The 72089-nt window shown below is 42.7% G+C and overlaps 2 protein-coding genes and 1 long non-coding RNA gene across 3 annotated transcripts in view; all 3 read right to left on the bottom strand.

The window, feature by feature from the left end:
• Positions 1 to 17305: 17305 nt before the first annotated feature.
• Positions 17306 to 50896, bottom strand: LOC139583195 (T-cell activation Rho GTPase-activating protein-like). The gene is made up of 14 exons (XM_071414026.1): positions 50774 to 50896; positions 35877 to 35965; positions 29610 to 29780; positions 26968 to 27120; positions 25031 to 25072; positions 24319 to 24403; positions 23533 to 23580; positions 22984 to 23032; positions 22545 to 22708; positions 20502 to 20663; positions 20180 to 20289; positions 19482 to 19662; positions 19135 to 19231; positions 17306 to 18946 (listed from the first exon to the last, which is right to left on the bottom strand). Exons 1-14 carry the CDS (start codon positions 50879 to 50881, stop codon positions 17697 to 17699), a joined length of 2709 nt encoding a protein of 902 aa, XP_071270127.1. The 5' UTR covers positions 50882 to 50896; the 3' UTR covers positions 17306 to 17696.
• On the bottom strand, positions 31058 to 32130 carry LOC139583196 (uncharacterized). The gene is made up of 2 exons (XR_011676506.1): positions 32017 to 32130; positions 31058 to 31702 (listed from the first exon to the last, which is right to left on the bottom strand). It is a non-coding gene; the product is annotated as an uncharacterized lncRNA (long non-coding RNA).
• A 5577-nt stretch (positions 50897 to 56473) lies between the features above and the next one.
• LOC139583194 (serine/threonine-protein phosphatase 2A 56 kDa regulatory subunit alpha isoform-like) overlaps positions 56474 to 72089 on the bottom strand; it is a 172661-nt gene continuing 157045 nt past the window's right edge. The window contains exons 7-13 of the mRNA XM_071414025.1: positions 71630 to 71738; positions 70717 to 70770; positions 64399 to 64449; positions 64142 to 64261; positions 58562 to 58689; positions 58135 to 58236; positions 56474 to 57869 (exon numbers count right to left, since the gene is read on the bottom strand). Of these exons, the coding sequence (XP_071270126.1) occupies positions 57623 to 57869; positions 58135 to 58236; positions 58562 to 58689; positions 64142 to 64261; positions 64399 to 64449; positions 70717 to 70770; positions 71630 to 71738 (811 nt within the window). The 3' untranslated portion in view covers positions 56474 to 57622. The remainder of the gene's footprint in view (positions 57870 to 58134; positions 58237 to 58561; positions 58690 to 64141; positions 64262 to 64398; positions 64450 to 70716; positions 70771 to 71629; positions 71739 to 72089) is intronic.

The following is a 72089-nucleotide window of genomic DNA, read 5'->3' as shown; positions in this document are numbered from 1 at the left end:
ACTTTGAACTCTTATTCACTACAGAAGTGATACCTTCTAGCCGTTGAGTTGCAGCAGCTGCAAACGTGGGCTAGGAAAGAACAGACAGAGTATCCCGTCTACCACACAACGACGTTACTACAACATATCCAATTTACCACCAGATACATTCTTCAAAGGACAAAGACTGTGTTGGGCAACACGGCCTTCCATCTACCATCAACCTACCGAAGCGCAGCTCAGAGTAAATATTTATTGCATTTTCCTTTTCCAAATGGGCGGTAATTTAGAATGCATAAGATTCTGTATTTATGATAAAGTAGTTGCCTACGGCCCGATAGAGACATCACTTCTCCCTTTGTTCTTCAGTCTTCCCGCTCTTTCACTCAAACCCAGCCCCCTTTCCCTTGGGTAACCAGCTGTCATATCTGTTCCGTCCGCTAGGGACGTTTTCCTTTATGACGTTTTCCATTTGTAATCAAGGTATGATTCATTCTGTGTATATGTAATTCTGCATGATTAGTAAGATAACTGCTCTATAAATATTATTTTGTGGTGCCCCGACTTTCTAGTTAATTACATTTACATGATTAGCTCAATCAGGTAATATTAATGACAGAGAAAGGATTTTATAGAATAGCATGTCATATCACTTAATCCGGCATAGTCAAAGACACGACAGCAGGAGTCAACATGATGCAAAGGCTATTACTGTTGACCAAATAATGGTTTTAGAACAATCTACAGGATGGTGTAGAAAATCACAGAATTTGTCCTTGCTCTACTCCCTTGCGCATTAACCCTCTCATGTACCATGACCTCTTATGTAACTTGATTCTGTAAGTAAGGGAAGGTGTTGGGGGAAAGGGTCAAGGGACAATCCACAAGGCCCTGGGTGTAGACTGACCTCTCTCCACAGGGTCGTAGAAGTAGCCATGATCCCTCAGCGTGGTGTAGACCGAGGGGAGCAGGTCGGCCAGGAAGTGCTGGGCAAACGCCCGTGCCGCAATCTTCTCCACCATTTCCCTCTCCAGCACCTCCGGCTGCTGGGCGATCCGATAATCCGCTTCAGAAAGCAGAGATAAAGAAAGTCATAGTTCACTTCTGTTACCCACCAAACAGTCTGTCTTGAACCTCATGCTATGGTGACCGAACACATAAGAGAGCCTCTGTTATCCCTCTGAACTTAAGCCTTGGCATTCACACGGGGAGCTAATATACTGTACGTTTTCAGGTCTCAGGCAAGGTTACTCATCACACGAGCAAACCACCACTCAGCACCCAAAAAAAACACCTCTGTTACACATGGTAATGGATATTTACTTTTTCAACTGATCTATTTAATCTATTGTGCTGAGAATTGGTGACATGTATCCCTGTGACATCAGCCATGTCTGATGGTCCCGTTCCCGTACCTTATCCTCACGGTGGCATCTCTCCATTGCCGATTTCTCAAAAATATAGACTTTCTTTTGACACCCAATTTGACACGATCCTATGAACTTCACATGTTGGTGCTCATGGGTCCTATTACATGGAAATGACCAGAGACCCTTACCAAGGTAGCTTGTTATTAGGATGACTAAAAGGCTCTGCATGGTCAAGCCAACCTCTGAAGTGGCCGGACAGCATTTACTGCAATGCGGCCTCCGCAGACTTCAGGGCTTTTGTACTTCTTGCGGCAGAGCAGAGCTATTGTGAAGGAAGTTGTCAGGGAAGTGAGTTTGTGTTTATACAGAACGTCAACCAATCATGTCAATTGCGTCACACTGTCCCTACCTACTACCTAGCGAAACCACGGGCTTGGCAGAATCAGCGGGGAAAGAAGACCCTGTTGAGCTTGACTCTAGTCTGGCATATATGAAGCCTCCAACCATATTTTGGGTCAAGCATAAATAGGCTTTTAAGCTGATTTATGGATGACTTAAGCCGCTACAGTGCCTTTAAGTTTTTTTTCTTACCCATCTACACACAATACCCCGTAATGACAAAGTGTAAACATGTTTTTAGAAATCTTTGCAAATGTATTGAAAATTAAATCTAATTTACATAAGTATGCTCTCTCAGGTGTTCTAGAAAGATCACCCTTGAAAGAACGGGAGAACGCAAGTGTGCATTTTGGAAAACAGTCAATCGCACGTAGTCAAGTGGTTAGGGGAATGGACTGTGGAGAAATGGCAGTGTTGGGGAGTAGTGAACTGCAAGTAGTTCAATTAGTAATTTAACTACATTAGCTTGTTTGTAGTTGAACTAAATTCAAAACTAGGTAGTGTTTTCAGTAGTTAGAGAAATAGTTGAGTATTTTACAACTTGATGTTAGATGGTTCCTCACCCTGAAAGTAGTGTGGACCAGGAGAAACTGTAATCCATTGTTCCGGCTGAGCCACTCAAGGACATTCAGAGACTTGTTGGGAAGCCACTCCTGCGTTGTCATGGCTGTGTGCTTAGGGTCGTTGTCCTGTTGGAAGGTGAACCTTCGCCCCAGTCTGAGGTCTTGAGCACTCTGGAGCAGCTTTTCATTAAATATCTCTCTGTACTTTTCTCCGTTCACCTTCCCTCAATCCTGACTAGTCACCCAGTCCCTGCCGCTGAAAAACATCCCTACAGCATGATGCTGCCACCACAATGCTTCACCGTAGGGATGGTGCCAGGTTTACTCCAGATGTGACGCTTGGCATTCAGACCAAAGAGTTCAATCTTGGTTTCATCAGACCAGAGAATCTTCCTTTAGGCACCTTTTGGCAAACTCCAAGCGGGCTGTCATGTGCCTTTTACTGAGGAGTGTCTTCCGTCTGACCACTACCATAAAGGCCTGATTGGTAGAGTGCTGCAGAGCTGGTTGTCCTTCTGGAAGGTTCTCCCATCTCCACAGAGGAACTCTGGAGCTCTGTCAGAGTGACCATCGGGTTCTTGGTCACCCTCCTGACCAAGGCCCTTCTCCCCCCGATTGCTCCAGGTGGCCAGCTCTAGGAAGAGCCTTGGTGGTTCCAAACTTCTTCCATTTAAGAATGATGGAGGTCACTGTGTCCTTGGGGACCTTCCATGCTGCAGAAATGTTTTGGTACCCTTCCCTAGTTCTGTGCCTCGACAATCCTGTTTTGGAGCTCTATGGACAATTCCTTTCTTAACAAATTTCTCGATATCTTCTAAACTACCCTCAATGCACTATTTTGCAACGTCATATGGAGAATCTACTCTGCATTAGCTAGCTCTATCTGGTTAATGTCAGAGATGAAGAGGCAAAGCGAGAGGTTATACTCTGCCAAAAATCTGTCCTCAAAAATAAGCCAACGAAGTGAGGAATTTTAGTTTGGAGGTCATTTAATTTTTGGTCAACAAAAAATGGAATTGCTAAGTTGCTACGTGAGACTTATTTCTTCGAATAGACGTTTTTTGTAATGGTTGTGTTACGAATGCACTGATATACAGTGCCCTCAGAAAGTACTCATACCCCTTGACTTCCACATTTTGTTGTGTTACAAACTGAATTCAAAATGGATTAAATAGATTTTTACCCCATCTACTCAAAATACCCCATAATGACAAAGTGAAAACATATTTATAGAAAATTGTTGCTAATTTATTGAAAATGAAATACAGAAATATCTAATTTACATATAGTACCAGTCAAAAGTTTGGACGCACCTACTCATTCTGTCATGGTTCCACCTGTCACCAGAGGGCAGCAGAGACCGTCCTAGAGACATTAACCACACTCGGGTGTGTCCTATTACTCATTATGATTTCCCTGTTAAAAGAGGTGTGTTCTGGTTTCCTTTGCAGAAGCTTGAATTGTTTACTGTGGGTGTTTGTTTCCTGAGTGAGTTTTTGAGACATAGTGTTTGTTGTTGGCCCCCCCCTCTTAACCACTGATTCCTCGTCTGTTATCCTTAACCACTGATTCCTCGTCTGGTCTATTCTCTGCACCTGGGTAGAACCTCACCACGTCACACATTCAAGGGTTTTTCTTTAAGTTTACTATTTTATACATTGTAGAATAGTAGTGAAGACATCAAAACTTTTAAATAACACATGGAATCATGGAATCACCAAAAAAGTATTAAACAAATCAAAATATATTTTAGATTTTAGACCCTTCAAAGTAGCCACCCTTTGCCTTGATGGCACCTTTGTACACTCTTGGCATTCTCTCAACCAGCTTCATGAGGTAGTTACCTGGAATGCATTTCAATTAACAAGTATGCCTTGTTAAATGTGAATTTGTGTAATGCATTTAAACCAATCAGTTGTGTTTTGACATGGTAGGGGTGGTATACAGAAGAGAGCCCTATTTGGTAAAAGACCAAGTGCATATCATGGCAAGAACACCTCAAATAAGCAAAGAGAAACGATTTCAATAACTTTTACATGTTCTTCAAGTGCAGTCGCAAAAACCGAGCGCTATGATGAAACTGGCTCTCATGAGGACTACCACAGGAAAGGAAGACCCAGAGTTAACTCTGCTGCAGAGGATAACTTCATTAGAGTTAAGTGCACCTCAGATTGCAGCCCAAATAAATTCTTCGCAGAGTTGAAGTAACAGACACATCTCAACATCAACTGTTCAGAGGAGACTGCGTGATTCAGGCCTTCATGTTCGAATTGCTGCAAAGAAACCACTACTAAAAGACACCAATAAGAAGAAGAGAGTTGATTGTGCCAAGAAACACAAGATTTTTGGTTCCAACTGTGTCTTTGTGAGACGCAGAGTAGGTGAACGGATGATCTCTGCATGTGTCATTCCCACTGTGAAGCATGGTGGAGGAGGTGTGATGGTTTTTTGGGTGCTTTGCTGGTGACACTCAGTGATTTATTTAGAATTCAAGGCACACCTAACCCGCATGGCTACCAGAGCATTCTGCAGTGATACGCCATCCAATCTGGTTTGCGCTTAGTGGGACTATCATTTGTTTTTCAACAGGACAATGACGCAACACACCTCCAGGCTGTGTAAGGGCTATTTGACCAAGAAGAAGAGTGATGGAGTGCAGCATCAGATGACCTGGCCTCCACAATCACCTGACCTCAACCCAATTGAGATGGTTTGGGATGAAATGGACCGCAGAGTGAAGGAAAAGCCGCCAACAAGTGCTCAGTATATGTGGGAACTCCTTCAAGACTCTTGGAAAAGTATTCCAGGTGAACCTGGATGAGAGAATGCCAAGAGCGTGCTTTGAAGAATCTCAAATTTAAAATGCATTTTGATTTCTTTAACACTTTTTTGGTTACTACATGATTCCATATATCTTATTTAATAGTTTTGATGTCTTCACTATTATTCTACAATGTAGAAAATAGTAAAAATAAATAAAAACCCTTGAATGAGTAGGGTTTGACTGGTACTGTAAGTATTCACACCCCTTTTCCTATGACGCCTCAAATTGAGCTCAGGTGTATTCAATTTATTTTGATCATCCTTGAGATGTCGTTACAAGTTGATTGGAGTCCTCCTGTGGCCAATTACATTGTTTGGATATGATTTAGAAGTATTCCTTTTCAGGAAGGAGAGAGAAAAGAAGAGAGTTGAAGTGACCTTCAGAGCTAGAAGAACAACAGCAAGCAACAGAATACATTTTTTGGGGAAACGAGTTTGATAGCTGCAAGCGAGGGAGTGCGTCAAACGAGGTCCAGTGTTCAGAGAGACGAAAGAAGCGGGGAGCTGAAGGTTTTCCGCCACGACGAGAGTAGAACAGAGTTGAGTTTGGGGGTTGTTTTTCTGTGTGTGGCCACTGCGCATGCTCTCAAATTGTTTGCACCCGGAGAAGACACGTTTCTGAGGTGAGCAGGACAATTAAGAGATGGAGTTTACATCGGGATGCCACCGGGTCGCAAGAAAAGTCAGGAGAAGAGGAATTTTGGGACAGGGACACAGAAAGGTGGATTTCTGAGGAGGAATAGACGGGAGAAAAAGAAGAAGTTGAAGAGAATGAGGAAAGCAGAGGATGGATTAGATTTTGAGGAAGATTGCGGAATGGTGTCAAGTGCAATCAGAGTGAGCAGTGCACGAGACCGAGTTCTTTAGGTGAAATGGAAGTGAATGAGGGCGAGTTAAGTGAGGTGGAAGGTGTGGTGAAAAGCTTGGAGCATGAGCATGGCATCAATGGACATGATAAAGAAGAATCTGGTCCAGTAGAAGTTACATTTTTGGAGAATGTGGATCCTTGCCTTTCGTCGGATCCATTTGTGGTTTCAGGGTGGGTGGGAAAATATTTAGGTGCAGTTGAATCAGTGAAGGTAACCTGTAGTGGACTTTGAACGGAGTCATTTCTAGGGCTCCGGCGTGGCGCAGCGGTTTAAGGCACTCCATCTCAGTGCAAGAGGTGTCACTACAGATCCTGGTTTGATCCCCGGCTGTATCACAACCGGCCGTGATCAGGAGTCCCATAGGGCGGCACACAATTGGCCCAGCGTCGTCTAGGTTAGGAAGCAATGGTTATTAACTGTACCTCAGAAATGGAACGTAATCACAAAAAACTGATGTTGTGGTGGCTGCAGTGAAATTTTTGGGCATACGAGATTTGAGAAAATGTCCAGGTTGTGTTGAGTGGTGGTGTTTTATCCTCCCAGGCCGTTGGCACGGTGCAGGAGCAGATATGGTCAAAGTAGTGGAATGGGGTAGTGGGTTTTTTAATGAGTGTATGGTTAGTTGGAAGGGTGTTTTTCTATATATCAAAAATGATCATGGATTTATATTATAGTCCAGTTGGGGGCAGTAATGCAACATATTGAATGCCTACCACCGTTAAACTCCAAAGAATAACATACTGACCAGACTGCTCACACTCGTGCGTCCGCTATGGCGCGCATGTTGATTTTGTCCACCCACACCAGACACGATCAGGATCTGCAGGTTGAAATATCAAAACGAACTCTGAACCAACTATATTAATTTGTGGACAGGTCAAAAAGCATTAAACGTTTATGGCAATTTAGCTAGTTAGCTTGCTGTTGCTAGCTAATTTGTCCTGGGATATTAACATTGGGTTGTTATTTTACCTGAAATGCACAAAGTCCTCTACTCTGACAATTAATCCACAGATAAAAGTGTAAACCTTGATAGATTCTATAAATCTCTCCTCCTTCACGCTTCTTCTTCTTTGGACTTTATATGTCGGTTGGCAACCAACTTTAAGATACATTACCACTACCAACTGGACTGGAGTGTGGACCTCAGTTAATCTTTCAATCACCCATGTGGGTATATGTATGTGTACATTTATTTTGCAACGCACGCGACGTGAGTGGTGTGGTCAGCATGTCGGAAGAAGATTTAGAAAGAAACACATCTGTCTATATAAGGCCTCACAGTTGACAGTGCATGTCAGAGCAGAAGAAGGAACTGTCCGTAGATCTCTTATATAGAATTGTGATGAGGCATATATCTGGGGAACAGTCTAAAACAATTTCTGGAGTGTTTAAAGTTTCACAGAGCACAGAGGTCTCCATCATTGGGGAATAGAACAAATATTGAACTACCCAGACTCTGCCTAGCGCTGACCATGAACCCACTGACTACTCTGAGATGAGATGGCAGAAACTGCCAGAAGGACGACAGTATCTACAACACTTCACCAATCTGGGCTTTATGGAAGAGTGGCCAGTCGGAAGCAACTCCTTAGAAAAAGTCACATAACAGCACGCCTGGAGTTTGCAAAAAGGCATGTAAAAGACTCTGAAAGCATAAGGCAAAATATTGTGATCTGATGAGACAAAAATTTTACTCTTTGGCCTGAATGCAAAGCACTATGTCTGGAGAAAACCAGGCACCATCACCCTTCTAACACCATCAATTCCGTGAAGCATGGTGGTGGTAGCATCATGCTATGGGGATGCTTTTCAGCAGCAGGGACTGGGAGACTGATAAGGATAAAATGAACAATGAATGGGGCTAAATACAAGCAAATTCTTGATGAGAACCTGCTTCAGTATGGAAACGACCTAAGACTCGGGCAAAGATTTACGTTTCAACAGGACAGTGACCCCAAGCATACAGCCAAAGCAAAACGTCATGCCAGGGTAACATTAGCTGGCTGGTAGGGCTACCGTTAGCAGGCTAGTTGGCTAGCAAACTTGCAAGCTGATTTATAACAATAAATTGATAAAGTATTTACTTGTAGGTTGGCTGAGAATAAACCTGCGTCATGAGTGCAAACGTCACACCCCACAAAAAAGGAGTAAAAATTTGCTTCACAAGTCACGGAATAAGTTGGACTCACTGGACTCACTGTGTGCAATAATAGTTTTCAAAGTGATTTTCTTATGACTACCTCATCTCTATACCCCACACATACAATTATCTGTAAGATCTCGCAAAGAAAGGCACCTATTGGTAGACGGGTATAAAATGTAAAAGCCCCACTACAAAGATACAGGCGTCCTTCATAACTCAGTTGCCGGAGAAGAAGGAAACAGCTCCGGTATTTCACCATGAGTCCAATTGTGACTCTTAAACAGTTACAGAGTTTAATGGCTGTGATGGGAGAAAACTGAGGATGGATCAACAACATTGTAGTTACTCCACAATACTAACCTAATTGATGGATTGAAAAGAAGGAAGCCTGTACAGAATACAAATATTCTAAAACATTTATCCTGTTTGCAACAACGCACTAAAGTAATACTGCAAAAAATGTGTCAAGCATTTAACTATTTGTCCTAAATACAAAGTGTTATGTTTGGGGTAAATCCAATACAATCACATTACTGAGCACCACTCTCCATATTTTCAAGCATAGTGGTGGCTGCATAATGTTATGGGTATGCTTGTAATTATTAAGGACTAGAGAGTTTCAGGATTTAAAAAAAGTACAGGCAAAATCCTAGAAGAAACCTGGTTGAGTCTGCTTTCCACCAGACATTGGGAGATGAATTTGCCTTTCAGCAGGACAATAACCTAAATCACAAGGCCAAATCTACACTGGAGTTGCTTACCAAGTAGACAGTGAAGTAAACAATACATTTGCAATTATTTTCACTTTGTCATTATGGGGAATTGTGTGTAGATGGGTAATTATTTATTCATTTTTAATCCATTTTGAATTCAAGCTGTAACATGACAAAATGTGGAATAAGTCAAGTGGTATGAATACTTTCTGAAGGCATTGTATATTTTGTTTGGGGGCGGATACACTGTAGATGTGAGTTTCATATTGTTTTCACCATGTCAATTCCAGACGGAAATATCAAAGTCTCTGCAATAGTGTGGGGTTTCATAGCATAGAGGGCCTAGCAATTCACCGTGGGAATGATTCAAGTGCAACAGTCAAGTGCAACCTTTCCCATGATCTAATGGCACTCTATGGTTGAATTGTATCTTTTATATTTGAAATATTTTTCATTCAAATTTTTAAGGTTAACCACATTACTATGATTTTGAGATACAAATACGATATTATAATATTATAAATCAAATCAAATTTTATTGGTCACACACACATGGTTAGCAGATGTTATTGCGAGTGTAGAGAAATGATTGTGCTTCTAGTTCCGACAGTGCAGCAATATCTAACATGTAATCTAACAATTCCACAACAACTACCTAATACACACAAATCTAAGTAAAGGAATGGAATAAGAATATATTCATATAAATATATGGATGAGCAACGACAGAGCGGCATAGGCAAGATTCAATATATGGTATAAAACACGGTATATACATATGAGATGAGTAATGCAAGATATGTACATATTATTAAAGTGACTAGCGATCCATTTATTAAAGTGCCCAATGATTTCAAGTCTGTATGTAGGCAGTAGTCTCACTGTGTTAGTGACGGCTGTTTAACAGTCTGATGGCCTTGAGAAAAAAGTTGTTTTTCAGTCTATGGGTCCCAGCTTTGATGCACCTGTACTGACCTCGCCTTCTGGATGGTAGCGTGGTGAACAGGCAGTGGCTGAATAAATATATTTATTTATTCATATTTGTTTTGATGTTTTTCAGGATTTGTGAAATTGCTCCCGAGAACCCATTTTCATATCAGGCGATATGGGTCGCGGCCCCTAGTTTGGGAACTGCTGCACTAGAACCTGTTGCTGCTGTTTCCACAAAAGAAGGGCTACAATTAGCAGCAATTAGATCGTCTGCAAAAGTTGTCAGACCTGGGCCCTGACAGTCAATCTCAAAAAGACAAATTAGGACATCCCAGAAGAGATCCAGATGTAAGGGAAACCGATATAAATTTTTACTGGGCTCCACTCATATAGAACACAGACACACACACAGTATTTGGGACCAAAAAATCCAAAATACATCTGCTCCACAGGGTACTTCAACCTGGCTGTGAATAAACTGAAAGACTAAGCAAGGAGGGCTTTCTATGCCATTAAAATATATATTAAATTAGACATACCAATTAGGATATTCAAATCAATAATATAACTAATTGCACTATATGGCAACAATGTCTGGGGTTCGCTTACAAAACAAGAATTTGACAAATGGGAAAAACACCCAATTGAAACTCTGCATGTGGAATTGTGTAAGAACATCCTCAGAGTACAGAGAAAACAATGCATGCGGAGCAGAATTAGGCCAATTCCCTCTTCTGATCAATATCCCAAAAAATTGCCTCCAAATTGTAGAATCATTTAAAAACGAGTGACCCCCACTGCTACCATTACAAAACCAACAACTGTCAAGAGGGAAAGGGGAGATACCTAGTCAGTTGTACAACTGAATGCATTCAACTGAAATGTGTCTTCCTCATTTAACCCAACCCCTCTGAGGTGACCACAGAGAAGAGTCCCCTCAACCAGCTGGTCCCGGAGCTCAATTCACTAACAACTACCAACCCAAGAAAGCCTCCGGACAGCACTCAGAAAATCTGGCCCAACCAAATTAGCACAAAGCAAAAAGAAAACAATATATCACCTATTGGAAAGAAACCACAAGAAATGTAAGTCATCTTCAACTCTATTTGGCTTTAAACACACAGAACATGGTGGCGGACTATGGCCACTGCAACTGACAGAAAACTGAGGAAAACAGTATGTACAGACTCAATGAGCACAGCCTGGCCATAGACTGGCTGCCCAGAGAGGACAGAGCACTCATTCTGCCCCCCGGAAGAGAGAGACAGAGCTGCATTGTCTGTTCAACTGTGACAGATGTTCTGATATAAGAAATACTTTCTTCCACAAAAGTAATAAAACAACGAAGAATTTGAAAACCTAAATGATGAAAACTAAATGAAATACATACTCTGGGAAAAAACTAAATGCTGTCGTTTTAGCAGCCAAATATGTGGCTGCCAAACCTGAGGGCCGGCCAGTGGGAAGTGTACTGTGATTATTAATATTTGCCTATTCTTTATTATTTGTTGTAATTGCTCTTAATATGAATATCATTATTATTATTTTTGTTTAATTACAAACAGTCTAGTATATTCCTGTCTTTGATCATCGTCGCTATACCAGTGCATTCGGAAAGTATTCAGACCACAGAAATTGATTCAATAAATGTTTTCCTTCATCAATCTACACACAATACCCCATAATGACAAAGCGAAAACAGGTTTTTAGGAATTTTTGCAAATGTATTACTAATAAAAAACAGAAATACCTTATTTAAATAAGTATTCAGACCCTTTGCTATGAGACTCGAAATTGAGAGGTGCATTCCATTGATAATCCTTTCTACAACTTGATTTGAGTCCACTTGTGGTAAATTCAATTGACTGGACATGATTTGGAAAAGCACACACCTGTCTGCAAAAACCAAGCCATGAGGTTGAAGGAATTGTACATAGAGCTCCGAGACAGAATTGTGTTGAGGCACAGATCTGGGGAAGGGTAACAAAAAATGTCTGCAGCATTGAAGGTTCCCAAGAACACAGTGGCCTCCATCATTCTTAAATGGAAGAAGTTTGGAACCACCAAGACTCTTCTTAGAGCTGGCCGCCCTGCTAAGCAATCGGGGGAGAAGAGCATTGGTCAGGGAGGTGACTCTGACAGAGCTCCAGAGTTCCTCTGTGGAGATGGGAAAACCTTCCAGAAGGACAACCATCTCTGCAGCACTCCACCAATCAGGCCTTTATGGTAGAGTGGCCAGACGGAAGCCACTCCTCAGTAAAAGGCACATGACAGCCCGCTTGGAGTTTGCCAAAAGGCACCTAAAGGACTCTCAGACCATGAGAAACAAGATTCTCTGAAACCAAAATTGAACTCTTTGGTCTGAATGCCAAGTGTCACGTCTGGAGGAAACCTGGCACCATCCCTATGGTGAATCATGGTGGTGGCAGCATCATGCTGTGGGGATGTTTTTCAGCACCAGGGACTGGAGACTTGTCAGGATCGAGGGAAAGATGAATGGAGCAAAGTACAGAGAGATCTTTGATGAAAACCTGCTCCAGAGCGCTCAGGTCCTCAGACTGGGGCGAAGGTTCACCTTCCAACAGGACAACGACCGTAAGCACACAGCCAAGACAACGCAGGAGTGGCTTCCCAACAAGTCTCTGAATGTCCTTGAGTGGCCCAACCAGAGCCCGGACTTGTACCCGATCTAACATCTCTGGAGAGACCTGAAAATAGCTGTCCAGCGATGCTCCCCATCAATCCTATAGCTTGAGAGGATCTGCAGAGAAGAAAGGGAGAAACTCCCCAAATACAGGTGTGCCAAGCTTGTAGCGTCATACCTAAGAAGACTCAAGGCTGTAATCGCTGCCAAAGGTGCTTCAATGAAGTACTGAGTAAAGGGTCTGAATAATTATGTAAATGTGATATATATTATTTTTTTATACATTTGCTAACATTTCTAAAAACCCATTTTTTGCTTTGTCATTGTGGGGTTTTGTGTTTAGGTTTAGAATAAGACGGTAACATAACAAAGTGTGGAGAAAGTCAGTGGTCTGAATACTTTCCAAATGGCCTGTATATGGATGTGTGGTAACTTGTGTCTCTACAGGATGAACTCTGAATTACTATATGTATATAATGTATTCTAGTCAATGCCAATACGATGTTGCCCATCATAATATGTATATATTTCATGATTCTATTCTTTTACTTTGAGATTTGCGTGTATTGCGTGTATTGTTTTTTTTGTGAGTGTAGGTGACGTCGGGTCTGGGTGCCGCTACCGGAACAACCAGGGATGCCTCAGCTGGCTCGTCAGGTTTACAAGACCCGGTTGCCCCGTCAAGGGTCCGTTGCCGAGTCTACCGAGGATGCCTCAGCTAGCTTGTTCGTTAGGTTCACAAGACTCGGTTGGCTCGGCAGGCTCCCGCTCCTCTTCCGGCTCGTCAGGCTCCCGTGCCTCAGCAGAAGTGACTGGCCCGTTCCTGGTCCTCGGGACCGTCCCTCTGGTGTGCGACTCTCTTTATGTATTTTTATGTAATTGAGTTTTAGGCCTGTTGATGCAACCTAACAAATATCTTAATGAGATCCCTGTGGGTTTGATATTCTTTCATTCTGACCAGCCAAGGGTACTAAAACCTCCAGTTCTCCTGTTCTGTCAATGAGACAATATGTTTTTGTCTGTTACTTCTCACATTTAGAAAAGTCACCTTGGAGACACCGTGCACATTTTCTGATGATCAATGTTCGTCCACTAACCGATAGTCTTCCCAGATGTGTAATCTTGGAGATTGCAGTTGTTTGATTCCAACATATGTTGTTATTTATTCATTTATTTCTGCTCCAGACTCTAGCGAAGTCATTTAAAAGCATACCCAAACCGTGTGCAAAAATGTATGTGTAGGCAAGTCTACTTCTCCTTTTGGGGTTGCTAGGCCTACTTTTAAGGTTTTGTTTGTGGTAGGCATATACTGTATGCTGAATTGACACACTCTGTTTGTGGTACTTGTTGACATTTTACAGCGTTCTAAACATTTTTACTCTGACAAAGAAGCAGCTGTGGTTTCAGAGTGAAGAGAGAACACTAGTCGATGCATCAGTGGCATGAAACCACAGCAACTTGTTTCAAACTTTCTCACTTGGAAAAAACCCTGAATTCAAACAAAAACAAGCATTTTAAATGTTTTTGTTTTTCTCTGCTTTATATGGAGCACAACACCTTTCTTAGCCACAAGACTATATGAAACTGCAACACAAAATGTGCATGTCAACCACAAACAGCATTATCAGTTCTCTAAATGTCCCCAAAAGTGGCAGAAAGGAATCTAAGCCGCATGAAGTAGAGAGGCCAGTTTTATGTAGTAACAAAAATGAAACCACCATGGTAAAAGTTAACATTGCATAAGATGCTTTGCATTTCAATGCCTTTATTTCATGCCAGTGATTGGTCGCAAAGATGCAAGTTTGTACTAACAGTAATTATCCAATACTTATGGTACACTCTCAATTATCTTTTCAATTAGGTTATCCCTTCGACGTTGTATTTATAAGCTCGCAGGTACGGCACAGTGAAGATATTACGGCATAATTGCTTGTTTGTGCTGTGTGTATTATTAGCTAAAGTTTTATGTAACCGAAAGTGTTACAACACTGAGCAAATTAGTTAAATCTTCCCTTGGGGAAATATTGTCAGTCAGTGCATTGAGCTACTCCTGCCCTTTTCGGTTGTCAGGGTCATGGGGTCAATATCATAGACAATGTCTCTATGGTCAACATTTACATAAAACAAACTGGTGGAAATAACATGTCAATAATAGACTATGGGAAGCTGTATTGATGTTTGTTGACCTCCTCCGCGACCCTCCCTCACCCTGTCTTCCGTCTGCATGTACATTGTTAACTGCTGTCTGCCATCATTAAGGGTTGTAAAAGGGTACAGCCTGGTACTATAGTGTCTCTCTGCTCATTAGTCATTTCTGTGGACCGCCATGTTCTCACAGTTATGTAAAAACCAGGACATCTATCCATCCATTAATTCTGTCAATCAGTCAATCTTGCCCACGTTATGTAAAGCTCTATGGCTGCATTTACACAGGCTGCCCAATTCGGATATTTTTTTCACTAATTGGTCTTTTGACCAATCAGTTCAGCTCTGAAAACGATCTGATGTGATTGGCTAAAAGACCAATTAGTGGAAAAAATATTAGAAATAGGCTGCCTGTCTACACACAGCCATAGTGACTGAGGATGAAAATAACCATGAGTCGTTTGTCTCTTTTCTAGTTAAACGATGTTCTGAAACTAAGGCCTTGATTCAATCAGATCAAGCGTGAACCGGCGATAGCCGAAACCCGCATTTGCTGATGTTTCGACGGTGTCGGAGGTGTAACTGCATTGGAGCTGTCAAATCCACCTCTGACACCGCCAAAACAACCGTTATGCAAGGGTTAGTTCAAGCGGATCTGATTGAATAGAGCCCTAAATGCATCCAGGTACAGTAACTTGGCTGCCCCTCTTCTCTGTAGCTTCAATTTCAGCCTCAGCCTGCATCAAGCTAAGTGCTTGATTCCATTGTCTTCTATGGTCAGTATGGCTTATATACTGTATAATGGTTGGGTTCATCATAACCAAACATTGATTTGTCATGTGCTGTATGAATCTACTGTAATGTTATTTTATCATATACTATAACAGGACATTGTCTTGTGTCGGGCGGCGTCACTCCTATGCGATGCTAGTCCCTCAACCATCAGTGCAGACAAATGTTGCGCTATCTGATGCAAGACAATGAACATTAGAAGTGCTTAAGTCTCTGAGGGTTCTAGAAGGCATGGTCAATGTCATGAAACACGATATACGTACTGCCCACTGTACATGGATTCATATTCTATTCACACTGTCCGTAGAAACTTCCAGAAACAAATGGCATGCTTTATGTCTTCTTCCAACTCTCTTTACCACTCTTTTTTTTATTATTGCGTTTTAACGAATGTGACGTTTCGGGTGGGCAGTGTGAGGTTCCGAGGCATGATACAAATTTGGCAGCTTTGGGTCCAGAGCCTTAGGTTGGTACACTATTTTTTCATCACAGCTAGCTACTGGTCTAAGAGTCAATATCTGATTTTAGGAAATTAATCATGCTCGTAGTAAATGAATCCTCCTTGGTGAGAGTAGTCATGAATAAGTAAGGCTTTAATAATCACAGTTAAATTAATACTTTAGTACTTTATGTGTGTCTGTACTGCAGGCAAATGAAAGCCTACTAGAGCTGAACAACATTAATGAATTAGAGACCAACGCTAAGAGAGGAAATCTCTCTCACTAAAAAGTTGAGAGAGGAAGCAGTGGCATCGGATCAGCTTAAGGCATCCGCAACAACGAGCGATTCAGAGAAAAACCAAATCCGTCCACGTGATCAGCTTCTGGCTTCCTCTTTCTCGAGCAGCCAGCCAAAACATACTGTTCTCTCAATGAAGGATGTTCGATGGTGTTGCATAACTGGCCTAGAAAGGAAGGAGCAAGATGGACCTAACTGGTCTAACGCTCACCGCCCCGATCCTTTGAGGCCAACCCAGTTAGTTCCTCATTAATGAGTTCACTAATGGCAGAACTAAGAAAGCAGAATGGCTTATGTAATTATGGGAGCTCATCTCTTACTTACTTACTGACTTTATTGTCCCCATGGGGACATTTTGTTGCAGTGTCATGTACACGTTTAAATACAAAACAAAATTGACAATACAACTTTCATAACAGTTACATTATAAAAAAAATATAATAATTATAAGAAATAAAGAAATAAAAAATTAAAATTAAAGCCTGCTGGCCTTACGGAGTCGATAGGAACATTAGCCCGAGCTATTTAGGAGGGATATCACAGCTGGCACAAATTATTGTCTAGTTGTGTTTTTCCTGCTGAGGGGTGCCCTATACTTGCGCCCAGAGGGGAGTAGTTCAAAGTCCAGGTACAGGGGATGGCTTGGGTCTAAAATGATTTTGTGAGCCTTGCGGAGGGCCCTGCCCTTAAAGATCTCATACAGGCCTGTCTGTTTGACTCCAAGTACCTTGCTTGCTGTGGTAATAATCCTTCTCAACATATTTCTCTGGCTGACAGTGCCATTGCCAAACCAACAAACAATACAAAAAGTTCAAATACTCTCAATAAAAGATTTGTAAAACAGAGTCAATATAGTACAGTCTACATTAAAAGATCCCAGCTTTTTGAGAAAGTACAGTCTCTGTTGGCTCTTTTTGTAGATCAGGTCTGTACATTTACTCAACTGAAGCTTATTGTTCAAGAGGACACCCAGATATTTGCATTCCTCTACAATCTCTATGTTCTGACCTCTGATAGATGTTGCAGAGGTAGGTGTTGTACGCTTCCTGAAGTCTATGCATTTGCATTACCACATGGTTGTTTGAGTGGCACTGCATGCTTGAGGATGCAACAACCAGTTGATTCTACTCAGAGCTGCAAGGTCACGGGACTTTAGTGCTCCGACCGTAAGAACTGGAGAACAAAGTCACAATGTTACATAAAGGTGCTTTATTGTAGTGGAAGTACAGATGTTGTAGAGTCAAGAAATACAAAAAGACACAGGGAAGAAAACATTTTGACAAATGTATACATTTATGCACAGTACACACAGCAGTATATTAACAACAGTAAAACAATGGAAATAATACCAACAATAGCATATTGTTACCCTCTATAACTGCAGATTCCGTTTGTGATTATTTACATAGCTTTGCTTCTAGATGAACTAGAGAAGGCGTCGATTTACAAATAGCTTTTCAGGTAAAATATCGTCATTTTGTACTCTGAACAGTACTACTCAGCAAGTCCAACCTAACAGTTGCACGTTTTAATTTGTGTACATTTTAAAGTGAAAAAAGTGAAACACAATGTCTGAAAAAGGCCTTCAAACGTAGGACTCCTTGGTGTAAGAATGCTCCTCGAACACGGGCTGGCTGCACCTCCGTGACACAGTCTCGTGGTGTGACGCTGTCTCGTGGCGTGACAGGGTCTCGTGGCGTGCTCTTGACACGGACTCAGACATCGCTCGCTGGCGGAACCCGACCGGATGCTGCTGGGCTGCAGTGACATCATCACTGTCTATCCCCCGAGAGAAGCAGTCTGTGTATTGCTTGACGGGACAGGAGTACAGGAAGTTTGCGTTCATAGAGGCTGGGCGGGACTTCCTGCTGAGAGTGGCAGCGACGGCACTGACAGTCATGGAGCCATAATGCGGTGGGGAGGGCTGAGTCGCACTCTGGACTGCCTGCTCGTACGAAGGGGGCTGGGAGGGCAGTCTGCTGTCCACCTGTAGGAAGACCTCCACCGCAGACAGGGGGCGCTTCTGTCTGAGAGAGGCCTCGGCCACTGGGGCCTCCACCTCACTCTGGGAGTCCTCCTCGAGGGTCCCGCAAGAGAAAGGCTTCTCCTTCTGGTGGTCGCCTTTCTTGAGACTGCCCCTGGCGAAGCCAAAGGCCCCCAGGCTCTTGGTCCTCATCAGGGCTTTACTGTCCACCTTCATGGACACCACTTCCGTCGTGTCTGCCCTCGGGGGCTCTGCCCTGGGTTTGGCGGAGAGGGGAGCATGGTGTGTGGACTGGCCCCTGTGTTGGCAGGCCGGGGATGTCAGCGGCGAGCTGGTGAACAGGGAGACCTCTGATGTGTTGGAGGAGGCGCTCTCCAGGGAGCAGGATGACAGGCATGACGGGTCAAGCTGCCGCCAAGTCATCGTCTGGCTGCCACCGAGTTTGGGGAGAGACAGCGTGGTGGCATGCCTGGTGTTGGTAACACCACATTCTGGGAGCAGGAAGGAGTCATCAGAGATCTGCTTCTTGAGTGGATGCTCCTCAAAGTCCCGCCCCTCCACGGAGAAATCGCCGTTACTACGGGCCAGGCCAATCAGGCTCCTCTTCTCGGCAGAGGTGAAGATGATTGGCTCTGAGCAGCGGCGGTCGAAGTGCTTCTTGTTGGTGAAGGTGTGGAAGATGGTGTTGGAAGGGATAGAGCCGCATTGCATCCCGCACGCAAAGAGGAGAGATGGGGACGAGCCGCACCTTTCCCCCTCACCCTCTACTTTCGTGGACCCCATACTGTCCCCCTCAGCGTCTGGGTCGTTGCTGTCATACGCAGAATCGTGTTGCTGTGACGACACGGAATCTGAGGAGAAAGAGAACATTGATGAGCTGCCGTGTACAATGTATGATTCCTATTCCCATTGTTCTATTTTATTTCAAGCTTTTTGAAACATGTTCCCAGAAATCTGTGTTCACAGAATGTTCTTATTTTCTGTGAAAGAATGTGTAGCATTGCAGAGAGTCGCACCTAAAGCAGCCCAGTTAACTTACCTGAGTTTTCCTCTTCGGGATCTCCCAAAAGGCTCAGGACGTCCTCTCCAAAGATCTCACAGCAATGCTCGATCAGAAACTGCGTCAGCTCTATCACCTAAAGGAAACATCACAAAGAACACAAAAGGTTATTATTACTTAGAACAATGGTTGAGTGATTGAAAGTAACATTGTTTTAAAGTGTGAAGATTTGGCTTTTTGCTAAACAACTCAGTCCTGTTTCAGGATAGAGTTCATAGCAAAACTATAGGCCCACACACAGACACAAACACACACACACGGTTGTTTTCAGTACATGAAAACCACGCTGGCAGCTTCAAAGAGTCCAGTCAGAACCGGATTCTCACCTTCTCCACGGTCTGCACGTCTAAGGACATGGTGTCCTTCTGCAGCAGAGTGGGTGCGATGCACAATGCCAAGTTATTGGCGTCCATCTTGTTGGCGTCTGCCCTCTCCGTGATGTGATGGAGCACACACAGAATGTTCCGCAGCAGGAGGATGTTAGGTCCTGGTAGCTTGTCTACCACCCTGAGAGGGGAAAGGGAAGGAAGGAGAGAAAGAACAGGGAAAAAATGTAGATCAGTTTGCCGCTCGCAATTTGTTTTTGTAGCTTCTCTTTTTGAGAGGGGGAGGAAACTAAAAAATAAGTGTACACATTGAGGCTAGAGGCACTACTTCCTCATTGTCTGACTCTAAAAAACTCAATTGAAAAGCCTCCTGAATCTATTCTTTGCAACACCTAAACGGTAATGGTAAAGTAGAGTTTTTTTTTTTTTTTTTCAACCAAAATGCCTCCATTAGTCTTACATTAGCATAACGTTTACGGCTATGGCCTCTCATGTAGGTTTTATATAAGATTATGCCCCACAAGTACGACAGTAATATAGTTCACCAATGGGGATGGCTCAACAGGTGGTACAGTTGCTAACGCTACATTTAGCCTAGGATCAGCTCATTAGTAGTTGGTAGTAACTTGGTAATGCTGCATTAAAAATAAAAACGATCTGATTCTAGGTTATTTATTTTTTAATGGCTGGTAGCTTACCTTTTGAGCTCTAAGCTTCTGTGGTGGTCGTCCTTAATCTCCAGGGCCTTCATCCAGGTCTCATACATATCCGACACTAGCAGGCTGCCCGGGAGCTCCTTCAGAAAACTCTGCAATTAGGAGGGAAGGTGTCGGGGGTTAGAACATATTACAGTAGAAGACTGCTGATAAGTAGTAATAGGTGCTAACACACTAACAGGTCTAATTGGAGGTCATAGAGCTGCTTCTCCCTTTGTCTCCCTGCTCCAGGTGGACGGACAGACAGACGGACGGACATGGAAAAGGAAAGGACAAATCAGTGAACAGATGGATGATTCTTTACCTTGAGTAGTCCCACCAGGAGAACCACGGGCAAGGACTCCATCTCCACCTCCGTCCCACTGTCGAGCTGCTCCCTGATGGCCTTCAGGTTCTTACTGTTGCCGTTCTTCCTGAACACCCCCTCTGTGGAGGGGCCTTTCTTGCACAGCAGCACCAATATATCCTGGTGGGGGGAGAGAGGAACGGGGGGAGGAAAATAGGTCAAACCAGGCTGAGAAATGGCATGAACAAGTCAAACAACCTGCTGTGGATGAGTGTGTGTACATTTTATATATATAGACACTATCGTTCAAAAGTTTGGGGTCACTTAGAAATGTCCTTGTTTTTGAAAGAAAATTTGATCAGAAATACAGTGTAGACATTATTAATGTTGTAAATGACTATTGTAGCTGGAAACTGAAGTTGGAGACGTTTATTTCCCTCACCAACTTTAAACATCAACTATCTGAGCAGCTAACCGATCGCTGCAGCTGTACATAGTCCATCTGTAAATAGCCCACCCAATCTACCTACCTCATCCCCATACTGTTTTTATTTTATTTACTTTTCTGCTCTTTTGCACACCAGTATCTCTACTTGCACATCATCATCTGCTCATTTATCACTCCAGTGTTAATCTGCTAAATTGCAATTATTCGCTCCTATGGCCTATTTATTGCCTACCTCCTCATGCCTTTTGCACACACTGTATATAGACTTTCTTTTTTCTACTGTGTCATTGACTTGTTTATTGTGTTATTGGCTTGTTTATTGTTTACTCCATGTGCAACTCTGTTGTTGTCTGTGTCACACTGCTTTGCTTTATCTTGGCCAGGTCGTAGTTGCAAATGAGAACTTGTTCAAGTTTATCATTTTAAAAGACTAATTGATCATTAGAAAACGCTTTTGCAATTATGTTAGCACAGCTGAAAACTGTTGTTCTGATTAGTAATACAACTGGCCTTCTTTAGACTAGTTGAGTATCTGGAGCATCAGCATTTGTGGGTTCGATTACAGGCTCAAAATGGCCAGAAACAAAGACCTTTCTTCTGAAACTCGTCAGTCTATTCTTGTTCTGAAAAATGAAGGCTATTACATGCGAGAAATTGCCAAGAAACTGAAGATCTGATACAACGCTGTGTACTACTCCCTTCATAGAGCAGCACAAACTGGCTCTAACCAGAATAGAAAGATGAGTGGGAGGCCCCGGTGCACAACTGAGCAAGAGGACAAGTACATTAGTGTCTAGTTTGAGAAACAGACGCCTCACAAGTCCTCAACTGGCAGCTTCATTAAATAGTACCTGCAAAACACCAGTCTCAACTTCAACAGTGAAGAGGCAACTCCGGAATGCTGGCCTTCTAGGCAGAGTTCCTCTGTCCAGTGCCTGTGTTCTTTTTCCCATCTTAATTTTTATTTTTATTGGCCAGTCTGAGATATGGCTTTTTCTTTGCAACTCTGCCTACCCAGGCCAAACCCGGACGACGCTGGGCCAATTGTGTGCCGCCCTATGGGGCTCCCAATCACGGCCGGTTGTGATTCAGCCTGGAATCTACCCAGGGTATGTAGTAGTGTAGTGATGCCTCTAGCACTGAGATGCAGTTCCTTAGACCGCTGCACCACTCGGGAGCCCTATATGCTTAAATGATTCTGTGAGGGGTAGGCCAGGGGCAGACTGAGACAGACGGTGCGTTGTGCATGTCAGCTGGAAGTGGAACATTACATAGATTCAATCTGCGGTTGGGTTGCAGACAAGCAGGTCCTTAGCAACCATTACCAAGTGCTTTGGTAACTAACTGCACTTATTAGTAACAATTGAATGGCCTGATTGATCAAGTGCCCTAGTCAATAAACCCTTTGAACTAAACACCTTGGTAGAATGAGGTGCAGATGAAATCAATAGCTGTCACTACGATTCATTACAGCTGTCTATTCTTTCTCCCACAGTCCCACACCTTGTACAAATTATGAAAATCTGACAAAGATAATACAGAACAAAGATATTACAGAACAAAGATATTACAGAATAAAGATAGTTGTGGTACAGTTTGGTAGATTGACATACTGTGATAGGCTTCGGAAGAGTCCCGTCCTCTGGACAGGTCTTGGAGAGAGACTGTCCAAACAGATGGCTCTTGGAGTCTGTGTCTGGACGGGAGGACATGCTGGTGAGGGTGGAGCTTCTCCTCAACTTCCTCAAGATGCCCCACTTACTGTTGCTACCATTTTCTGTTACGAAAGAAGCCAAACATACACTATTATAAAGGGTTACGGTGTACTAATAGCATTCATGAGAAAGACCGTGAGTGTGAGAGAGAGAGATGAACACATGATATAAGTTGACGTTCTTGTTTTAGCATTCACACGGATCATTGGTGTGTCCTGTTTCTCTCTCTCTCCTACGGTTTGAATTATTTTCTCTGTCTAAGTTGGCACACACATATATACACACTGTGGGCCCTTAACCAACCTTGTGGTTCAGAGATGTTGTTTTTCAAACTCACCAATGGGCTGTGTTACACAGCTGGGCACGGCGGGGATCTTTGTGTCACTCTGGAAACGCAAAACAGGAGATGTAGTCATGAGCATGTATGAGGAACATGTGGCAGGGGAGCCACACCCTCTGTTTGCATGCCTGTTTCCATGTGAAGGTGCGGGGTGGTAAATTATCTAACCCGCACCCTCTCCCTCCTCCTCTCCCTCCCCAATCACCCAAACAATTTACCCTTCAATACACCCATCAAAAAAGCCCACCACTTTCAAACTAATGTCCCCTCAAGAACACCACAAGGTCCTCCACTTGAAGGAAACAACACAAACCCTCCTTAAAAAAGCACAATCACTGTACAGTATCAATAAACTGTTACAATGTATACACTTGTGTTATAAGCGCTTCTGTTTGATAAACAGATTGCAGCGGTCTGAATTCCCCCATAAACCCTCAAAATAAGCCTCATATAACCTCATACAAGGTGTTTCTCCCCGACACATGTTGAGCCAGAACAATTGACACATGGATGAAAGAAGCAGAAAGTGTACTGTACGGAACTCACATCAAGCAAAAACTTGATAGAAGGCTCCATGCCCACTCCTGTTTTAGCCTGAAACGAAGAGAGAGAGATTATTATTTATAGTGCAGATGAAAGGTGTGACTCCTTCCAGAAGCAATTATACTATATATTAGGCAAAGGTCAATGTATGCTCATTCCAATTCTATAAGTACAATTTGAATGGTGTCAAACAAAAGCCTATTATGCTTGAACGGCGCTGCAAAGTGTGTCTGCATTGAGCGCCTTTCTAAGAATGTCCGATACTCCGTCTTTACTGATGGTGGCGCTTTATAGAGGTAATATGCCTCTTCAGAGCCTTAAGAGCCATCAACATGAGAGCAAGAGATAGAATGCAAGTCAATGCTCTAAATTGGCTGTATACGGTGCAATACAATGATATCTTGATATCAATGACCGAGCTAAACACTGGTATCTCGATATCAAGGACTGGCTGGACACAGGTAACCATTGCTATAACCATTGCTTCTACAGCCATCACCGCCTTTGGTAACAAGAATCTGGGTGATGTATCAGGGACTATGACTACAGTCTACAAAGTATGCGCTATGGTAATAAAGTTCACCGTTTTCTTCTCTGTTTCAGGTGTACCGATAGCTGTTTCTGTAAATTTAGCACACTGGAGAGTAGGATAAAGCTGCATCCAAAATGGCATCCTGTTCCCTATAGCGCACTACTTTCGACCAGTGCCCTATGGGCCCAGGTCAAAAGTAGTGCACTGTATAGGGAAATAGGTTGCCATTTGGGACATGGCCTAAGCGATAGACTTACTGTGATACTGCCGCTCAGCACCTTCATCAGGACACTTGGGGCTGGTGTGGTAGAACCTGCCCTTTCTTTTGCTGCTTTAATTTTCCTGGAATGAGGAAAATACATACATCAAATATATATGTCTATATACAAATACTTCACTGATCTCCAGTCAGTCCCTAGTTATTCTCGCGAGCCATAATAGAGAGTGACTACTCCCTAGTTAGATGGATGTTGTCGTACATGTGGTCTCTACACAACCGCTCTCTGTATGTGTCAAAAGGGTGTGTTTGCCGTTGTGTGCGCGCGAGTGAGTGTGTTGCGGGGTGTGTTCTAAAAGAGGATCAAATGGATATTCTGAATATGATCAAATCTTAACTTGAATATGAGTGAAAAGAATGATAACCATTAACAATTGTGTGACAGAACAGAATAATGGAACTATATTCTACATTGAACTATAAGTTCTGACATAATGAAGAATATTGTAACATTCACTAAAATACACTTCCCATCTCCAACACAGGTATGCTTATAATACTAATTCTATTCACAGTCCTTCAATAATTATTGTATCTAATTGAATGACATTAACAGTACAGTCCCATTGATACTGCAAGTTATTACACATAATGCCTATCTTCATATAGTATAATATGGTACAACCCAGTAACCCATTATGGCTCAATCAAGTGGCATTTGTATTATATATGGAGATAATAGTAGTGTTTACCTGTGAAGAGTATCCAACCAGCGTTCTTTTACCTCAGGTGAGCTGCAGGCAAAATAACAGCATGGGAGTTACTAATCCACAGTGAAAGAGGAACGAAGCAAACACACGGATGGACAGACAGACTGACTAAAGAGACACAGCACGCCTTCTGGCTCTTTTAACTAGAGCGATGGAAACTCTAGCTCAGTCATGGGGACAGGAAGCAGCGTCATGGCGGCCCCGACCAAAACACCTTCCACTTCCTCTATGTGTTGGGGCTGTTGCTGTTGTCGCCATGTGGAAAGAGACATGAGGTAGACTCTAACTTAAACTAACCCTCACTCACCTGTATAGATGATAGTATTAACTGTGTTAGGCCCTTAAAAGTGCATATTTTGTATTTATTTTTCCCGGGTCTATTCTTTCATCTTTGGTTGTGCCTACATTTTGATTACAGACACTATACGGATAGACCAGCTCATATACTGTTGGTGCTTACTGGTAATCTGTAATGCAATAAACTGTTGAACCACAGACTCTAAGAATGACTCTAGCCAACAACGTTCTAACAGTCTTATTTGACTGTTTGCTTGAGAAGAAACTGTGGGAGTCCATGACTCAGACCCCAGTAACATGACTAAATGACCCATATCTACACCAACGAGGGATAGCTATTATTACTGATCAAAACAAACACTCATTGTTACTCAATCACTGTTCCATTCCCTTTCAATTGTTTTATTCAATGTCGTGTCTGTTTGTCTATTTGTGACCATTTCAACACTCCCTCTATATTTCAAAGACAGTCTTCCTGATAAAGTCCAGTGCTGTAAAGCCCCTGACATGTGATCCTAGGTCTGGTGGTCAGCTTCAACACTTCCTCTTTCACCAGCCATTATCTTGTGATGGTGTAGACTGTTCTCATTTCCCTATTTCATTCATAATCTTATGGAAACCATCCAAACCAGGTCCAATGCAGCTGTTTTTATCTCAATATGAAGTAATTTCTGGGTAACAGTAAAGTACCTTACTATGATTAAAAGGGTCAAAAAGAAACAACAATAGCTTCTTGGCAAAGGGCAATTTCTCAAGCCAGAATGTTGAATGGGGAGGGGAAAACGGAAAGTTTGCTGTTATTGACAGAGAGGCTCGGAACTCTGTTTCTTATTGGTCTATTAACTAATTTACCGAATAGTGATGTCACCATTGAAGGCCAAAACTCCATCCCACCAAAACAGGCTGAAATTTCAGGGGGACTTTTCAAACAGCTCTTACACTAGAAGGGCATTAATCATGATTTTCACAAATTCACAATAATATTCCAACCTCATAGTGTGTAAATATATATAAAACATAGGAAATCACGTTTTTGACTGCACTGGGCCTTTAAGAAACTCAATATGTTTTTAGGTCAATCCAAGGATACATATGGCTTTAGCTTGTGCACAGTATATCTCACAGGACAACCAAATGGGTCAAACCTTACTTGAAGGAACAGTTCATATGAATCATGAATTTGAATTATGCATGTTAGAGTTAGGTTGACTCCATTATCCTCACACTGTAATAGCCTTTCTCTGAAATGCCAGTAAACTGAATTTACTGCTCAGTAGTGGCTAACCGTTAACCAAGTCATTGTTCAGTAATGTCAGTAGTGAGAAAACAAAGAGAAACTTGACTTGTTATTTGTTGTCTACGTCGAGAACGAAGAGTGAGAGATGTTTCTCATTGAGTTAACATTTGTGCGTGTGTGTGTGTGTGTGTGTGTGTGTGTGTGTGTGTGTGTGTGTGTGTGTGTGTGTGTGTGTGTGTGTGTGTGTGTGTGTGTGTGTGTGTGTGTGTGTGTGTGTGTGTGTGTGTGTGTGTGTGTGTGTGTGCACCTGCCTGCCTGAGTGTCTGTGTGTGTGTGTGTATGAGTGTGCACTCATGTATGCACACAGAGGATGGCTGTTGCTCACTGGAAGGACACCACACAGAAGGCAAGGGGCCAGGCCAGGACCAGGGACGTCCTGAGGTCAATCTCTCCACCTCCTCCCTCTTCCTCCTCAAAGCCATAAAGCCACAGATCTTCCAGACTCACCCTGTGCTTCAGACGGTAGCTAGCACTGGACCTAAATATGAGAGAAAGAGAGAGAGAGAGAGAAAGAGAGAAAGAGAGAAAGAGAGAGAGAGAGAGAGAGAGAGAGAGAGAGAGAGAGAGAGAGAGAGAGAGAGAGAGAGAGAGAGAGAGAGAGAGAGGATTATGTGATCATGGAGGGCTAGCAGGTTGAGAATTTAGAGAGTCAGTTAATGTTTTCATCAGGCCTGGCTAGGACTGTATCTCAGCTCATCAAGCCGAGAAACCTGCACAATCCACTTCTCTATCCCAATGGTTGCTATAGGTACTAATTTATTCCTCATTAGTGTCATCTATTTCTAAATCAGTGATTGTTTGCTTATAACTCAGAAACAGGAAATTATCTGATTTCTATCTCTTTATGAATGCATTGTGTTCCATGATCAGCTTCCTGTGTCTGTCTGTCTGCTTGTCAGCTCGTGAGTAGGAAGGCACTCGCTCAAGGCCTAGTTCACCACTTTTGATTAGCTACAATGTTGAAACTGTCACCTTGTCGCGTGTGGATCCATAGCCACACACACTTACTGTAGGCCTTGTTGAGGGAACGTGATCTTGTGTAAAGCCTAGCATCAACTGTATTGAGGATCTGTCTTCAGTCACAAGTGTGCTGTCAGAACAGCCTCAATTTGTCGGGGCATGGACTCTACAAGGTGTCGAACGCGTTCCACAGGCATGCTGGCCCATGTTGTCTCCAATGCTTCCACAGTTGAGTCAAGTTGGCTGGATGTCCTTTGGGTGGTGGACCATTCTTGAACTGACACAGTTCTTGACACAAACCGGTACGCCTGGCACCCTATTCCCTCCATATGAGCTGGGCTATACAGATTACCACTTATGATGCAGAATTAATGGAGGGTGGGAAGGAGAAGAGAGAGTGAAGGACTTTGGGAGAGGAAATGGAGGTTAATCAGTTCTGCTCTCTGAAGGCAAAACTGTGGTGCCTGTGTGTGTTCCTATACAGACAGTATATATAAACTCAGCAAAAAAAGAAACATCCTCTGCATTTATTTTCAGCAAACTTAACATGTGTAAATATTTGTATGAACATAACAAGATTCAACAACTGAAACATAAACTGAACAAGTTCCAGAGACATGTGACTAACAGCAATGGAATAATGTGTCCCTGAACAAAGGGGGGGTCAAAAGTAACAGTCAGTATATGGTGTAGCCACCAGCTGCATTAAGTACTGCAGTGCATCTCCTCCTCATGGACTGCACCAGATTTGCCCGTTCTTGCTGTGAGATGTTACCTCACTCTTCCACCAAGGCACCTGCAAGTTCCCGGACATTTCTGGGGGGAAATGCCCTAGCCCTCACCCTCCGACCCAACAGGTCCCAGATGTGCTAAATGGGATTGAGATCCGGGCTCTTCGCTGGCCATGGCAGAACACTGACATTCCTGTCTTGCAGGAAATCACACACAGAACGAGCAGTATGACTGGTGGCATTGTCATGCTGGAGGGTCATGTCAGGATGAGCCTGCAGGAAGGGTACCACATGAGGGAGGAGGATGTCTTCCCTGTAACGCACAACGTTGAAATTGCCTGCAATGACAACAAGCTCAGTCCGATGATGCTTTGACACACCGCCCCAGACCATGACGGACCCTCCACATCCAAATCGATCCCGCTCCAGGCCTCGGTGTAACACTCATTCCTTCGACGATAAACGCAAATCCGACCATCACCCCTTGTGAGACGAAACTGCAACTCGTCAGTAAAGTGCACTTTTTGCCAGTCCTGTCTGGTCCAGCGACGGTGGGTTTGTGCCCATAGGCGACGTTCTGGTAGGTGATGTCTGGTGAGGACCTGCCTTACAACAGGCCTACAAGCCCTCAGTCCAGCCTCTCTCAGCCTATTGCGGACAGTCTGAGCACTGATGGAGGGATTGTGCGTTCCTGGTGTAACTCGGGCAGTTGTTGTTGCCAGCCTGTACCTGTCCCGCAGGTGTGATGTTCGGATGTACCGATCCGGTGCAGGTGTTGTTACACGTGGTCTGCCACTGCAAGGACGATTAGCTGTCCATCCCGTCTCCCTGTAGTGCTGTCGCAGGTGTCTCACAGTACGGACATTGCAATTTATTGCCCTGGCCACATCTGCAGTCCTCATGCCTCCTTGCAGCATGTCTAAGGCACATTCACGCAGATGAGCAGGGACCCTGGGCATCTTTCTTTTAGTGTTTTTCAGAGTCAGTAGACAGGCCTCTTTAGTGTCTTAAGTTTTCACAACTGTGACCTTAATTGCCTACCGTCTGTTAGCTGTTAGTGTCTTAACGACCGTTCCACATGTGCATGTTCATAAATTGTTTATGGTTCATTGAACAAGCATGGGAAACAGTGTTTAAACCCTTTACAATGAAGATCTGTGAAGTTATTTGGATTTTTATGAATTATCTTTGAAAGACAGTGTCCTGAAAAAGGGACGTTTCTTTTTTTGCTGAGTTTATGTGTTGGTTTGTGTTCTTATCATGTTCCATATCTTACTTGAGCATGGTGATTGCGATCACGTCGCTGAAGAGGAAGAGTTGTCTCCTTCTGGTCTTCATGCCTTCTGTGATCTGAACACAGGCGTCCAGGACCAGCTCCGCATTCTCACTGCTAAGACCCAGGACGAAAGGGCATTGCTCCACCGACACCCAGCACGGAGCCTCCTCCCTAAGGTAGAGAGAGTGGGGGTCAGAACTATGGAGGAACTATGTTTGTGTGCCTGCATGGTGCGTGTATTTAAGGGTCAGTTTTCGCCATATGACCACTATTCAGATCGACAGTATTTTTATGCTTTATTTAGACAGCACAGAAGTAAATGGGAATGAGGAAAGGAAGACACAGGGATTGAACCCCGATCTCCGGTGGGGAGGCACGAATGTAACAGCACTGGGTGTGTTAACACTACTGAACATGGGCTTTATACAGGTTTTCATTACTGAGAGGTTGTTGTGATGTATACTGGAAATTGTATCACATATTTCCCAATGGACAAAAATGGTTATGACGATTTCAACCAAATTTGCCCCGTTTTGTCCACTTGGTTGTTTTAGGGCCAGCAACAGATGAAACTATCGTGTATGGTAATGTATAAAAAGAACACATTTAAAAATATGCACAGCCACATCCAACAGGACAGAAGAACGTATCAAAGCAGCAAATCTGGTATGCTCCTATGGAGACTTAATTAGACACAAAGACAATGTTTCGGATAACCTGACGAAGATCCAACTTGGATCAAAAAGTTGGCTTTTGTGTGTGTCTGATTAAATCACCATGGGAGCATACCAGAGTGCAGACATTTATTTTTTCTTGAACTTAGACAGAATGAGAGGACCACTTATGCAAAACGTAGAGCAAATACATATTGAGCCAATGCAATTATCTTCATATTGGTGTAACGATGTGCGCTGAGTCGGGAAGCAAGTTCAGGGAGTGAGTGCTTTAATAAATAAATACAACACAACACAAGAAACACAAGAAACACAAGAAACACAAACAGCACACAGACAAGAAACATAAACAATAAAGCCTGGGGAAGGAACCAAAGGGAGTGACATATATAGGGAAGGTAATCAGGGAGGTGATGGAGTCCAGGTGAGTCTGATGCACGTAACGATGGTGACAGGTGTGCGCCATAACGAGCAGTCTGGTGACCTAGAGGCCAAGTACACATGACAATTGGCTTCCAGCCTGTTGCTATGACTCTCACAAGGGCATGTTGTATGAAATCTATAAAAAGGATATCAAATGCATTTAAGGACTCTGAAATGGTGTGTGGCTTTGAACGACAGTTTTCGTATTAAAGTTTGTTATTTTATATTACACATCAGATGAGGTTAGAACTCTCACCTCCCTCACACTCAAACACCCGACCTCTTCTCAGTTTCCCTCTGACCTTTAAACCTTTTTCTTGCCTCCCACAATCATTATTTAACAATAAAGACGTTGCTTGTTCTATCTCACGGAAAACAAGTAGCAATTAACATTTTACAATGTTGCTAATCTTCTTGAGAACAGAAATATATTCACTCATTACATAATGTTTTACAGTATACACTAAAACATTCAGTATCATTCCCATGCTTTGTGCATTTATGGAAAACGTATACGTTATGGCTAACTACTATTTATCTTTTATGAACATGAAGTAAATAGCATTAGAGAAATGGTTTTGAGAATTCACATTGTATTCTATGTGGAACTTATGTCTGCATGTCCCTCTTTCAATGTGTTTTTTGTACAGATATTCAAATCGATATCACAGAGGGACTCTCCGACCTACTTGGCCTTACCACAACAGTGCCTACACAACATCACTACTTAGCATACTTCAACATGATCAGTATAGGCTTAAAGATCATATTTCCATGTCTGAGATGTTCTACGTCAAAGACGCTTGTCCCACCCACTGTAGTGAAACTAGCATCCTCCGCCCCCTCACTGTAGCTTAGGGTTCACTTGCGTGTTGAACGGGTGGGAGTGTGACGTCTCTGATGAAGTTAAGTTGTCTGGTTGGAGTGGACTCCCCCACCTGTCCGTTTGTAGCCGTGGTGGTCTTGGTGTGAACTACTGTTGGGGCTAATCAAAGACTGATTTTTATTATAGACATCATTCAGTCATATGGAAAATTACATAAATGAATCCACGTGATGAAACCATATATATTGTCATAACACTATACTTTATGAAAGGGTTTATAAGTATTTTTATAAACTGTTCATTTTTTGTATAGTTTATAAATTGTTTTAAAAAACATTTGTAAAACATTGGTTGAATTTGAGATGGTATGGATGGGTAGTGTCAATGGTGTAAAGTACTTAAGTAAAAATACTTGAAATTACTACCTAAGTAGTTTTTTGGGGTATATATTTTTTGTACTTTTACTATTAATATATATTTTTACCACTTTTCTCCCCAATTGGTAGTTGTTACAGTCTTGTCCCATCGCTGCAACTCCCCTACGGACTCAGAAGAGGAGAAGGTCAGAGCCATGCATCCACTAAAACACAACCCTGCTAAGCTGCAGTGCTTCTTGACACTGCTCGCTTAACCCGGATGCCCGACGCACCAATGTGTCGGAGGAAACACCGTCCAGCTGGTGACCAAAGTCATCTTGTAGCCACCCGGCCCGCCACAAGGAGTCGCTAGAATGCGATGGGACAACGAAATCGCGGCTGGCCAAACCATTCCCTAACCCGGATGACGCTGGGCCAATTGTGCGCCGGCTCGTGGGTCTCTCGGCCACGGCCGGCTGTGACACAACCTGGGATCGAACCTGGGTCTGTAGTGATGCCTCAAGCACTGCCTTAGACCGCTGCACCACTCAGAAGGCCCTACTATTTATATTTGACAACTTTTTACATTACTTCACTACATTCCTAAAGAAAATAAATGTACTTTTTACCCCATACCCAGAAGTATTCATTACATTTTGAATGCTTAGCAGGACAGGAAAATTGACAAAATAATGCACTTTTACAAGAGAACATCCCTGGTCATCCATACTGCCGCTGTTCAGGTTGAATCACATGCGTCGTTTGTAAATTATGTCTGGTTGTTGGAGTGTGCCCCTGGCTATCTGGAAATAAAAAATAAAATAGTGGCATCTGGTTTACTTAATATAAGGAATTTTACTTTTGATACTTACATACATTTTAAACCAAATAATTTCTCAATTAGTAGTTTACTGGGTGACTTTCACTTGTCATTTTTCCACTACTGGGTAGTGTTCGATATGAGAAAAAAATAAATGGGTATAGTTGTCAAAGTACTGTATTAATGTGAGCCACATTAGATCAACCTTATATGGATTGCTTTTACTACGAATCCCTTGAACCACAGTCTGGGAAGATCACGTTATGTTCGAAGACTGACCTTGAATATGTCATGTGATGGGACAGTCAGTTATTGCTGGGGTTAGATTATTCCCCCATGTCCTGATATTTAATATGGTTCATTAACACAAAGTAAATATCACGTTTTTTTTTGGTATCTTTGCCAGTCCTCACAACCCCACACTTGTTTGTTTTCTGATTTCATTTTCCATCCCCCCTAATCTGTCTGAAGAAACAGAGTTCCCCTAGTCTTGAACATTGGGAGTGATGAGGGAGCCCAGAGTGGGTTTAGACAACAGCTGCCAGATCTGTGTCCCCAGTTACCATAGAGAGTGGGCATTGCAGCCCCCTTTACACCGACTGACGTGTCATTGGGAGGCATAGTGACACCATTCAACTAGTGGTCACAGCAGGGGAAATTTGATCTTATGTTTGTTCGTAAAGTACCAGTCAAAAGTTGACACCTACTCATTCAAGGGTTTCTTAATTTTTACTATTTTCTACATTGTAGAATGGTGAAGACATCAAAACGATTAACACATGGAATCATGTAGTAACCACAAAAAGTGTTAAACATATCAAAATGTTTTGAGATTCTTCAAAGAAGCAACCCTTTGCCTTGTTGACAGCTTTGCACACGCTTGCATTCTCTCAACCAGCTTCACCTGGAATTATTTTCCAACAGTCTTGAAGGAGTTCCCACGTATGCTGAGCACTTGTCTGCTTTTCCTTCATTCTGCGGTACAACTCATCCCAAACCATCTCAATTGGGTTGAGTGATTGTGGAGGCCAAGTCATCTGATGCAGCATTCCAACACTCCTTGGTCAAATAGCCCTTACACAGCCTGGAGGTGTGTTTTGGGTCAATGTCCTGCTGAAAACAAATGATAGTGGGACTAAGGGCAAACCAAATGGGATGGTGTATTGCTGCAAAATGCTGTGGTAGCCATGCTGGTTAAGTGTGCCTTGAATTCTAAAATCAGCAACAGCGTCACCAGCAAAGCTTCCCCAAACAATCACACCTTCTCCTCCATGCTTCACGGTGGGAACCAGACATGCTGAGATCATCCATTCACCTACTCTGCGCCTCACAAAGACACGGCGGTTGGAACCAAAAATCTCAAATTTGGACTCAGACCAAAGGACAGATTTCCACCCGTCTAATGGCCATTGCTCGTGTTTCTTGGCCCTTAGCAAGTCTCTTATTGGTGACCTTTAGTAGTGGTTTCTTTGCAGCAATTCAACCATGAAGGCCTGATTCACACAGTCTCCTCTGAACAGTTGAGGTTGAGATGTGTCGGTTACTTGAACTCAGTGAAGCATCTATTTGGGCTGCAATTTCTGAGGCTGGTAACTAATGAACTTATCCTCTGCAGCAGAGGTAACTCTGGGTCTTCCGGTCCTGTGGCGGTTCTCATGAGAACCAGTTTCATCATAGCGCTTGATGGTTTTTGCGGCTGCACTTAGGGTAATTTTCAAAGTTCTTGACATTTTCCTGATTGACTGACCTTCATGTCTTAAAGTAATGATGGACTGTCATTTCTATTTGCTTATTTGAGCTGTTCTTGCCATATGGACTTGGTCTTACACCAAATAGGGCTCTCTTCTGTATACCACCCCTACCTAGTCACAACTGACTGGCTCAAACACATTAAGAAATTCCATAAACTAACTTAAGTCGCACCTGTGATAAGAGTTTATAAGATTTAATATAAATGATTAAATAATTCTACCCGGAAACTTAACCATTTGGGATTAGAGGTTATGTAGCATGGATAAGGAGTAATTAAAAGTATTAAACATAAATCCAACTAGGTTAGACTGGGGGAGTGATGTGTGTATGCTTAAGAAAACACCTAGAAACAATTAAACTATGATTGAACCGACCCAGCTATAACTCTGGGAAGATAAGATAGAGGAAACCTGGAGTGGTGTTCCCTGTCCTATCTGGGAGGGACTGGAAGTGTCAGCTGGGTAGTGAGAAACTGTGGTGAGAATTGTAGAGAAGATAGCTCTCCTAATGTTAGTGTGTATGTGTAGGTTAGAAGTATCTTATAAAAGAAACATCTTTGTATATGAACGGCAGAGCTCTCGTGAATAAAACTGGGTTTGACTAATTGTGAGCTGGGAATTCTGTCTGTTTCATTTAAACCAGAACTTTACACACTCTGGGTTGCAGACCGATAAGGATAATTGAAATTTATGTAAATTGATCAAAATTCTATATCAACATGCTAATTGAAATGCATTCCAGGTGACTACCTCATGAAGCTGGTTGAGAGAGTGCCAGGAGTGCACAAAGCTGTCATCAAGGCAAAGGGTGGCTATTTGAAGAACCTCAAATATAAAATATATTTTGTTTTGTTTCACACTTTTTTGGTTACTACATGATTCCATGTGTTATTTCATAGTTTTAATAGCAAATAGTAAAAATAAAGAAAAACCCTTGAATCAGTAAGTGTCCAAACTTTTGACTGGTACTGTATGTCATGTACTGTATGTATGAAAGGCTGTGAAATAATGTTTAGAGTTGGAGTAAAATAATGTGTTCTTGTGTAAATGACATGTCTCTTGTAATTACGCTTTGTGCTTTGCTTTTGAAGAAATAGATCAACGGTAATGAATAAGCCAAGTCTTTTCACATGTAAATGAGGGTGGTTTAGAAGCGAAGTTCATAAATGTGTATCAAAGTGATAAAATTCAAACAAAAAGATTGCAACCAATAAGAGGTATGTCTATCCATTGAAGTTCGAAACATCTTTCTATCCTATTTCTTTTCATTGAAATCTTTTTATCCAATTTGTATCTATTGAATCTGACAAAGTGACAGCTGGCTGTGAGTGGAGGGGCTTTCTACTGCCCCCTGGGACGGGTGGTGGCAGCAGATACTACTGTGATAACAGAGTAGAGAGGAGCAGAGCAAACTCACCTGATGGAGGACCATGGCATGCTGCCCAGAGCCTTCTCAAAAGCCAGGGACGGGGCGGAACGACGCCTCTGGGCCAAACTGCGAAGGTGCTGTGAGAGAACAGAAATGCACACACTCACACATACATACATATCCCTGCCATTTCACACTTTCTCTGAGTAAGTGGATCACATAAATCACTTCAGGGTAAACGGCATAGGAATAGAATAATGGGAAAAGGTTTGATTTCATAGATACAGTAACTGCAAACTGAGTTGCTGTGACATTTTCAATCGGATTTCAGAAATCCATTATAGCCATATCTTTGTCTGTACAGGTTCATTATGACAAACTGGACCTATAATGGTCCTCCAAATGGACCTAATTTGTACAGCCATCATTCAGACCAGTGTTTCTGAAACTCGGTCCTGGGTCCCCTCTGGGTTTATGTTTTGGTTTGGCAAAGCCTGATAGACCGTTCTCTTCCAGATTGTTCTACATGAGTGCCTGAGGGAAATGGACTGACATTCTGCATGTGTACCAAATGATACCCTATTCCCTATACAGCGCACTACCTAAGGCCAGGGCCCATATATAGGCAATAGGATGCCATTTGGGACACAAGCTCTGTCCAGCCCATTTCCCCATCACGGTGGAACCAGGGCTACAGTCCCATTGTCAGGCCCACAACATTCTAGAGCAAACTGGCTCAGGCTAACAATGACAGCTTGTTCAGGCATGGGAAAACTAAAACACAGCCTCCCTAATTCACCACCCTCATCTGCTGCTCTATATTCTTTGTTAGAAACAAACGAGGGTTCGTGTTGTCAAAGTGTGACGACAATCTCGCAACATGAATGACCCCGTGCACCATTACATTTTTGCGGCAAACTTGTAAAGTCACCACACACAGAGCTTTGGAGGAGTCACATAGGGTGAAAGCTGTGTCCAAATTTACAGTAGGTAAAATGTATCTGAACTTACAAATGCTATAAGTATAGTAGGCACGATGGGTTTGTATTCTTTGGCCTACCATACTCTACAAACAGAATGGTCAAGAAAAGTCAAATTGGTTTGGATAGTCATTCTCCTGTTGTCCTACTCACCTCCCCAGTCAAACAACCACATATGGATTTCCTCATTCCATCTTGAAAAAGGCTCTTTTCCTGGAACACAACCCACCTCTCTCTAGGAGAAATTTGACTCTTCAGGCACTAGAAAAACAGCCTTATCTGCATACCAAAGCCATCACTGACATATGTTCCAATCAGAACGGTCAAAGGTGAAATAGGTATAGCCAGTTCAAATTATAAAGGCTTAGCAGATAAGAAAAGACAAACAATATTTACCGGCTTAAAGAGCCGGTAAATATTAACAATGTGCGCTGAGAGTCGGGAAGCAAGTTCAGGGAGTGTTTCAATAAAATAAACATAATACAAACCAAGAACCTCGAACAACGCACAGACATGAAACAATAACATCTGGGGAAGGAACCAAAGGGAGTGACATATATAGGGAAGGTAATCAGGGAAGTGATGGAGTCCAGGTGAGTCTGATGACGCGCAGGTGCGTGTAACGATGGTGGCAGATGTGCGCCATAAAGATCATCAAGGACAACAACCACCCGAGCCACTGCCTGTTCACCCCGCTATCATCCAGAAGGCGAGGTCAGTACAGGTGCATCAAAGCAGGGACCGAGAGACTGAAAAACAGCTTCTATCTCAAGGCCATCAGACTGTTAAACAGCCACCACTAACATCGAGTGGCTGCTGCCAACATACTGACTCAACTCCAGCTCACTTTAATAATGGAAATTGATGGAAATTAATAAAAAATGTATCACCAGCCACTTTAAACAATGCCACTTAATATAATGTATATGTATATAGTGTACTCTATATCATCTACTGCATCTTGCCATCTTTATGTAATACATGTATCACTAGCCACTTTAAACTATGCACTTTTATGTTTACATACCCTTCATTACTCATCTCAAATGTATATACTGTACTCGATACCATCTACTGCATCTTGCCTATGCCGTTCTGTACCATCACTCATTCATATATCTTTATGTACATATTCTTTATCCCTTTACACTTGTGTGTATAAGGTAGTAGTTGTGGAATTGTTAGGTTAAATTACTCGTTGGTTATTACTGCATTGTCGGAACTAGAAGCACAAGCATTTCGCTACACTCGCATTAACATCCGCTAACCATGTGTATGTGACAAATACAATTTGATTTGATCAACCCTACAAGCAATGTGGAGGGAGATTATAATACTGTTTTAAATACCTCAATGGACCATAAAGGAAATCAATCACCCTCATGCTCTTAAGGAAATCATGAATGTCATGGATATATTGGAACTACTGAATATATGAAGGGGGGGGGGGGGGGGGGCAATACTCCCGTAGAGGGTAATGCATTTGAGCCAATCGGTTGTGCTCTGATAAGGTAGGCGTGGTATTCAGAAGAGATCCCTATCTGGTAAAATACCAAGTCCATATTATGGCAAGAACAGCTCAAATAAGCAAATAGAAATGACAGTCCATCATTACTTTAAGACATGAAGGTCAGTCAATCAGGAAAATGTCAAGAACTTTGAAAGTTTCTTCAAGTGCAGTCGCAAAAATCATCAAGCGCTATGATGAAACTGGCTCTCATGATGACCGCCACAGGACAGGAAGACTCGGAGTTACATCTGCTGCAGGGGATGAGTTCATTAGAGTTACCTGCCTCAGAAATTGCAGCCCAAATAAATGCTTCACAAAGTTCAAGTAACAGACACATCTCAACATCAACTGTTCAGAGGAGACTGCGTGAATCAGGCCTTCATGGTTGAACTGCTGCAAAGAAACCACTACTAAAGGACACCAATAAGACGAAGACACTTGCTTGGGCCAAGAAACACGAGCAATGGCCATTAGACCGGTGGAAATCTGTCCTTTGATCTGAATTTTTTGTTCCAACTGCCGTGTCTTTGTGAGACGCAGAGTAGGTGAATGGATGATCTCCGCATGTGTAGTTCCCACATGAAGCATGGAGGAGGAGGTGTGATGTTGCTTTGCCTCAGCTGGCTCGTCGGGCTCCCACACCTCAGCAGGCTCATTATGCTCCCATCCCATGTCGTGCCTTTGCCGGCCCATCAGGCTCCCACGCCTCAGCCGGCTCATCAGGCTCACACACCTCAATGGGATCGTCAGGCTCCCACGCCTCAGCCGGCTCGTCGGGCTTCTACGCCTCAGCCGGCTAGTCCAGCGCCCATGCCTCGGCCGGCCCGTCAGGCTCGCCCAGGTGGGACGACGGGTGGCGCCCCTAGAGGGGGGATTACGGTCACGCCTGATCCCGCTTCCCCTCTCATCTGCACTCATTGGACTCACCTGGACTCCTTCACATTTTGACTGCCTTCCCTATATCTGTCTGTTTCATCCCTGTGTCAGCATTATTGTCGTTTTGTTTTCCCCTGTTCCTGTTCATGTTCACTCCCTGTACTTGCTTCTCATCTCCAGGATCTGTCCTCACAGATTAGATTGAGATTGTGTCACTCGCCTACACACAATACCCCATAATGTTAAAGGGGAATTATGTCTTTAGTCATGTTTACAGATTCATTGAAAATAAAAAGTTGAAATGTCTTGATTCAGTAAGTATTCAACCCCTTTGTTATGGCAAGCCTAAATAAGTTCAGGAGTAAAAATTTGCTTAACAAGTCACAAAATAAATTGCGTGGGCTCTGTTGCCAATAATAGTGTTTAACATGATTTTTGAATGACCACCTAATCATTGTACCCCACACATGCAATTATCTGTAAGGTCCCTCAGTCGAACAGTGAATTTCAATCATAGATTTAACCACAAAGACCAGGGAGGTTTTTCAATGACTCGCAAAGAAAAGCAATTATTGGTCGATGGGTAAAAAAGCAGTTACAGAGTTTAATGGCTGTGATAGGAGAAAACTGAGGATGACTCGGGCAACATTGTAGTTACTCCACAATACTAAACTAAACTACAGAGTGAAAAGAAGGAAGCCTGTGCAGAATAAAAATATTCCAAAACATGCATCTTGTTTTCAATAAGGCATTCAAGTAAAACTGCAAAATATGTGGCAAAGAAATTAACTTTATGCCCTAAGTACAAAGTGTTATGGTTAGGGCAAATCCAACACATCACTGAGTACCACTCTTCATATTTTCAAGCATGGTGATGGCTGCATCATGTTATGGGTATGTTTGTCAAAGAGTTAAGCACAGGCAAAATCCGAGAGGAAAACCTGGATCAGTCTGCTTTCCAACAGACACTGGTAGACAAATTCCCCTTTCAGCAGGACAATAACCTAAAACACAAGGCCAAATATACGCTGGAGTTGCTTACCAAGATTACATCGAATGTTTCTGAGAGGCCTAGTTACAGTTTTGACTTAAATCGGCTTGAAAATCTAAGGCAAGACTTGAAAATGGCTGTCTAGCAATGATCACAAATAACTTGACAGAGTTTTAAAAAATTAAAATAATGTGCAGATATTGTACAATCCAGAGACTTACAGAGAAAGACTGCTGTAATCGCTGCCAAGCGTGATTCTAACATGAATTGACTCATGGGTGTGAATACTTATGTAAATGAGATATTTCTGTATTTCATTTTCAATACATTTGCAAAAATGTCTAAAAACATGTTGTTTTCTCTTTGTTATTATGGGCTATTGTGTGTGGATGTGTGAGAAAACATGCATTTAATCCATTTTGAATTCGGGCTGTAACAAAACAAAATGTGGAATAAGTCAAGGGGTATGAATACTTTCTGAATGCACTGTATGTATTATATAAAGGTGAGCACAAGAGCCCAGAACGCATTACCGAATGTAGTATTGTAAATTGTGATTACTACGTTTGTTGGAAAAATAAGGCCCAATGTTCCTTTATAAAATGTAAATGTGAAGGACAGTCATTCTAGGCCTATCAAAAATTCAATATCGATGCCTGTAAAAGAAGAGGCTTTTCTAATGGCATCTTGTGAAGGACAAACCAGAAAAATAATAATAAGGACAAAGCAATGAACAAATTAAAGAAAAAGCAATGAAAAAAATGAGGACATCTACCCCTTCCAGGCTGTATCACATCTGGCCGTGATTGGTAGTCCCATAGGGCGGCACACAATTGGCCCAGCATTGTCCGGGTTTGGCCGGGGTAGACCGTAATTGTAAATAAGAATGTGTTCTTAACTGACTTGCCTAGTTAAATAAAAGTAAAATAAATTTTAAAAAATGAAAAGAATACTCTCCAAAAACGTGTCAACAAATATTTGTTGATATTTTTTAAGACATTGAACATACCTGTTCAGGCATTATTATAATCTACCCCTCCATAGAAAACAACAACAACAATGACAAAAAGGTTGTAGTATAGTTGAATAAACTATATCACGAGATTGCCTACCTGATATAAGAATGAAGACATCACTACAGTGTTCATCGTTCGAGCAAGAATGGCTTTGAACCGTGAAACCTGTATGATTATTAGTTATTATTAAAGCGAGTTAAACGAGAACCAGGACTCTTTATTTAAATCAACAACACATTTATGGCGATGACAGATGAAAGACTGTAAACATGTACGTGAAGCCTTTGTGAGAGAAGAGGAAGTGTTAGGCTTTGGGGGAAAGCCTCCTTTACCAACTAGCTACGTAGCTAGTTCTGGTCTTCAAAAAGCAAGGAAAACAGTGTCCACTCTGACAATCGTGTCCTCGCTAAAGTCTGTGGTGGACAGAGGAACAAATCCGTGAGGCAACAGCCCTGGATCACAGAGCGGGGGTTGTGGATAAAGACAAGAACACTATATGCTTGCGACCTTGTCTTTGGAAGTCCGGAGAGCTGGTTGGGGAAGACAGGGAGAGATGTGTTGGCCTCAGTCCTATACAGCTCCAAAATCGTCGGAATCGTTGTGGATGAAGTTCATATGACCTACACAATGACCTAGAACTGTACTTCGACAGTATAGAATGACACTGTGATGGATAATGTCGGAATGGAAATTATAGTGATGACACAATGATTGATTGATTGGTCGATTGATTGATTTAAAGTTTTGTATTTGTACAAACGTAATGAGTAAGAAGTGTTCGTTTGCATGAAATGTTTGCATGATAAGCCTATCAGACATTGAGTAGCCTAAATACAGTGATAGTACAGCATCATAAAGGACTGGGTAGCAGGCAGCATAAGGGCTGAAAGAGGCACTACAGAAAGTACTTTTACTGAATTAAATGGGAAACCCCACACAACATTTTCTTAGGCAAGAACTACTAGCATAGTAATCAAATATGCTTCAATATCTTTATATTGTTTCCAATTATGCATGTATTCTGAATGGGGATGGAAATAAAGAATTTATAGACTACTTTTTATCGCAGCACTCTAACAACAGTATCTTTCTGTAGGAGTCAGGGCTCAAAATGAAAACGTGCCTTTCGGGAGAGTTTCAGCAAGCTTGAAGAAATGTGTTCTTTGGTGAAAATAGATAAGATTACGATATATAAACACATAATGTTCAAAAGTGGTATCAGGCAACATTATCTGAGTGACAGAGAGAGTTAAACATGAGGAGCCATGTTGAAAAGGCATCACTTACTATAGATTATAACCCATGTTGACTGTCTATTTTACTAGGAGCTATCACCACTCATAGTTAGTGTCTTGGTATAGATTATAGCCCATGTCGACTGTCTATTTTACTAGGGGCCATCGCCACTCATAGATAGTGTCTTCAAAGTGAAACACAACGTAAAACAAAAAGCTCTAGGTCTTTTAATAATGAGGTGTTCATTTTGAGTCATTTCCCAATGCCAACAAATTATGCTGTTGGTAAAGGATGTCTTCTTAGTGCCAGCATGACCTAGTGAGAAAGAAAGAGAGAGTGAGAGAGTCAAGACTATATAGTCTGGTTAAGGAAGGGAATGTTTATGGAAACAAGGTGTTCCTCAAGTTCTGCAAGAAGTAGTGGGAAAATGTTGATTACAGGAGACAATGTCAGTTCAGTAGACCAATCACTAGGTTGCCTAAACATCAGTCTGTTACCATGATTTCTCTACGGATATCAGAAGTTGCTGTAAAAAAGATGCAGTAGTAAATAAAATTATATTTACACTTACTTTACCGGTTGTACATGCTGTTGGTCCTTTTGGCGGTAGGAGGTGGAGATAGGGTATCCACAGGAAAGTGTTGATTACCCGATTTTTGCGGCGCCGGTAGGTACTGTCGCTTGTGTTTTCAATCTGTTGACGCATTGCACGTGATGCACAATATGTAAACAATAGCCGAATGTAACCGAATGTAGACCACAGAAGCCCGTTTCCTCGCAGTTCGGTTAGGCTTGGCCATATTATGCAAGTGTTTGTCGCGCGCTAATTGCATCAGTATTGAAAATAAAAACACGAAATACAAATTATATATAGACCAGGATAGTGAAGGTCGGGTTGTTAACACTAATCTGTGGATATTGTGTCTCACATTCCTACCTGCAAAAGGACCAACCACATGGATAACCCCATAAAGTATCATTTTATTCAGCATTCTGGCTTGTAGAGGTCGTGAGAGGAAACTTTCCTGATCTAAATGCTCATATTTGCCTGACGTAGAATTCTATGCAATTCAACGTCAGGTCATCAGGTTAATCGCCAGACAGATTTGTGCAGCTAGCACAGGAATATGAGTCCCTTTTCCAAGGACTTGGACATATCAATGGATACAGTCACAAAGTTACAGTGAATGAGAAAATAGCCCCTGTAGCTCAAGGCCTGAGACGCGTTCCTTATCCAATGCTGGAAGCTGTCAATCAAGAACTGGATGCCAGATGATGATCATCAAAGAAGTGAACGAAGGAATGGACTTCCAATATTCTCTTCATTCCAAAGAAAGACACAAAAAAGTATGTTTGTGCCAAACAAAGCTGTCATACGAGAACGACACCCAGCTCCCACAGTAAACAGTACACTGAATGCAATGCGAGCGAAAGTGTTCGCAAAACTAGAAGCCCCAGAATCAAGAAACCTGACAACATTCATCACACAGAGGATGCTACAGATTCAAGAAAGTTCCTTTCGGGTTATCAAACGCACATGAGGCCTATCAGAAAGCCATGGACTTAATGCTATGTGGATTACAAGGTGTAGTTTGCTACATGGACAATGTTGTATTTGCTGAAAGCAAAAGTGAACTGGAACAGAGACTGAGGAAAGTCTTCTAAAAATTCCAAGACAACGTACTGACACTTAACAAGGAAAAATTCATCTTTAGACTAAAGCAGATTGAAATCATTCGACATATAGTCATGGCAGAAGGGATAAATCCAGACCCACAGAAAGTAGAGGCTGTAAGCAAAGCACCAAGACCAGCGAATACAGAAGAATTACGCTCATTCCTGGGGACATGGATATCTTATGAAATTCATACAAAACTACGCATACTTCCCAGAATCACTATGGAAACTGATCAGAAAAGGACAAGAGTGTGAATGGACATCCAAAACAGAGAAATGAAAAGCCCTGACTAGTGAACCATGTCTAGTGTACTTCAAACTAGATGTACCAGGCCTCCCGAGTGGCGTAGCGGTCTCAGGCACTGCTGTGCTTGAGGCGTCACTACAGATCCGGGTTCGATCCCAGGCTGTGTCGCAGCTGGCCACCGACCGGGAGACCCATGAGGTGATGTGCAATTGGCCCAGCGTCGTCCGGGTTAGGGGAGGGTTTGGCCGGGCAGGATGTCCTTGTCACATTGCGCTCTAGCGACTCCTGTGGCGGGCTGGGTGCTAACATGGTCGCCAGTTGTACAGTGTTTCCTCCAACACATTGGTGCGGCTGGCTTCCGGGTTAAGCGAGCAGTGTGTCAGGAAGCAGTGCGGCTTGATATTGTCATGTTTCAAGGCTTTGTCATGGCTCTTGAACTTTGCCTCTCCCGAGTCTGTACAGGAGTTGCAGTGATGGGAAAAGACTGTAACTACCAATTGGATATCAAGAAATCGGGATAAAAATATTTTTTTTTAATACAATTAAAAGCCTCCCGGGTGGCGCAATGGTCTAGGGCACTGCATCGCAGCGCTAGCTGTGCCACCAGAGTCTCTGGGTTCGCGCCCAGGCTCTGTCGCAGCCGGCCACGACCGGGAGGTCCGTGGGGCGACGCACAATTGGCTTCCGGGTTGGAGGCGCGCTGTGTTAAGAAGCAGTGCGGCTTGGATGGGTTGTGCTTCGGAGGACGCTTGACTTTCGACCTTCGTCTCTCCCGAGCCCGTACGGGAGTTGTAGCGATGAGACAAGATAGTAATTACTAGCGATTGGATACCACGAAAATTGGGGAGAAAAGGGGGTAAAATAAAAAAAAATAAAAAAATTATGTATGAGGAGTAGTGATTACTGACACAAGCCCAGTAGGACTTGGAGCTATATTGCTACAGGAAAATGTACAGAACAGGCCAATTTCCTACACAAGTCGTTCACTGACCCCTACAGAGAGAAGATACTCTCAGATTGAGCGAGAGGCCCTTGGATGCCTCTGGGCAGTAGAACACTTTGGAACTTTTCTAAATGGAGTCAAGTTTTGACTAAAAAACTATCACAAGCCACTGATCTTCATGGTCAATCCAGAGAAGTTGACTCTGTGTCCGACAAGAATTCAAAGACTTGAACTCAGACTACAACCATTTTTTATATAAAAAAATATTTAACCTTTATTTAACTAGGCAAGTCAGTTAAGAAGAAATTCTTATTTACAATGACGGCCTACACCAGCCAAACCCAGACAACGCTGGGCCAATTGTGCGCCACCCTATGGAACTCGCAAACACGGCCAGTTGTGATACAGCCTGGATTCAAACCAGGGTGTCTATAGTGACACTTCTAGCACTGAGATGCAGTGCCTTAGACCGCAGCGCCACTCAGGAGCCCAAAACCATACAACTACAAGTTTGAGCACATCCCGGAAAAGACAAACGTTGCAGATTCATTATCTCGACTTCCCTTACCTTAAACTGAAAAAATGGATAAGTCGACGATTATGTGCAAAGAGTGCTTTCAGTTAGCACACACGACTTACCTGCAGTGCGTATTGTAAAGAAGCAACAAAACAGGATGAAGTCTTGAAACTGTGGAAAATGTCCAAATCCATGTCATTTGTCTTTCTTTTCTAAATTACATTTGTAAACTTAACTTCACAAAAATCAAGTTGGTTCTGCAATGTTGTAAATAGCAAGGTGTGGGGAACAAAAGTTTTAAAATGTCAACTTATTTGAGAAGAAATAAGGAATTCTTTAAGAAAAGTCCAAGGACGCCAATATATATATATTTGGCCACGACTGTACTTACCATAATGTACTATTACACCTCTTACCCAGAAACTGTTGTCATACCTGACATACAGTATCTTCAAATGCAGTGTATTCAGAGATGTTAAACATCTTTTCACGCTTTAGATACCCCCTAGAGGTGGTTACGGATAATGGCAGACATTTCGTTGGACAGACTTTAAAAAAAATTGTTGACAAAGTGTGGGATCATAGCATAACCGTATTATCCTAAGAGCAATGGGGAAATCGAGTGATTCCATTGAAAGAGGAGCTACCAAAGATTCTAGTCTATTGCTCAACACCTCATCCCACTTCAGGAGAAACACCAGCCTTTCTCGTGTTTGGAAGAGACAATCGAACAAAGTTGCCAAGCATTGAGAAGATAAAGGAAAAACTAAAAGCGAAAGACAATCAAAACCACCACAAACCTACAAACAGAAAAAGAAAACAATATGCTGACAAAACAAACAGAGCCAAAGAACACAACTTCGATGTTGGAGACATTGTGCACATCGCAAGTATGGTGAATGGATAGCTGGATGCCGAGTTCCGAGAGACACGCTTAGTTGCATGTTACTGAGACACACCTAAGACAACTCATTTGAACTAGTGAGCACAGACGATGGATATAAACTCATCAGGAATGTCAAACACTTTTGGCACACTCTTTTGCAACTTGTGTTTAGCGTTCCAGAACCAGCCAATGACTCAGCCGTGGAAGTACATAACGCCATGGAACTATCAGAAGTGACTACCAGGAGTGGTAGATTTGTGAAAAAGACAGTAAGGTTTACAGACATGGTAATGTAAAAAAAAATCTAATCTAAAAAACTGAGATAAAATAAGATTTGTTTCCAAAGAGTTCCATAAATGACTGTTGAATGTTGATATAGAAGCACTGAAAATTACTATTGAAACTTTGGTTGATGTTAAAAACAAGTTGTGAAAAAAATAAAACACAGTACTTACCTGAATGTAAAAGAAAATAGTATTTAATTTGTGTAAGCTACTGAAACAGGGATATCATTTTATTGTCAAAGTTGTGGACTTTAATTCTAACAAGGGAAAGGATGTAGTATGGTTGAATAGACTATATCACGAGAAGACCTACCTGTTATAAGAATGAAGACGTGACTAGAACGTTAGAACTAATGGCTGAACTGTGAAATCTGTACGATTATTAGTTGTTATTAAAGCGAGTTCAACGAAAACCAGGACTACTACTTCAATTCAACAACACAACAAAGGTTTTAGTGGACCAACTTTATCCAGGTTAGATCTAATCACAGGAAAATAAAATCTTTCTCTGTCATTAAAAAGAATACAAATCAAAGAAAACAAAGTGTGGCATCGTGATTATCTGGCAGCCATCTTGTTTTTGACAGACTGTCCCACTTTGATTGCCTCTCCCCACAAACAGACCTCACAGAAACTGGGTTACGAGCCGACCAAGGAGAAAGAAAGAAAAATGCTGGATAGACACTCCCTATGAGGAGTTATGGGCTGGAAGTAAATGTCGAACGCTAAGACAAAGATATACAACAAAGCACCCCTCGCCGTTTTACCCTCTGGTACCCTACCCTAGAGAGGTGCCCTCTTTTCCAGCAAGGCCACATCGGAGCAGCAGACTAGCTTGCAAATTTACCCACTGACAGACCCACATTGGCCATATATAGCTACCTCGCGTGACCCACTTTCGTCAGAGAACCAGCACCCACATTCACAATCATGAAGGTGAATCAAGCTCACTTGAGTGTAGGTCACTGAACACTAAACAAGAAGACCCATTCATCCAGCCCATTGATGGGCTCTAGGCCACTGCATCGTTCATTACAGGCCCTGCACCTATATTGATTGGATAAAAGGTCAAAGGTCTCAGGTCGTCTTGTGACTCAGCTCTCTTGAATGGGCGCTCTTGTGCCTTGTGTTCTGAAAATGCCTAACACTAGTATGAGAGCAGGTCTGCCGGAGCCATGGCCCAAACATGGGTGTCGGCCCACGTAGATGGAAACAGAAAAGTCTGCGCCATTTGGGTAAAACACTCGGGTAAATCATGTGCCATCAGAGAGTTCAGGGTCATGTTCAGAGGTGAGAAAACATTTTGAAATTAAATTAAACGTGGTGCTACCTGAACTTTTTAAATCAGAAAAAATTGGTTTGTTTTCGTGACCAAAACCTGTTTTTTCTTGCCTGATGTATTGCAGGTATACACAAAACATTGCCATGCCCATCACAACAGTTCAGAAGGTGCTGTTAGAGCTAGTGTTGTGTTTGAGACCACCTAAAGCGAGACCGATTCAAGCCCAAGACTGGAGCAAATCGAGTCCGAGTCAAGACCAAGACCGGGGGGAGAGAGAGGTCTGAGATCGTTAATACCGAGAACAATTGGCATTCCAATTCATCTCAAAGGTGTTCGATGGGGTTGAGGTCAGGGCTCTGTGCAGGCCAGTCAAGTACTTCCACACTGATCTCGACAAACCATCTCTGTATGGACCTCACTTTGTGCACGGGGACATTGTCATGCTGAAACAGAAAAGGTCCTTCCCCAAACTGTTGCCACAAAGTTGGAAGCACAACATCCTCTAGAATGTCTTTGTATGCTGTAGCATTAAAATTTCCCTTCACTGGAACTAAGGGGCCTAGCTCGAACCATGAAAACCAGCCCCAGACCATTATTCCTCCTCCACCAAACTTTACAGTTGGCACTATGCATTGGGGCAGGTAGCATTCTCCTGGCATCCGTCAAACCCAGATTGGTCCGTCGGACTGCCAGATTGTGAAGCGTGATTCATCACTCCAGCCGATGCTTGGCATTGCGCATGGTGATCTTAGGCTTGGGTGTGGCTGCTCGGCCATGGAAACCCATTTCATGAAGCTACCGACGAACAGTTCTTGTGCTGACGTTGCATCTAGAAGCAGTTTGGAACTCAGTAGTGAGTGTTGCAACTGAGGACAGATGATTTTTATGCCCTACGCACTTCAGCACTCGACGGTCCCATTCTTTGAGCTTGTGTGGCCTACAACTTCATGGGCTCGCCGTTGTTGCTCCTAGACGTTTCCACTTTACAATAAAAGCACTTACAGTTGACCGGGGCAGCTCTAGCAGGGCAGAAATTTGACAAACTGACTTGTTGGAAAGGTGGCATCCTATGACGGCGCCACGTTGAAAGTCACTGAGCTCTTCTGTAAGGCCATTCTACTGCCAATGTTTGTATATGGAGATTGCATGGCTGTGTGCTCAATTTTATACACTTGTCTGAAACTTGTCTTTATACACTTTATACACTTGTCTTTATACACTTGGCTGAAATAGCCAAATCCATTAATTTACTTTAATACTTTTCTACATATAGTGTAGCATTTGATCCTGATTCAGAAAGGGAGAAATGATTCACACACCTCAGCTCTGAGGCTGAACTGAGGTGTGTGAGATCTCTTCCTCTCGACTGAGCCCAGGCACAGCATGGTGTGCGTAGAGATGTACATAAGGCCCTAATGTCACACACAGGTTAGGGTGGAGAGGTCACCCTCTCCAAATGCTTTTGCAAAGTTTATTCAAAGCTTCCAGAGTTATGTTCAGGGTGTTGCAGTGTGCGTGTGTGTGTGTTCTTGCATACATGACAAACATGAGTCATAGGTAGGTTGTTTATGAGTTTTGTCTGTGTAGACATTAGTCCATTTTCTGTTGATAATGATGCAAAAGGCTGTTGTTTGAAAATATGGTCAAATAACTTCGTCTCTGTGATGTCTTTGTCTTTCTAATTGAATGTCAAGCCAACTATGCAGGATAAATCTTTTGACAAAAATGGCGCTATTGAAAACAATGCATGTAGCCATCACATGGCAACACCAATGAAGCCATTATGATTTGACCCTTGCCATATCAATTAGAGGTCGACTGATTATGATTTTTCAACGCCGATACCGACTATTGGAGGCCCAAAAAAAGACGATACCGATTAATTGGACGATTTTTTATTTATTTATTTGTAATAATGACAATTACAACAATACTGAATGAACACTTATTTTAACTTTAATCGGCCATTCCGATTAATCGGTCGACCTCTAATATCAATACCCTATATTCAGCTGTCAGAGCAGCTCACAGATCACTGCACCTGTACATAGCTCATCTGCAAATAGCCCATCCAATCTACCTCATCCCCATACTGTATTTATTTATTTATCTTGCTCCTTTGCACCCCAGTATCTCTACTTGCACATTCATCTTCTGCACATCCTACCATTCCAGTGTTTAATTGCTATATTGTAATTACTTCGCCACCATGGCCTATTTATTGCCTTACCTCTCTTATCCTACCTCATTTGCACATGCTGTATATTTTTCTACTGTATTATTGATTGTATGTTTGTTTATTCCGTCTGTAACTCTGTGTTGTTGTATGTGTCGAATTGCTTTGCTTTATCTTGGCCAGGTCGCAGTTGCAAATGAGAACTTGTTCTCAACTAGCCTACTTGGTTAAATAAAGGTGAAATAAAAATGAAAAATATCCGCACCACTCAAAATTTAACCATGAAGGCTACAAAGACTCCTACTAAAGTTGGTTAGTACTCACGGGATGTAGTCCTAAAGCCGCAGCTTCGTCATAGCTTCCCCTCCTCATCACTGCGATCCCAAGATCTTCCAATGTCCGTGTTCTTGGAGCTTCCATGTCTCTGTCCATGTATCCCTGTCCGTGTTCCTGTCCAGTCTGTATGTGGAGCGGAGTGCAGGGGAACAGTGGTGGGACTTGTGAGAGTAGAATAGTGGGGCTCTACAGTACACAGGAGGGGCACAGGGTCCTACTGACTGGCTTTTTCAGCTAGCGCTAATGAGGGTTTAGAACAATGGAGGCCCGCTGGACAAAAAAGGAAACAGGGTTCTGCTTGACCTTGGCCTGTTGGACCCACAGTCCTCTCCCATCATCCCTCCATCTTTATGCTCGGACAGGCTTCCTGTAGTAATGAGATCGCTGGGCGTCCCACCAAAGTGCTCGCCCCTATTTCCAGGCTAACGAGAAGGCACCGCCGTGACAACCAGCCCCAACAATATCTCAGGAAAGAGGGGGGTCACACGCATGAAAAGGCACACATGCACACAACCTTTCAGGTCTGGATGTGTTTGTGTGAATTGGAGTGTGATATGATGGAAAATATCCTATCGCAGTAGATACAAAGCCAGGAGGTTACATGACTATTTTCCACTGCCGATTTTTTACATCCAAATAGCTATTACGATTCTACCCTCTCACTCGACCTTTGCTAAGATGTCCCATGGGGACCAAGCTGCAGTGTCATCATCATTAGGCAGATGAATTCAGAAGGTAGATTCAGATCTGAACCCTGATCACCAAAGAGGATGTGGATGACTTGAGTCTAATATCCCTAATATGGAAGTGTTTAGGAATACAAAGAAATGTATTATCACCAATCACATCTTTCCTTGACAAGCCATCAAGATTTCTGAAGTTCACTGAAGCAATTTCTCTACAAACATGACAGCATCATATCAAACAAACATGCCAATAGCACATTTGAGAGAAACCATGTAAAGGCTATTGTTATGCACACTACGTGCCAACAAACAGCCTTTCCATGTCTTATGGGAAAAAACGATAATGCCAATGCTTCCATTGGATAATACAAAAGTGCAGCACATAGACAATCACGAGCGTGTCAGAGTTTTCATGTCTGGCTTGATCAAAGCTGCTTTATAGACTGGCAGTGATATATGAGTTATGTAAAAATACTGTGATGCACCACTTAGTTGCGTTGGGCATGGAGCTTCTAACGCCGTGTGCACACAGGTTATTTGCCGTAGGGTACACTTGACTTAGTCTTCACAATTCATGCGCTGCATCACAACCAAAATAATAACACTACAAATTAGCAAATTCTTCTGTGGTTTACTACTGGTACTGCATGGCAATGTAACACACAAATTGAGGAAATGCAATGCATTCGACACACTGCACACACTGCACACACATTGCAGATAAGTCGCAGCGGTGTGGATTGCCTCCCAATGAAATGAATGGACTTCTGTCGGAACACATACAGTTTGACGCAACAGGTGTGCAAAAGGCTTGACTCTGGCAGTTTGACAGGTTAGCTCAAGTGTACATTTCCATGGTAATGTAGAACGTTCATGGAAATTATGCTAACTGATGTGGCTCATGCAATGGAATGTACTTTTTGTTTTGTCAGATGAATTGATTCAACAAATCATGCCACAGATTGAGGCATTATTTAATTTCCCATTCAGTGTTGCCAACTTAACGACTTTGTCAATAGATTTAGCGAGTTTTTAATGGAAATAGTCTGAGTAACCACTTGATTAGATGTTCAGGAGTTTTATGGCTTGGGGGTAGAAGCTGTTTAGAAGCCTCTTGGACCTAGACTTGGTACTCCGGTACCGCTTGCCGTGTGGTAGCAGAGAGAACAGTCTATGACTAGGGTGGCTGGAGTCTGACAATTTTTAGGGCCATCCTCTGACACCGCCTGGTATAGAGGTCCTGGATGGCAGGAAGCTTGGCCCCAGTGATGTACTGGGCCGTACGCACTACCCTCTGTAGTGCATTGCGGTCGGAGGCCGAGCAGTTGCCATTCCAGGCAGTGATGCAACCAGTCAGGATGCACTCAATGGTGCAGCTTTAAAACCTTTTGAGGATCTGAGGACCCATGCCAAATGTTTTCAGTCTCCTGAGGGGGAATAGGTTTTGTTGTGCCCTCTTCACGACTGTCTTGGTGTGCTTGGACCATGTTAGTTTGTTGGTGATGTGGACACTAAGGAACTTGAAGCTCTCAACCTGCACTACAGCCCGTCGATGAGAATGGGGGCGTGGTCAGTCCTCCTTTTCCTGGAGTCCACAATAATCTCCTATGTCTTGATCACGTTGAGGGAGAGGTTGTTGTCCTGGGCCAGGTCTCTGACCTCCCTATAGGCTAATAGTCTCATCGTTGTCGGTGATCAGGCCTACCACTGTTGCGTCATTGGCAAACTTAATGATGGTGTTGGAGTCGTTCCTGGCCATGCAGTCATGAGTAAACAGGGAGTACAGGAGGGGACTAGGCACGCACCCCTGAGGGGCCCCCGTGTTGAGGATCAGCGTGGCAGATGTGTTGAAACCTACCCTTACCACCTGGTGGCGGCCTGTCAGGAAGTCTAGGATCCAGTTGCAGAGGGAGGTGTTTAGTCCCAGGGTCCTTAGCTTAGTGATGAGCTTTGAGGGCACTATGGTGTTGAACGCTGAACTGTAGTCAATGAATAGCATTCTCACATAGGTGTTTCTTACATAGGTGTTCCTTTTGTCCAGATGTGAAAGGGCAGTGTAGAGTGCAATAGAGATGGCATCGTCTGTGGATCTGTTGGGGTGGTATGCAAATTGGAGTGGGTCTAGGGTTTCTGGGGTAACGCTGTTGATGTGAGCCATGACCAGCCTTTCAAAGCACTTCATGGCTACAGACGTTGAGTGCTACGGGTCGGTAGTCATTTAGGCAAGTTACCTTAGTGCTCCTGGGCACAGGGACTACGGTGGTTTGCTTGAAACATGTATTAAAGACTCAGACAGGGAGAGGTTGAACATGTCAGGGAAGACACTTGCCAGTTGGTCAGCTTATGCTCAGAGTACACGTCCTGGTAATCCGTCTGGCCCTGCGGCCTTGTGAATGTTGACCTGTTTAAAGGTCTTACATCGGCTACAGAGAGCGTGATCACACAGTCATCCGGAACAGCTGATGTTCTCATGCATGCTTTAGTGTTACTTGCCTCGAAGCGAGCGTATAAGTAATTTAGCTCATCTGGTAGGCTCGTGTCACTGGGCAGCTTGCGGCTGTGCTTCCCTTTGTAGTCTGTAATTGTTTGCAAGCCCTGCCACATCCGATGAGCATCAGAGCCGGTGTAGTACGATTCAATCTTTGTCCTGTATTGACGCTTTGCCTGTTTGATGGTTCGTCGGAGGGCATAGCGGGATTTCTTACAAAGAAGAACATTCGTGAGACGCAGAAAAAATGAAAATATACTGGAGGAGTGCTTGACACCATCTTTCAAGCATGGTGGAGGCAATGTGATGGTCTGGGGGTGCTTTGGTGGTGGTAAAGTGGGAAATTTGTACAGAGTAAAAGGGATCTTGAAGAAGGAAGGCTATCACTCCATTTTGCAACGCCATGCCATACCCTGTGGAGGGCGTTTAATTGGAGTCAATTCTTTCCTGCAACAGGACAATGACCCAAAGCACAGCTCCAAACTATGCAATAACTATTTAGGGAAGAAGCAGTCAGCTGGTATTCTGTCTATAATGGAGTGGCCAGCACAGTCACCGGATCTCAACCTTATATAGCTGTTGTGGGAGCAGCTTGACCGTATGGTACTTAAGAAGTGCCCATCAAGCCAATCCAATTTGTTGGAGGTGCTTCAGGAAGGATGGGGTGAAATCTCTTCAGATTACCTCAACAAATTGACAACTAGAATGCAAGATCTGCAAGGCTGTAATTGCTGCAAATGGAGGAATCTTTGACGAAAGCAAAGTTTGAAGGACACCATTTTTATTTCAATTAAAAATCATTATTTATAACCTTTTCAACGTCTTGACTATATTTCCTATTCATTTTGCAACTCATTTCATGTATGTTTTCATGGAAAACAAGGACATTTCTAAGTGACCCCAAACTTTTGGACGGTAATGTATGTCAGCAACGGGCACGAGTTTGGAGGAGAAAATAGAGACAGTGCCGATCCCACCCACAACTGTGTATACAGATGAGTTCCGAAGGATAATTTTTTGATAACATTTCAGGAAAGGGTAAATCACCTCACGAAACTTGAAGACTGACTTTAACCTCAACATTTAATAGCCAGCAAAAGCAAAATATGTGTGGCATTGGATCACATGTTCGTGTCAGTCTCCTCATACTTCCTAATTAGCATAACGTGACCTTTGCTTGCTCAATTATCATGTGTATTCTCTTCTCACAGCCGCTGTCTCTGAAGATGATTATTTTGGGATTCTTTGGTCAGGCTCTGAAGTTTTTTCTCTGATGTGTGGACTGCTCTATACAGGAGTCTTTATTCTCGCTGTGATCAATGGGCATGCTATAAATACTCTGTACCCGAGTAGCTACAGATAGGCTATTTCATGTGAGCGTCTCACTATTCAGGTACACAGCCTGCAGTACATACTGTAGATTGTCACTTTATCAAATTATCTTGATATGAAGACACTTTTCCAACGTATTCAAATATTTCTCCTTTCCCCCTTTTACACTTTATAGTCCACATTTTGGGGTGTAATATTTAAAGGGGCGATCTGTAGTTGTTAAATAATGGTATGTACCCATTGATTCTTATAAAGTCAACATGATCTTAATTCAACTGCCGTACCCAATCAGAGCCCAAATTATAAACTTGTTTTACGCCAATGTTTGTAAACAAATTAAAAGTAAACAAACATTGTATAGCCTCGAAACAGGGTTAAAACAATAATTTTTGACATGGTCAGTCCTTGCATCCATAGCTCTGTCTATGCATTTCAGTGGTTACATTTCTCCAGCCCTTTTCTTCAGTTTTTACAGAAAAAGTGACGGGGATTACTGCGGATTGCCCGTTTTAAATCTTCTCAAAAAAAGATTTCAGATTACATCCCAACCCCTGAGGACACTGTTGCAATCAAGACATTCCGGTTTACTATTTGTAAGGCTGTACAAATTTTATTAAATGCCCCTTTTTACTTTTCTCAACAAAAATACATTTGAAAAATATTCAAGTTTCCAGTAGATACACAACTTCCACTCGGATTAAGTCTGAACTATGCTTCTTCTAGCCTCCACAAGAGGCTAAAATCGATTGATTAAGCCGTTAGGTGTTGAACTAAGGATGCTATGATATTTTAAGACTTGTCCACATTCATTGTAAAAACTTTGCTTGCTCGCCTCACTGTTCCAAAAATAAAATCCGTTAAACATTTAATAAAATGTGTATGGCCTAATAAATTTGACATTATCTAAAAATGTTTTCATTTTAAACGTGGAGGTTGTGTAGAAAATCAGTGGGGGAAAATCCTAAATTAATATTTTAAAAGGAAACTTTAAGGCAACAAAATCTGAAACCTGTGCTGGCTTTGAATTCTTTTAGAAACTATAATTCACTTTTGATAAATAAGGGTTTTTAAAATTAGCATTCTACAATTCCACGACACACAAGATTAATTTGAAACTCTGGGGCCACCTAGTGACTTAAAATGTTGCTGCTACTCAAGACAAAAGAAAGAGACATACCCATGTTTTTTTTGAGTAGAAACATAAGGTAGACTTTATTTTGATGGTGTTCAAAACCTAGATAAGGTCTGTCATTACAAAACAGGTTCCCCACACAGTTGTATATCACAGAGATTGGAATGGTACATACACTCTGACAGAAAGGCATCAGAAAAGACTGGACCTACAATAGAGAACAGACACTCACGTTAAAGCAAACTCCCCCATACACGCACACACTGCATCCAGCCATGTTTAATCTGCAGAAACCAGACAATTTGCCACCACCTGGTTTCAAAAATCAACATCTCTGTCTTTAACAATACTCTGGAAAAAAAAATATATGGCTCATTTATTTTTTCTACATCAGCTTTTTTAATTATTAATCGATTCTCTATTTAGACTGGAAAAATATGTTATACGTACTTAAATCTGTGACCATTTCATCATTTGTTTCTCTAAACTAAGCTCATTTCAAATACTTACTGTAAATAGGTTTTATGGCTGCAGGTTTTGAATGTGTTATAATAACAGCTATGACGTTAAGTATCATGTATTCAGATAAGAATATTAAACACCCGAAAACACGAGACCTCATGATAGTGACATTCACTCAGGTCTCCTATGTAGGGACTATGAACACACTCCTGTCTCCATCGTCTCCCACCCACCCCCTAAAGCTCGCCACCCTGAACCCCTCTTCCCTTAAGTTTGCAACCGTGTTGGGAGCAGTGATGAAAGCACATACAAAAGACAAATCTTAAAATAGCCATTTAGCTCCTCTAAGTGCAGCACAATCAGAAACGTTAATTTTCAAGTCATTATTCCCCCCCCCTCATATTTTTTATACATTGAATATCACAAAAATCTTTTCTCAGTTAAGAAAGTAAATGTGAAAGGATAAATTCTTTGATCAGACAAAAAGGTTTACCAATATACTGTGGCCACACTAACATCCCAAAATATTCTTAAATTGAAATATACGTTTTCTGCCAAAGGACAATTGCTGGCATTTGAAATAGTTTTACTGTATATAGATTGAACATACTGATGAGGTGTATCTTTTTTTTGTTGCTATTTTCTCAGACCCCCTCCTCCCAGTCACCCCCAAGCCCCTCCCTGACAGTTCTGAGACGGCCTCGAAACCGTTACGGAATACAAAATGGAGTCCTGTGTCATTTGGCACTTGTGACAATCTCAACACCCTCCGTGGTATCCATGGCGACAACGGGGTCTTCATGGTCCGCGCAGATAGCGGTGCTCTTCTCCTGGTTGTCGTGGTGATTGTTGTTGTTGTTGTTGTTTTGGGCAGCGTTCTGGAGCCCGTGGCTGTTGTTCTGCACCAGTGCTGCCACATCGCTCAGCTTCAACTCATCTAGCTTTTTCCACAGCTCCTCCCTCTCCAGCTCCTTCTTCTTCTCCCTGGACACACACACACACACACACACACACACACACACACCAATTTCAGACCTTAGGTACAGAGGGGGACTGAAGGACTGACTGTCCTCGAAAATGGGTAATTAACAGAGGTAATGTAATCCAATGTATTATGTGTTGTACAAAGCAAACAAGCCAGAGTTGTTCCCCAACTCTATCCCTTACTATTTATTGTTCTAGTTTGCTCACACTGTTTGTTTAGACTGAAGAACTAAAATGAATATATGAACTGGAAGAGCTCACTCACCGCTGTCTGTCTGATTTGTAGGAGGCTGTCAGCTCATCAAATAGCGTGCTGTTCATCTCCATCAGGGTCTTCAGCACATTGTAGACCAGAGCTACAATCGTCCTGGAAAAATACAGGGGATAATGGCATCAGAATTAAACACATCCGGAGATGAGCCAGAATTAAACACATCCGGAGATGTTCACTGGCTCTCACTCAATCTTACAGTAGCAATGCTAGGATAACTAGAAAAACACAAACTTGTATTAAGCCCCAATAAAGCAATACCATTTGTCATACACACAGTTAGAGGGATATCGCAGAAAACTTAAAACCCCAACCTCTACGCCAACCATAGTTAAGAGTTCAGTATTAAGCATTGCGTTGTTACTTGTTACTGCTTTACCCTGAGGGCAATGGGTTGAGAACCTGAGAGTGGAGTACGTACGGGTTCCAGTGTTCTTTGGAGATTCTGTACAGGCTACCAAACATGATAGGAAGAATCTTGTCGATGTTCTCCTCAATTAGGCTCAGGATATACTCGTTGTTCCAGAAGTAGAGGGCTCGCTCTGCTACCTGTAGGGTGGATCAAGAGGAAATGAGCTGGGCTGGCAGTCTAACAAATGACAGTAACATTAAGTTCACCCATTTTTACATGTGGCCTTACTTTCACTCTTTCTGTGCTGGTAGTTTATTCCCAAAATCGTTTTATAAATATTTTGTTTCATTACAACGAAAATTGGTTGTCACATGTTGTTGAGTCATCACTTACCATTGGCTATAATGGAATATGCAAATATGTCTAAAGTATTCAGACCCTTTGCTATGAGACTCGAAATTAAACTCAGGTGTATCCTGTTTCCATTGATCATCCTTGAGATGTTTCTACAACTTGATTGGGGTCCACCTGTGGTATATTCAATTGACTGGACATGATTTGGAAAGGCACCTACCTGTCTATATAAGGTCCCACAGTTGACAGTGCATGTCAGGGCAAAAACCAAGCCTTGAGGTCGAAGGAATTATTCATAGAGCTCTGAGAGAGGATTGTGTAGAGGGACAGATCTGGGGAAGGGAACCAAAACACTTCTGAAGCATTGAAGGTCCCCAAGAACACAGTGGCCTCCATCATTCTTAAATGGAAGATGTTTGACACCACCAAGACTCTTCCTAGAGCTGGCCGCCCAGCCAAACTGAGCAATCGGGGGAGAAGGGCCTTGGTCAGGGAGGTGACCAAGAACCCGATGGTCACTCTGACAGAGCTCAAGAGTTCCTCTGTGGAGATGGGAGAATTTTCCAGAAGGACAACCATCTCTGCAGCACTCAGGCTTTTATGGTAGAGTGGCCAGATGGAAGACACTCCTTAGTAAAAGGCACATGACAGCCCGCTTGGAGTTTGCCAAAAGGTACCTCAAGGACTCTCAGACCATGAGAAACAAGATTATCTGCTCTGATGAAACCAAGATTGAACAGCTTGGCCTGGCACCTATGATGAAGCATGGTGGTGGCAGCATCATGCTGTGGGGGTGTTTTTCAGTGGCAGGAACTGGGAGACTAGTCAGGATTGAGGCAAAGATGAACGCCGCAAAGTACAGAGATCCTTGTTGAAAACGTGCTCCAGAGCGCTCAGGACCTCACACTGGGGGCGAAGGTTCACCTTCCAACAGAACAACGACCCTATGCACACAGCCAAGACAATGCAGGAGTGGCTTTGGGACAAGTCTCTGAATGTCCTTGAGTGGCCCAGTCAGAGCCCGGACATGAACCCAATCGAACATCTCTGGAGAGACCTCAAAATAGCAACGCTCCCCATCCAACCTGACAGAGCTTGGGAGGATCTGCAGAGAAGAATGGTTAAAACTCCCCAAATACAGGTATGCCAAGCTTGTAGCGTCATACCCAAGAAGACATGAGGCTGTATCTGCTGCCAAAGCTGCTTCAACGAAGTACTGAGTAAAGGGTCTGAATACTTGTAAATGTGAAAGCTGCTTTTGTTACTAGCTCCTAACATGTCAAACAAGTACACAACAAAATAAATAAATAATTAACAGTAATCCAAATGCAATCTATACGTATATATGATCAGTGGTCAGTTTATTAGGTACGCCACCCCGTTCACTGAAAATGGTTCGCTCCTACAGACCGTGAGTCACGTGGCCGTGGCTTGCTATATAAAGCAGGCAGACAGGTATCGAGGCAATGACTTACTGTTCCGTTTTATTGTTAGAACGGGCAAAAGAATGATCATCGGTGCCAGGCGTGCCGGTTCCATTATCTCAGAAACGGCCGACCTCCTGGGCTTTCCCCGCACGACAGTGTCTAGGGTTTACAGAAAATGGTGCGACAAACTAAAAACATCCAGTTAGCAGCAGTCCTGTGGGCGAAAACAGCTCGTTGATGAGAGGTCGAAGGAGAATGGCAAGAATCGTACAAACTAACAGGCGGGCCACAAACAGGCAAATAACGGCACAGTACAACAGCGGTATGCAGAATGGCATCTCGAAACGCGCAACTCGTCGGTCATTGTCACGGATTGGCTATTGCAACAGATAACCACACCAGGTTCCACTCCTATCAGCTAAACAGAAGAAGTGGCTCCGGTGGGCATGCGATAACCAACACTGGACAATTGATGAGTGGAAAAACATTGCCTGGTCTGACAAATCCCAGTTGCATCATGCTGATGGCAGTCAGGATTTCGTGGCATCCTGCCTGGTGTCAACGGTACAGGATGGTGGCGGTGGTGTAGGGAGTGTTTTCCTGGCAGATGTTAGGTCCCTTGATACCAATTGAGCAACATGTCCATGCCCAAAAGAATTCAGGTTGTTCTGGAAGCCAAGGGGGGTCCAACCTGGTACTAGATGGGTGTACCTAATAAACTGGCCACAGTGTACACCGGATTAATTTACACAAGATATACTAAGAATAATATGTATAGCAGTAGATATATTAGTGAGCTACTGTATGTCAAGAATCCAGTATATAAATAAATGTTGCATGTATAAACAGTAACTAAAATACAATGTAGTAGAAATATTAGAATGAGCTATGTCGAGAATACAGTATTTAAATACACAGTACAAAACCCTATGGTAAAATGAATAGAATTGCAGGAAATTAGCTTCCGGACCAGAGTCCGGAATATGATACATACAGTGCATTCGGAAAGTATTCAGACCCCTTGACTTTTTCCACATTTTGTACATTACAGCATTACTCTAAAATGTATAAAATAAAACATTTTCCTCATCAATCTACACACAATACCCCATAAAGTACAGAGTAAAGGGTCTGAATACTTATGTAAATGTGATCATTTAAAAAAATATATACAAATCAGATTTTTGGGGGATTTAACACACACACATGGACGCGGCGGTCGAAGGCACTGCATCTCTGTGCAAGAGGCGTCACTACAGTCCCTGGTTCGAATCCAGGCTGTATCACATCCGGCCGTGATTGGGAGTCCCATAGGGCGGTGCAAAATTGGCCCAGCTTCGTCCGGGTTTGGCCGGGGTAGGCCATCATTGTAAATAAGAATTTGTCCTTGACTGACTTGCCTAGTTAAATAAAGGTTACACACACACCAAAAAGTTATTTTGTTGGCATTTACGCATGTTCCCATTACCAGTAAAACATAATCAAAACCTATTTCTTTCACTTACTTGCTGTGCTGTTTAGTTGCTCATTTGTTCAGTAGTTTCATTCTCAACCAGGATTTCTATGGAATGCCGTTTGGGTCTTTGCTATGGAACGCCGTTTGGGTCTTTGCGTGTCAAATAACACTATTTGAACTGTCAGATAAGCTTGTTGACCAATCAGGTCCTGAATATGACTGCACGTCACATAATAATTTAACACATTCGTACATTTTTTACGTAGCTATTACACATTGATTACACTATCACTCATATGTCACAACGATTCATCGATACGTATGCTATGATGCTGGTAAAGTTGTCTCGCGCACCTACAGTGAGCCTTCTACCTAAAAGTATGGCATAATTATACTATTTTTATTATTTTGCATCAATGTCAAATGACATGCTTTAATTTTGAAGGCAAACCGCAAATTCCACTATTGTGCCTAATCTTTATTGTGGCTAGCTTCACAACACACGACCGGTCCGGTCGAGCCTCACTAGCCAGATGAAGCTAGTTGGCTGCTTATAACGTTAGCATGGGAAACAGGGTTATGTAGCTGGCTCGCTATTTATTTTCATGAACTGAAGTTCAATTTCAATAGGCGAACCACAAGTGGCAACCTAGCTAATACTTACTCACAAGGATTCCGAAATCATTGCTAAGAATGATGAAAATAACTCCAGTTTCTACTGGTCATTGTTATCAGGCTGGTTGTATTTGTGCTAGCTAGGTACCAAGCTAAAGCTAGCTACCCCAGAAGTTGCGGTCAAACAAATGATGCTTTATTACCAACGCGGTATTGTAAACACATTGTTCGTGGCCGGTGTTTGCAGACTTTTTTTGTACAGCTTTGACAGTGCTACTGTATATTTTTTGAAACGCAAAGACCCAAATGGTGTTTAATAGTATGTATGACGTGAAGCTAATAGCAGTGACGCCTTTACTGTGAAACTCCGGTAGGGCAACATCTGAAAAATAGCGTACTTGGTAGTGTGTACCGGTGTTCGGCCAGTTGGCAAAAGCCAACATCACCCACGACAGAGAACGGTTGATTGTCAAGTGAAATTAAATCCATTATCTTGGCTTTAATGGGTTTTACCTTTTGAGTTGTCTCGCTGGAATGTTCTTAGTCTTTCAAATGACTGCTCGACATTGTGGGCAAGGTTAGGAATGCTGTGTTGCACGTGTAGCGCAAAGCTTTGACGTGACGTCATGTACCTACGTTACATAGGTATGCACGTCAGGTTTGACAATGGTTTTGCACATCGGCCTAAACTAGACATTGGCCGATACCGATGTTGGCATTTTTAGCTAATATCGTCCGATTCCGATATGTTCACCGATATATTGTGCATCCCTAGTGTAGATTGACGAGGAAAAAATCAATTTTAGAACAAGGCTGTATCGTAACAAAATGTGGAAAAAGTCAAGGGGTCTGAATACTTTCCGAATGCACTGTAGGTACACTACCATTCAAAAGTTTGGGGTCACTTAGAAGTGTCCTTGTTATTGAAAGAAAAGCAACATTGAAAAATATTATCCATTAAAATAACATCAAATAGATCAGAAATACCGTGTCTAGTTTGAGAAACAGACGCCTTACAAGTCCTCAACTGGCAGCTTCATTAAACAGTACCCGCAAAACACCCGTCTCAAAGTCAACTGTGAAGATGCGACTGCGGTTTGCTGACCTTCTAGGCAGAGTTGCAAAGAAAAAGCCATATCTCAGACTGGCCAATAAAAATAAAAGATTAAGATGGGCAAAAGTACACAGACACTGGACAGAGGAACTCTGCCTAGAAGCAAACTGGAGTCGCCTCTTCACTGTTGACGTTGAGCCTGGTGTTTTGCAGGTACTATTTAATGAAGCTGCCAGTTGAGGACTTGTAAGGCGTCTGTTTCTCAAACAACACACTCTGATGTACTTGTCCTCTTGCTCAGTTGTGCTCCGAGGCCTCCCACTCTTTCTATTCTGGTTAAAGCTAGTTTGCGCTGTTCTGTGAAGGGACTAGTACACAGCGTTGTATGAGATCTTCAGTTTCTTGGCAATTTCTCGCATGGAATAGCCTTAATTTCTCAGAACAAGAATAGACTGACGAGTTTCAGAAGAAAGTGCTTAGTTTCTGGACATTTTGAGCCTGTAATCGAACCCACAAATGCTGATGCTCCAGATACTCAACTAGTCTAAAGAAGACCAGTTTCATTGCTTCTTTAATCAGCAAAACAGTTTTCAGCTATGCTAACATACTTGCAAAAGGGTTTTCTAATGATCAAATAGCCTTTTAAAATGATATGGGTTTGCTGGAGATGCACTTTTATTGAGGCCCTTTGCCAGCTTCCTTTCCACCGGGAGCTAAAAGTAAGTTGGAAGTCAAGACTGTACCTGGAAGTGGGGGTTGGCCACACATCTGGAGATCTGCTTGAACAGGGGCTCTTGGATCTTCTTGAACTGGGTGGGCTCAATGACATCCAGGATCTCCTCGATTTCCCCTAGGTACATCACCTAGAGCAGGTGGGAAACAACAAGACACAGATGTTCAAGAGATGCCGATACACTTTTTTACAAGTATCTGCTCGAGTGTGCGGTGTAATCTGGCAGTCATAACAGAGAAACAGACCGAAACAGCCAGACAGACATACCTCCTTCTGGCTACAGATTTTGGGCCAAAACTTCAACAGCCCCCGAATCACCTGAGGATTGAACAGATGACATTTAGTTCCAAGGAAGAGCCTTTAATATTTTCTGTCTGTCTTTAGTCAACAAACCAACGGTAATGTGCATAGGACGATAGCACTGCAGTATTTGACATGCTATTTGCCTTGGTACAATATGAGCTATTCATGATTTTGAAGAAAAAAAAAATGTTTGAGGATAGGAAACTGGCACGGACATTCCTACAGCTTTACAGGAAAGCTGACATCCACAACCCAATATGGAAAAGTAATATATGGCATTGACCATATATTTAAAACCCATATACACTCCAGTATGTGGACACCTGCTCATCGAACATTTCATTCCAAAATCATGGTCATTAATATGGAGTTGGTCCACCCTTTGCTGCTATAACAGCCCCCATTATTCTGGGAAGGCTTTCCACTAGATGTTAGAAAATTGCTGCGGGGACTTAATTCCATTCAGCCACAATAGCATTGGTGAGGTCGGGTACTGATGTTGGGCGATTAGGCCTGGCTCGCAGTTGGTGTTCCAATTCATCTTAAAGGTGTTCGATGGGGTTGAGGTCAGGGCTCTGTGCAGACCAGTCAAGTTCTTCCACACAGATCAAATCATTTCTGTATGCATCTCGCTTTGTGCACGGAGCATTGTCATGCTGAAACAGGAAAGGGCCTAACCCAAACTGTTGCCACAAAGTTGGAAGCACAGAATTGTCTAAAATGTTTGTTTTTTGTATTTCTGTAGCGTTAATATTTCCCTTCACTGGAACTAAGTGGCCTAGCCCAAACCATGAAAAACAGCCCCAGAGCATTATTCTTCTGCCACCAAACTTTACAGTTGGTACTATGCATTGGGGCAGGTAGCTATCTCCTTGCATCCACCAAACCCCAATTCGTTCAGACGGTGAAGCATGATTCATCACTCCAGAGAAAGTGTTTCCACTGCTCCAGAGTACAATGGATTCGAGATTTACACCACTCCAGCCGACGCTTGGCATTACGCATGGTGATCTTAGGCTTGTGTACGGCTGCTAAGCCATGGAAACTCATTCCATGAAGCTCTCGACGAACAGTTCTTGTGCCAAGGTCGCTTCCTGAGGCAGTTTGGAACTCGGTAGTGATTGTTGCAACCGAGGACAAAGGAGTTTTACTCGCTACATGCTTCAGCACTCGGCGGACCCGTTCTGTGAACTTGTGTGCCCTACCACTTCGCGGCTGACCGTTGTTGCTCCTAGACGTTTCCACTCCACAATAACACTTACAGTTGACCGGGGCAGCTCTAGCAGGGCAGACATTTGACAAACTGACTTGTTGGAAAGGTGGCATCCTATGACGGTGCCACGTTGAAAGTCCCTGAGTTTTTCAGTACGGGCCATTCTACTGCCACGTAGTTTATAAACGTGACATGCATTTTTTAAATATATGATGATATAGTCTAACATAAATCTCACACCCCCATAGAAAAAAGTATCATATGGATATGCAAAATTTACTCCGATTTATTTAAATTTTTGTTCAATGCATTTATTGCTTTGACATGTAAATAAATATAACACTTTTCTGGAATACATGGCATGTATTTAAAAACAATAGATTTAAAAGCAACACTCACAGGTAGGGATTCATTATTTTCTAATTGCATTCAGTGCAACCTTATGACTACTTTGTTGTTTCTTGTATCTACTGTAGATGATACTTGCCATCTCATTTTGAGATTAGATCGAGATGGTGTAGACCAGTGGTTCCCAAACTTTTTATAGTCCCGTACCCCTTCAACCTCCAGCTGCGTACCCCCTCTAGCGCCAGGGTCAGCTCAAATGTTGTTTTTTGCCATCATTGTAAGCCTGCCACACACACACTATAGGATAGATTTATAATCAATCATCAATCAATCAAATGTATTTATAAAGCCCTTTTTACATCAGCCGATGTCACAAAGTGCTATACAGAAACCCAGCCTAAACCCCAAACATGACTAGCAGGGTCAAATAATAATAATCACAGTGGTTGTAGAGGATGAAACAGGCCAGCACCTCAGGAGTAAATGTCAGTTGGCTTTTCGTAGCCGATCATTCAGAGTTAGAGACAGCAGGTGCGGTAGAGAGAAAGTCGAAAACAGCAGGTCCGGGACAAGGTAGCACGTCTGGTGGACAGGTCAGGGTTCCATAACCGCAGGCAGAACAGTTGAAACTGGAGCAGCAGCACGACCAGGTGAACTGGGAACAGCAAGAAGTCACCAGCCCAGGTAGTCCTGAGGCATGGTCTTAGGGCTCAGGTCCTGGGGGGTTGGTTCGCCTGATGACACCCTGGGGCTCTGGTGGGGCGAAAAGGTTGGAGGCCATCTTTTGGGGCTGTCTCGACGCAGCTGCTTCTTCCTTGTAGCCACCGACCAGGTCGCTGGAGCCACCTCCGGAGTGTGAGTTTTTGTCACAACCCGGCTTGTGAGAAGTGACAAAGAGCTCTTATAGGACCAGGGCAGAAATAATAAAATAAAAAGAATCAATAATTTTGCTCTTTATTTAACCATCTTACATATAAAACCTTATTTGTTCATAAAAAATTGTGAATAACTCACCACAGGTTAACAAGAAGGGTGTGCTTGAAAGGATGCACATAACTCTGCAATGTTGGGTTGTATTGGAGAGAGTCTGTCTTAAATCATTTTCCACACACAGTCTGTGCCTGTATTTAGTTTTCATGCTCGTGAGGGCCAAGAATCCACTCTCACATAGGTAAGTGGTTGCAAAGGGCATCGGTGTCTTAACAGCGCGATTTGCCAAGGCAGGATACTCTGAGCGCATCCCAATCCAGAAATCTGGCAGTGGCTTCTGATTAAATTCAAATTTCACAGAACCGCTTGTTGCAATTTCGATGAGGCTCTCTTGTTCAGATATCGGTAAGTGGACTGGAGGCATGGCATGAAAGGGATAACGTAACCGGGGTAATTGCACACCCAACTCACTCAGGTGCTTCGCTATATCACATTTGTCATTGTCCGTAAGCTTGAGTTTCCTTGCACACAAAAAAATCATACAATGATGGAAAGACCTGTGTGTCCTTGTTATTGAGGACAGAGAAGAGCTCCAACTTCTTAATAGCCTCAATTTTGTCCTGCACATTGAATATAAACTCGCAAAAAAAGAAACGTCCCCTTTTCAGGACCCTGTCTTTCAAAGATAATTCGTAAAAATCCAAATAACTTCACAGATCTTCATTGTAAAGGGTTTAAACACTGTTTCCCATGCTTGTTCAATGAACCATAAAAAATGTATGAACATGCACCTGTGGAACGGTCGTTAAGACACTAACAGCTTACAGACGGTAGGCAAATAAGGTCACAGTTATGAAAACTTAGGATACTAAAGAGGCCTTTCTACTGACTCTGGAAAAATACCAAAAGAAAGATGCCCAGGGTCACTGCTCGTGAACGTGCCTTGGGCATGCTGCAAGGAGGCATGAGGACTGCAGACGTGGCCAGGGAAATAAATTGCAATGTCCGTACTGTGAGACGCCTAAGACAGCGCTACAGGGAGACAGGACGGACAGCTGATCGTCCTCGCAGTGGCAGACCACGTGTAACAACACCTGCACAGGATCGGTACATTCGAACATCACACCTTCGGGACAGGTACAGGATGGCAACAACTGCCCTAGTTACACCAGGAACGCACAATCCCTCCATCAGTGCTCAGACTGTCCGCAATAGGCTGAGAGAGGCTGACTGAGGGCTTGTAAGCCTGTTGTAAGGCAGGTCCTCACCAGACATCACCGGCAACAACGTTGCCTATGCGCACAAACCCACCGCCGCAGGACCAGACAGGACGGGCAAAAAGTGCTCTTCACTGACGAGTCGCGGTTTCGTCTCACCAGGGGTGATGGTCGGATTCGCATTTATCGTCGAAGGAATGAGCGTCACACCGACTCTGGAGCGGGATCGATTTGGATGTGGAGGGTCCGTCATGGTCTGGGGCGGTGTGTCACAGCATCATCGGACTGAGCTTGTTGTCATAACAGGCAATCTCAACACGGTGCGTTACAGGGAAGACATCCTCCTCTCTCATGTGGTACCCTTCTTGCAGGCTCATCCTGACATGACCCTCCAGCATGACAATGTCACCAGCCATACTGCTCGTTCTGTCAGTGTTCTGCCATGGTCAGCGAAGAGCCCGGATCTCAATCCCATTGAGCACATCTGGGACCTGTTAGATCAGAGTGTGAGGGCATGGGCCATTCCCCCCAGAAATGTCTGGGAACTTGCAGGTGCCTTGGTGGAAGAGTGGGGTAACATCTCACAGCAAGAACGGGCAAATCTGGTGCAGTCTATGAGGAGGAGATTCACTGCAGTACTTAATGTAGCTGGTGGCCACACCAGATACCGACTGTTACTTTTGATTTTGACCCCCCCTTTGTTCAGGGACACATTATTCAATTTCTGTTAGTCACATGTCTGTGGAACTTGTTCCGTTTATGTCTCAGTTGTTGAATCTTATGTTCATATAAATATTTACACATGTTAAGTTTGCTGAAAATAAACGCAGTTAACAGTGAGAGGACATTTCTTTTTTTGCTGAGTTTAGTTGCGGAGAGTCCCTGTAATCCTAGATTCAAATCATTCAAGCAAGAAAACACATCACCCAGATAGACCAGTCATGTGAGAAACTCGTCATCATGCAAGCGGTCAGACAAGCGACAGTTATGGTCAGTAAATAAAACTTTAAGCTCGTCTTTCAATTTTTTTTAAACGGGTCAATACTTTGCCCCTTGATAACCAGCGCACTTCTGTTCTGTATGTTGTAAAAGCGTTACATGGTCGCTGCCCATATCATTACATAACGCAGAAAATAAACGAGAGGTCAGGGGTCTTGCTTTAACAAAGTTAAGCATTTTCACTGTCGTGTCCAAAACGTCTTTCAAGCTGTCAGGCCTTCCCTTGGCACCAAGAGCCTCTCGGTGGATGCTGCAGTGTACCCAAGTGGCGTCAGGAGCAACTGCTTGCATGCGCGTTACCACTCCACTATGTCTCCCTGTCATGGCTTTTGAGCCATCAGTACAGATACCAACATTAGCAGCAGCTACGTTTGGCTACATACGGACAGTTAGTGGAATTCCCGCAAAAGAGTAACGGTTAACGTGATTGGATGCTAATTATTTTACTAGGCTACTTGTATTTGACATTGTGCTGTTATTTCGCTTAACACTAGATGGTTTAATTTGATTTTTGGCAGTGAAATGAGGCTACTCAGGTGAGAAAAAAAAAAATCACCCAAATGTATAGCTCCGTTGGAAAATATAAATGGACTGTTTGAAAGGCCAGCATCCCGGAGTTACCTCTTCACTGTTGGCGTTGAGACTGGTGTTCTGTGGGTACTATTTAATGAAGCTGCCAGTTGAGGACTTGTAAGGCGTCTGTTTCTCAAACTAGACACTCTGATGTACTTGTCCTCTTGCTCAGTTGTGCACCGGGGCCTCCCACTCCTCTTTCTATTCTGGTTAGAGCCAGTTTGCGCTGTTCTGTGAAGGGACTAGTACACAGCGTTGTACGAGATCTTCAGTTTCTTGGCAATTTCTCGCATGGAATAGCCTTAATTTCTCAGAACAAGAATAGACTGACGAGATTCAGAAGAAAGGTCTTTGTTTCTGGCCATTTTGAGCCTGTAATCAAACCCACAATTGCTGATGCTCCAGATATTCAACTAGTCTAAAGAAGTACAGTTTTATTGCTTCTTTAATCAAAACAACAGTTTTCAGCTGTGCTAACATAATTGCATAAGGGTTTTCTAATGATCAATTAGCCTTTTAAAATGATAAACTTGGATTAGCTAACACAACGTGCCATTGGAACACAGGAGTGATGGTTGCTAATAATGGACCTCTGTACGCCTATGTAGATATTCCATTAAAAATAATCAGTTTCCAGCTAGAATAGTCATTTACAACATTAACAATGTCTACACTGTATTTCTGATCAATTTGATGTTATTTTAATGGACAAAAAAGTGTGCTTTTCTTTCAAAAACAAGGACATTTCTAAGTGGCCCTAAACTTTTAAACAGTAGTGTACACACACACACACACACACACACACACACACACACACACACACACACACACACACACACACACACACACACACACACACACACACACACACACACACACACACACACACACACACACACACACACAAATTTATATATATATATATATAGAGCCATATATTACTTTTTCTTATGGGAACCTAGTGTCTCCATAGTAGAATGTAAGAAATGTTAGTTAGAGTACCGGCTCAGTAAGGGTGGGGTCCTTCTCCAGAAACTGGACAACACAGTAGGCCAGCTGAAAGGACAAAGAACAGGCAAGTGAGCTTACGTACTTAATGTTAACAGAAACATTCCAATGTGGTGTGTACTATACACCGAGTGTATAAAACATTAGGAACACCTTCCTAATATTGAGTTGCACCGCCTTTTGCCCTCAGAACAGGCTCAATTCGTCAGGGTATGGACTCTACAAGGTGTCAAGCGGTCCACAGGGATGCTGGCTCATGTTGACTCCAATGTTTCACACAGTTATGTTAAGTTTGCTGGATGTCCTTTGGGTGGTTGAACATTCTTGATACACATCGGAAACTCCTTGAGCGTATAAAATCCAGCAGAAATGCAGTTCTTGACACACTCAAACCGGTGATCCTGGTATCTTTTACCATACCCTGTCCAAAAGCCCATTCACCCTCTGAATAGCACACATACACGTCTCAAGGCTTAAAAATCCTGCTCCTCCCCTTAATCTACACTGACTGAAGTGGATTTAACAGTTGACATCAATAAGGGATCATAGCTTTCAGTCTATGTTATGGAATGTTTTGTACACTCAGTGCATACAACACTATCAGAGCTTTCAAGTGTATAATACGGCCTCTAGATGGCACTGTTATCCAAGGCTTTTTTCAGAGCACAGTTCTACTGTTCAAAAAGACTGACCTGACAGAACAAACGGGTAGCTAAGCTAATTACTATATCATAATATTGTATACCATTTTACCTATAATTCATTTTAAACCCACATAATGGCAGTTACATTTCTCAGATTTAGATAGGTGCTAAAAATAGAAGAGCGATTGTCTACTGAGAGAGAGTAGTTAAAGCGAATTCTTAAAATGGGTTATTTATTGATCTTGTATTAGGTGTTTGGTTACCTGTGCGTGGAACAGGGCCAGTCCTTTGCCGGTGTGCATGGGGATGAGCACCTTCATCAGGAACTGCTTGTGTTCCGCCTTCAACGGCAGTGCAAAGCCATTGATGATGCTGCAGATATACAAATACAACACACCAATCATCGTCTTGAGAGGCAAACACGCATGCATGAGAGACTGTACACGCACACACACACACGGCTGGGCGGTCTGAGAGGCAGAGAGAGATAAATATTCATAGGTAGAACCAGGGAGACATTTCACTGTGGAACAAAATAACAAAGCTTCATTTTTCTTTTAACAGGAAGTGCCCCCAGCTGACCATAACTCAAATAGTTGAAAAGGACAGAGGTCAGCAGTGCGACTGAGATTCCCAGAATTCTGTGGTCTTTAGATGTTAACAGCAGAGCAGCCTGTAGAAACACTCAAGGGAACCTCTAGTGTAGCGATATGAGTAAATCAG

The sequence above is a fragment of the Salvelinus alpinus genome, chromosome 8, assembly GCF_045679555.1.
Source record: "Salvelinus alpinus chromosome 8, SLU_Salpinus.1, whole genome shotgun sequence".
In the NCBI taxonomy this organism is placed as follows: Eukaryota; Metazoa; Chordata; class Actinopteri; order Salmoniformes; family Salmonidae; genus Salvelinus; species Salvelinus alpinus.
Note: the sequence above shows the minus strand (reverse complement) of the source record. Positions and strands in the feature narration are given on the sequence as shown.

Excerpts from the sequence above, each read along its gene's own strand:
- LOC139583195 (XM_071414026.1), bottom strand. The coding sequence starts at position 50,881 with ATGGACAGAGACATGGAAGCTCCAAGAACACGGACATTGGAAGATCTT. Across the intron at positions 20,664-22,544 it reads CTCTTCCGAAGCCTATCACA|GATATATTGGTGCTGCTGTG; the intron begins GTATGTCAATCT and ends TCCCCCCACCAG. Across the intron at positions 19,663-20,179 it reads AGAAGCTTAGAGCTCAAAAG|GGTGGTAGACAAGCTACCAG; the intron begins GTAAGCTACCAG and ends TTCCCCTCTCAG.